A 60,948-nucleotide genomic window follows, 5' to 3' on the forward strand; every position below is an offset into this window, starting at 1 on the left:
CTGCTGCTCACTACCTTTGTGAGGATCCCTTCCAAAGCTCTGTTAGTGACCTCCACTTGCCCATTGGCTTGTGGATGGTAAGGGGTGGAAGTCTTGTGCTTGATCTTGTGATGTGTGATCAGGTCTTCAATCAGGCTGGAAGTGAACTGACTGCCTTGGTCTGTGACCAACTCTCTTGGATACTCGAATTTGTAGAATATGTTTTCTCTCAAAAACTCAGCTACTTTTTCTTTTGTCGCTTCTTTGATTGCTTTTGTCTCTGCCCACTTTGTCAGGTAGTCGGTGCACACAATGATGTACTGCTTCTGCTTTGAAGGGGGGTTGATAGGTCCCACAAAGTCCATGCCCCACTTCTCAAATGGCTCAAAGGTCACCTGAGGTTGCATGGGAATTTCATCCTTTGGAGTGGGTTTCCCCATCCTCTGGCACCGATCACACTGGCTCGTGTATCTCCTCACATCCTGGTAAAGAGTGGGCCAGTAGTAGCTTGCTTACAATATCTTGAAGGTGGTTCTCTTTGCTACAAAATGACCTCCACAAGGCTCATCATGACAGTTCAGGAGGATGTCAAAGACTTCCTCCTCCCTAACACACCTTCTCAAGATCTGATCTGGGCCAAGTTTGAAGAGAGTGCCCCCAATCCAGGTGAAAGGGGCGCTTTTCCTTACTATCTTGCTTTTCTCTTTTGAGGACAGGTGTGGTGGGAACTGTGCTGAAACCAAGTAGTTTGCTATATCGGCAAACCATGGAGAGAGTACTAATATAGCAAATAGGTTTTCTTCTGGAATTTGGTCATCCACCATTCCTTCTTCACCTGCAGGCAAATTCACTCTAGAAAAAAAGTCAACAACAACATTCTCTTTACCAAGCTTATCAATAATTGTCAAATCAAACTGCTGCAGTAAAAGAAACCATCTAATAATGCGAGCATTTACATTTGGTTTGTTCATTAAATATCTAATTGCAGCATGATCAGTGTGCACAAAGGTTTGATAGTCTGTGATATAATGTCTGAATTTGTTTAAGGAATGCACGACAGCTAGGAGTTCCTTCTCAGTCACGGTATAGTTTAACTCTGCCTTCAACAAGTTTTTGCTTATAAAGTATATGGCATAAGTTAATTATCCATCAGTTTGTCCTAAGGCTGCTCCTATTGCTTTGTTCCAGGCATCTGTTTGAATGTGAAAGAGTAGGGCCTAGTTTGAGCCTCTCAGAATTGGGGCAGTCACAAGCTTGCTCTTCAAGGTATCTAGGGCTTCTTGATAGTTTTCCGACCATATGAACTCAACATCTTTACCTAGGAGGCTAAAAAAAGGAGAGGCTATCTTCCTGAAGTCTTTAATGAATCTTCTATAATATCTGGCTAAGCCTAGGAAACTTCTGACATCTCTCACCTTTTGAGGAGGTGGGACCCTTTGGATGATGGCAATTTTGTTGGGGTCCACCTGTAGTCCTTGTTGAGATATTGCATGACCTAGCACGGTCCCTTCAGTCATTAAGAATTCACTTTTTTCCGAATTGAGGGACAGGTTCATCTCAATACACTTATCCAGAACTTTTCCTAGGTTAGATAAAGCTTTCTGAAAGTCAGATCCATAAGGAGTAAAATCATCCATGTATATTTCTACTGCATCATGAACCAGTTCAGAAAATATACTCAATACCGCTCTTTGGAAAGCGGTTGTAGCGTTGCACAAACCAAAAGGAAGGACCCGGTACCCAAAGGTACCCCAAGGACAAGTGAAAGTGGTCTTGTCTTGGTATTCTGGGTTGATTTGAATCTGATTGTACCCGCTAAACCCATCTAGGAAGGAGAAAAAAAATTTCCCTGCCAGACCGTCTAACACTTGATCTATGAAAGGTAAAGGAAAGTGGTACTTTTTAGTGGCTTCGTTCAATTCCCAATAGTCGACACAGATTCTCCACTTACCATTTTTCTTTGGCACCAACACCAAAGGAAAGACCCATTCACTGTCAGAAATGGGATAGATGAATCCTGCATCAAGAAATTTTTGCAGTTCTTCCTTAACAATATCTTTAAGTGTTGGGTTCATCCTCCTTTGAGGTTGCCTGACTGGTTTGCAATCTTCCTTGATGTATATATGATGAGTACATACTGAAGGGTGCACTCCCTTCATCTCCTTATAACTCTAGGCGAAGGCATCTAGATGTTTTCTCAGTAGGCTGCATAGCTCCTTCTCCTGGGAAGGAGATAGGGATGGATTGATTTTCAATGTTCTTTCTGGGTCGAACTCTATATTTTTGACACGGAGAGAAGTAGGGTCAGCCACACAGAGATCAGTTGAGGGGTTGTTTTGGGTTTCTCTTACTATGTCCTCTAATGGTGATACACTGGGAGGTGGATTCCGAATCAAATTTTCAATCATATCATCCTCATCTTGCGGTTTTCCTCCCATGGTGATTTCCAATGCACAAAGTGGTGCAAAATAAACTTCATCCTCATCCTCCTCCTCCAACCAGAGAGGTAGATCATGTTCTAGAAAGGGTTGTGCAAGAGGATATAGGGTCAACTGCTTGGACATATGCCCATTCTTGATGGTCATGTTCCCAGCTCGGCAGCTGATATAAGCATCGGTTGTAGCCAACCAGGGTCTTCCCAGGATGAGAGGATACCCAGTGAGCTTTGCCTTTGGCTGGAGAACTAAGAAATCAGCAGGGTACTCCCAAGAATCAACGAAGACCATCACATCTTCCACAATCCCCTCAGGGGTCACGGTGGAGCGATCTGCTAGCTGCAACACCGTCATGGTCTTCCTCAAGGAGCCCTAGAGGTTAAGTTTGAGCATTGTGTCCTTCGTCATCACATTGATGGCAGCTCCCAGATCAATCAAGGTGTGTGGGACCATTGTGCCATTGATGTGGACATCAACTACTGGGCTTCTAGGATCCATATATTTTGGATAGATTATCTGTCCCAACATCAGGTCGGACAGTTTTCCTATGACATTGATGGTTGGGGCATCTCTCTTGCGCCTTCCTGGATGCCTAAAGCACTTCTCTTTGATCAACCTATTATAGATAGGTACATCTTTTATGGCTTGGAGAAGTGGTATCTTCACACATAAATGTTTCAATTCTCCCAGGAGTTCAGTCTCTTCTAGGGTAGGTTGGATTGTCATGGATAGTCTCTCAGGAAAGGGTGGATTTGCTTTAGGTTCGCTCTCCTCTATATCTTCCTCAACCTCCCTAGGTAGAGGCTGGCTATCTGGGAGAACTTTCCCAGATCGCAAGTTGATTTCTTGACTCTCCACAACATAAATTGGGCATGATGGTTCCCCACTATACACTTGCTGAGATTGTCTGTTGTTCGGGTTCGGATTTGGCTGGGCAGGCATTTGGGGTTGCCTTGGTGGAGCAGAAGGTAACGATTGTGGTTGGGCAGGTGGTGGAGGAAGAAGAGCGGGAGGAAAGTTTTATTTGGGCCTCCACCCCTGATGAGATGCATTCCACTGATGTTGCAGTTGAGCATAGGGTTGAAATGAATGAGCAGCTGGTTGGGCATGATATTGAGATGTGAAGGACCAAGGAGGAGGTGTGGACCAAGAAGGATGAGCAGGGAGGCCCCAAGAAGGTATGGATGTGACTTGGTTGTGGTTGTAGTATGCCTGAGATGTCCCTTGCATCCCCTGTTGGTATGGTCTAGGTCCATGCGGCCTCCTTTGGTTTATGTAATAGATATGTTCAGTGGCTCCTTCGACCCCTTGGTATACAGCTTTAAGACTAGGCAAGGAAGGGCACTTATCTGTAGAATGATTTTCTTCACAGACTGAACAGACCTCTATAGAGTTCAATGGGCATTCATTCCTAGGATGCCTCCTGGTGCATCTAGGACAAAAAATGGCCAAAGCCCTCTCTGCTTCCTCTTTTTTTCTTTTGATATGTAAGGTATCCATTTGCATGGCAAGAGTCTGCAGCATCTCACTCTTGAAGTCTTCCAGCATGATTCCAATTTCACCTTTAATGGATGAGTTGGAAGAAGAGGCACTGGCTATGGGTTGACTCCCCCTACCTTTCTTTCTGGCTGCTCTAGAATGGTTTCTAAAAACAGTCTTTATGTCCTGATCGGATAGTTGGTAGATGTCTCCCACGGCCAGTAAATGGAGGGTGTCTAAAAGGTCATCCCAGATTCCCCTAAGCAGGACCAACTTCAAAGACTCAGGGTCAAGTGTACACCCGACCCTTTTGTAATTAAGTTGGAACCTCTCTTCATAGTCTTCCAAGGACTCATCACTTCCCATGGTCATTCGAAAGATTTCTTCTTTAGTATCTTTTGTCCTACAATAGTCTTGATACTTGTTGTTAAAGGCTTGCTGCATCTGAGCCCAAGTTGTGATGTTATTTCCAGGTAACCCCATGAACCAGCGCAATGTTGCGTCCTTGAGAGTAGAAGGGAACAATTTCAACTTTTGCTCATCTTCTGCATAGTCATAAGTTCGACAGATGATGGCGAACTCAAACAAGAAGGTGTCAGGATCTTCTGTAGTTAGGCCATGGAAGTGAGGTAGGGCTGAAGGACTTATATTTTTCATTTTGGTGTCCCCATTGGTCTCTCGAATGGGAAAGGTACCCTCTATTCTTTCTCCATTTCCCCTAGCATTTATGTTTTCAGCCATTGGCTCTAGAGGAATGTTTTCTTCTTCTTCTTCCCCTATAGGTTCTTCAAATATGTCTGGTTGTTCACCTAAGGGTTCTTCTTGATCGCAGCCACCGAAGAAGAGAGAAGGTTAGCTGTGTGAAGCAGTGGGGGTGTTGGGAAAAACTTTTCCTGAGTTATCTCTATTCCTACGAGGCATGAAAGGAAATCTTTTTGGTTGGTTTTTTTCTTTTCCCCACACTGATAGTACCTGCAAAAACTGAAATTATGATTGAACAAAAAAAAAATTGCAACTAGCTGAAATGAACTTGCTGAAATGAAATTTGCATAATTGAAAATGAAAGCAAGAAAATGCAGAACAGAAAGAAAGGAAATAACTAGTCTACTTTTTCTAAAATGAAATTTGCAGAATTGAAAAGGAAAGCAAGGAAATGCAGAACTGAAAGAAAAGAACTGACTAGTCTACTTTTGCTGAAATAAACTATTAGCAGAATGTTGCAATAGGAAATAGAAGAAAGCAGTAATCACAGAATACTCTGACGCTTCCCTGGCAACGACGCCAAAAAGTGGTGAGCGCCAGTATTGCAGCAAGAATGTTACAACTCCTGGGCTGCCAACTTTACTTTTATCAACCTGGTAGTTCGTAACAAACTTGGAAGCGTCGATGCTATATGCACAAGTACTAGTTCTCACTACAGGTTGCCACTTGGTCAGCCAGCGCCAGATCACTAGGAGCTCAAGCCAACTTCTATAGATCCCAGAAAAAGCTTTATGTGTGATGGAAGAAAAGAAAGATTACTCTACAGAAGCTATTCTAATTGCAGAAAGGAAAAAGACTGGAATGTAAAGCAAGACCTAGTAAACCCTAATTAACAAGATAATTCTACTTTTGCCCAAAACACTATGAAAACCATGAAAGAAATGCCATTACCTACTCAAGAAAGCAAACAACATCTAACCATGTTATTTCTGGGAGTAAATAAGCAAAAAACATATTTTTGGATTTTTATGTGTTTTTTATGTGAATTTGACATGCATATAATTTATTGTGTATGAGTGTGGCAGTGAACAGGTGGAGGTAAAGGGTGGTTTTGGAGCTTGGAAGGATGGAAGATGGTGTGGATGGGTCCTACGAGGTCTTAGGTGGCCTTCTAGAGGCTTTTCCCACACTTGGCCTTCAAAAGAAAGCCTACATGAAAAACTACAGGAGGACACATGGGAACTACAGGAGGAAAACAGGGAAACTACAAGAGGCTAAGAGCAATTTCCACTATTTTGAGGATGTGAGAGTGGGTGGAAAAGGTGGAAGAAGGTTGGGATGAGGTGTTAGGGCACCTATGGTCTACTATGAACCACCAAGAGAGGGAAAGATGATTGGGTTTGCTCAAGGAGAGAGGAAGAAGTTCTATGGGAAATGCAAGAAACTAAGGCAGAATTGAGGTGAGGTTTGGGAGACCTATAGGGCATGGATCAGATGGAGGATGTGATTTCTGATAAGCTGGCCTACTGCTAGAAGAGATCTATTGCAAAGGAACTGACAGTTAACTAAGAAGATCAAGCAAACCATGAAATGAGTGCATTTAGGAAAAACAGAGTTTTGCATTAAAATGATCTAAACTATGACCTATGAAAGGAAATGCTGAGAAATGTTGCAAGCAAGGAAAGCATGAAAGAAGACTATTGCAAATCAAGAAGTGAACATGATAAGGAAGATCTGAAGCAAAGAAAAACTGGACTATTAACCTACTAAAAAGCTGCAAACACTAGAAGTCCTATGAATGAGGAAAATCTGTGTTTTTGGGGCAGCAAGAGAGTCTTTGCCTCAAATCATGGTCCCAGAGGGAGAAAGAGAGGGCAAGGAACTGTTGCTAGCCTTTTCAATTCTTTTCTGATCACTGCTTAACCTGCTACAGAAAGCACAAATGAAAGCAAACTACTAAATCATCAAAAGCAACCTATTCTTAACCATGAAAGAAATACATCTAACAAAAAATTAATCTACAAACTGAAGTAAAGCATACAAATACAAATAAAGAGAAGCTTGGATGCTTGGATTGGGCCCTAACCCAAGAGCTTCAGCCCCCTGAGGTAACTCAGTGCTTGCTCAAAGAGGATTCCATCTTCATTATCAAAAAAAAAGCAAGATTACATAAAATTGTCACAAGATAATAAGCTCGAAATTTGAGCAGAGTTTACATAAGAAAAAATCCGACCCTAGTGAGGCCCTAGGCCTCTCTACTTATACATTTGAAGCTACCAACAGCTTCCTTAAAATCAGGGAGGCTTGGTTCCCAGAACTCGAGATAACTATCAGTCATCCTCCACTTGCTCGGCTGCCTTCTAGTGCATGATTCAGCTGCTTGTACTCCGAGCTAAATGAAAGGGAATTCGAAGTGAGGAGTAATAAATGAGGGGGATTTCCTCCTATAAGTCCTCTCCTTTGTCCACTTCGAGTTATTGCTGCCATTTGTCCACTGGGTCCTTGACTTTGACCTCAAAATCCATCAATAATCTGCATTAAATACATGTTAGACCACATGGCATCATAACTAACTCAACTCACTCTATAAGCATAAAGATAATCAGAAAATCATACAATAAGCTAAGAGAATGGTTGATTTGACTAGGTTAGGAGGTAAAATGAGCCCATATAATTACCCATTTATGAGGCTCATCAATTACGCCTTCGGGTCTGGTCTCAAGAGTGGGGAGGTCGCTTCATTAAATGTTGCAAGAATATTAGTACATGGTACATTCTTTCTCATTATAAGGATAAACTCCCTCAACTAGAGTGACATGTCTCTCCACGAAACATTCTCATATAAGAACTCTCACTCATATGGGCACTCCTTCAGCATGACAAGCAATAAATTCTCACATGATGTGGCATACAAGTATCCTTCAAACATAATGGTAACAAGGATCTCAACAATAAAATCATCATCTTAGCAAATCAAAATAAAGGCATGTCATCACTGCATCATATACCTCCACTTCTAAGGATGGCCTGAAAATGCAAAGCTCAGCTACAAAAACGAACATCACCATTGGATTTGTGGCACGAAATCGTGTCGAATGACTGTAAGCTTGGTCCCTTTCTGACACCATCAAATCTGGACCCTCGAGAATCTCGAAGATTTCCTCAAAGATTCCTTCCTGGATTTGGCCGAAAAATCCGCTGCTCAGATGAAAATTCTCAGCACACCACTGCATTCCTTGTGAAATTCTGTGCAAAATGATTATAAAGTCTCCATCATTCTACCTCTGTAAAAAATCAGCCTCCAAGGGAATCTTTTAGATTCCTCTAGATTTTGCAAAGATTCCTCATTGTTGACTACCTAAAATTATGCTGCTCAGATGAGGAAATGGGCCCCACAAGTGAAATTTTGGTTCGTTTGAGTATAAACTTGGCATGATTTTGTCACTGTGAATTTTTTCCCTCTAGGGAATCTTTTAGATTCCTCATTGATTCTGCATGGAATATTTTGTGGAATATTCCCATAGAATATTATTGTCTCGAAAATCATGCATGTCCTGGGTGCAGTTCCTCCTTTGGGTTCCATAGTCACTCTTTCGCTCGACCTCTCCTCTGCTGTCGTGGTCGATTGAATTTTCGGGGATTAAATATGTGTTTGATGGCGTTAACAACAAAGCCAACCATTGGTGGTTTGGAGACTCACACGAGTGGGAGGGCAAAGGTCCCAGGGTCAAACCCACGGGCGTCCCCCCTGTTTCTGGTGGTGTTAAATATGGTGCATTGTTATAACATTTTTTTGTTGGCGCGTTTGGCGGTTGTTTAAAGTTGGAGTGGTGTTTGTTTAAGTCAGTTGGGGCCTCCCGATTGGGCGGGTTCGATCCCCGCCGGCTCCACTATAATACATATATGGATTGGTTCCATTGGGCAGTGGGTTCGCCAATGGCAGTGCGCCCCCACTATAACATTTAAGTTATATATATATGGTACGGTGGGGTGGCGGGATTTTTTCATTTTTTTTAAACAAAGTGTTCAAATAATTTTAACCAGATTTTGGGGTTTATCGACAAAATTAATGAGGTGACAAATTTTCCTGTTCTGGCAGCCAGATTCTGTGTGTCTGTACTTTGCGATATTGATGCCTTGTTAGTGACTGCCACTTGGCCTAGTTTGACTAGAACTTTGACCGTGAATATTTTTAGCATACAAACTCATATTTGAGTTTCGTTCACGCCGTTGGAATCAAGACGACGATAACTACGATATAGTTTTGGTTTGGGGTGAAATATGAGACTTTGATTTTTGAGCTTTTTCCAAGCCACTTCTAAATTCTGAACGTTTCTGGAGCCACATGGATCACCTACCTATGGTGCTTTGCTTCAGACAAACAACATATATGGGTGTAGTGGTTACCTTTAGCATAATGGTGATATAATATTAATTATCATGAAGCAACCAAAATGACACCGTATGAGGTGGTGTATTTCCCACTCCCACCATCATCGACTTCTTATCTTCTAGGATCTTCCAAAGTGAATGCAGTTTATAAGTTGCTTCAAAACCGAGCTACCACTCTCGCTCTTCTGAAGGATAATCTCCATCAAGCGCAAAACCAGATGAAGTAACAAGTTGACCAACATCACTCATAAAGATCTTTTCAAGTGGGTGACCAAGTGTTCCTTTGAATCCAACCTTATAAGCATGCATCTCTTAAAGAAAAGGGCTTCCAAAAATTAGCTCCAAAATTTTATGTCCCTTATCAGGTGTTCAACATATTAGCTTCGTCACCTACAAATTGGCCCTATCAGCCACTTAAAAAATCCACATTGTCTTCCATGTCGCTTTCCTCAAGAAAGTCATGGGGCACAATTGCAAGGTCCACAACACACTGCCTAAATTGGACGAGAAAGGTTCTATTTGGATCCAACCGAAATAGGTCTTGGATTCAAGGACATCTTCGCGGCCACACTATCAAATATTTCCTCATCCAATGGAAAGACACCTTACCAGAAGATTGGACATGGGAACCAACAACTATTCTCCAGAAATTTCGCAGCTCTAGCCTTGATAACAAGGCTACTTCTGAAGGGGGAGGACATGTTAGGGTTCGACCCTAACCCCTTTATTAATGTAGTAAGCCTAAAGGGCCCTGTAAGAGTCGTGATTTATTAGTTTAATAAATAAATCTCATAAGCATTCTAAGTGGTTAACCTGCATTATTCAAGGGACCGCAAGTAGTTAGGGTTTTGGGTCTTATGAAACTATATATCGTCAAAGATAGTAAGGGAAGTCTTGTCTTGTCTTGTGTAATTGAGCTCTGCTCTACTAGAGGTTTCCCCCTCAAATAGGCAAGTGAACAATATTATTGCAGATCTTAATTAAATATTTCCATTTTTATCATCTCATCGTGTTATTTTCTGTGGTATCCTTGGAATCTTTCACACTTCTAATATTTTCTACAGGTCAAGCATAATACAGTAGTGCATTGAGACTAAAAAGTTAGAGCCTATGAATTGTAATGAAACAGAGGATCCTTTGAGAAGGCCACACCATAATGGTGAAGTTGGGGGGTCAATGGAGGTTCCAGAGCCATCCTGCAAGCAAGGGAGGTTGAGGGTCACTGAATGAAAATCCAATTGTAAGGTAGAAACTCCAGTGTTGAGAGTGCCAAAATAGGCGTAGAAGCGGTCCAATTAAGGAGTGCGAGGAAAGGATAAGCATTATAGGCATGGCAACCTTACAATAACAAGACGCATTTCATCTTTTCCCTTGACGAATATTGCACATGACAGAACACAGGTAACAAAAATAGGACAAAGGGAGGACATTGGCTCACCATGATGCCATTCTCATCCATAATTACAAGAAACCTATGCAAATCATGATGTATTTTCATTATTTGCCCTCGAGCCATATCATATTTGATGTATGATGACCAAAGCCAAACTTGTGTGAGCATCATTTCATGGTTAAAACCAACGTGTGCATATATATATAACAAAATTTAAAGATTAAGATATTTTTTTATTTATCTATATTTCTTTTGTATATTTAACTTTTATATTTTATTGAAACATTACACTTTTTTTTTGTAAATTTACATATCTATTCATTCATAAAAGAGTTACATCGTGGGGAGCTTAATTTTAAAACATCATAGGTCTCATTCCTATCGGACTTATTAGCCAGGTGGTAATGGAAAAAAAACATAGATAAGAACAAAAGGAAACTTAAGGACCATAAACATATTTCCTAGATTAACCAACAAATATGAAGGATCAAAAATACAACCCACAATCATCTTTAATCAAATATATTACCCGGAGTCAGGTCATTAGGACCATTGGAATGTGGTGGATGAAATGCTTCGTGGACGTGTGCTTCAATATGAGCCATCCTACCTTCAAGATGGTCCAACCTCTCTTGTATCCTCTTATGACCTTGATGGAGAGAGACCAACCAATCCATCATATGCCACTAATTATGTTGGAGATCATTCATAAAATAAATGACTTTGTTGCAATTATCATGATGGTCATTGGCCAATTACTCCACCAAAGTTGTAACCTAGTCTATTTGCGCTTCTAGTGAATCAAGTGGCGGAGGTAGAACCACTCCTCTAGGCGAGTTGGTAGGTCGTTGTTCTACCACTTCCCCATCATCTTTCTTCCCCACTCGATGTGTTACACCTTGGCTGCGAATACCAGTGCCTCTCCGAGCCCATCCTCATTGGTGTTGAATGTTGCTCTAGTTGGCAACTGCACACAACCCATGCGAAAATTTCAACCGTGAGACTCGATTGCCAGGAGGGATGAACTCCCAAGAGTCCCAAAACACCTCACCGGCTGACAAGCCAACTCCACAAGCAGACTACCAAACTTCAAAATTCTCACTGGCATAAAGATAATTTCCCTTCTTCCACCAGTAAGAGCCTATCCAATGACCCCTCTTTATAGTACCATCCCACCACCTAGAATGCCACAAGCCTAAACTCCTACAATCCCTCCAACCCAAAAAGGGAGCTACAAGCCCATCATCACACAGACCCTCCAAAGTCAAAGGAAAACAATGAGACTCGGGGTGTGAGCCATAATTGGGTTTCCACCAACCTCTGCAACCACACCGACCAACCCCCAAAACACACCAAACACTGCAACAGAGAGCCTACCAAACAAATACTGAACCAAAATGCAAATTAAACTAGAATCGTTTACCTTCTCCAAAGAGAGAGGGAAAACCTCAACTGTTGATGTGATGGTAGCTTGGCCAGCTAGGTGACACCCTTGCATCATCTCCATAAATTCTCCCACGACCAAAATTGTCGAAAGCACACTAAGGTCTAAGATGATTATAACTAGAACCTCCTCCTTGAACAAATTAACAACGTTTACCCAAAAATAATTGCTCGGTTTTAAACTCACAAGACAGAGGGAAGGGTATGATTGTGACAGATAACCACCCTGCGCTCCAAGAAAGAAAAAACCCAAAGACATCTCACTTCCCATTCCCTGAAACCAACTATCACGACCCACAACAAACCAAGCAATACAAATAACCTGTGTTATTTCTCAAAATTTCTTAACTCGATTGCCAACAATGGCTTCTCTAGCATGCCTCCATATTCATTTTCCACGTGGGAGGGGAGTAAAATCCCCCTCTTGAACACCTATCCCTTCGCTCATCATTCCCATCAAGTAATTGAAATATTACACTTTTATCATAATTGTTTATAAATATATAAATTTATACAATCTAAGTGTCTATGGTATAAATAAAAAATTAACACACACACATATATTCAAAAATAATAAATGACAACAAAATTTAAAGATTAAAATACATTTTAATTTAAATATGTTTATTTTATATATTTAACTTATATTTTATTGAAATATTATACCTCTATTATATCTGTTTATAAATATCTAAATTTATATAATTTAAGTGTGTATGGTGTATATAAAAAAATTAACTAATGCACACCTAATATCGCTAGGATTTCCCTAGCTATTGTCGCTACACCTCTGTTCAGAGAACCCACAAACAACATCTACGGAGCACAAATCCTCAGCTCGATCTCGCGAGTAAAATTTTGTGTAGTTTATGTTGTGGAACTTTTGCTACCAAAGTTTGTTGAGATTTTGTTTGCCGCAGATCCATGTTTACATTTGTGGAATTGTTTGGCAGAAATTTAATCTTCCCTCTCCGCTAGTGGACCACTCACCTACTCTTGATTGATTTGGGTTTAGGGATATTTGGGATTAAGGTCATCATCATCATGGAGCTAAAACCCTAGATTTGTTTTTGAGATGGCTTCTCCATAAGGGGTTGTTCTCCCTCTGTTGGACGAAGTTGTAGCCTTCCATACCTTCGTAGCTTCACTCTCCAATAAACACGTATGCAAAGAAGCACAAACAAAAATTTTGAAGAGGGTAGAGACTTTCCCATCAATGGCCTTTCCATCGGGATTTCGAAGAACTACCTTAGAATTTTCAGATTGGGCTTTAGTGGGGAAGTTCACAGGAATGTGGTCATCTCCAAGATCCGTGGAGTTATGCTTGGAGAAAACTTGGAAGCCATTGATAAAAGTAAATATTGGAACGTATGCATGTGGGAATGAGTTTTTGTCCTTCCTATTTGAATTTAAAGAAGATAAAGATGTGATTTTTTGGAATGGACCATATTTTTTGGGGGCGAGAGGTATGTACCTGAACAAATAGTCATTGGACTTTGATCTAGATGAATACATATCAGATGCGGTTCTTGTTTGGGTCAAGCTTCCTCAACTTCCAATTTCATGCTGAAGTGATGATTTTCTACATGCAATCATAAATGGGTTGGGGAAATATTTGAACAAGCTTGAACCCAAAGGACTTCAATTTGCATGTGAAAAAATATGTTGAAGTAGATCTGGAGAAAGGGTTTCCTCCTGAAATAAATCACACGTAGAGAGAATGGATTCATTTTAAAGCTCTTGACAATGAGAAATTACACTTCAAATGCATATTTTTCCATGAATGTAGCCATTTTTCAAGAGATTGCAAGAAGTCACATGCAGGAAGAGGGGTTGACTTGACAACAAGTCAAGAAGAACAATGGAAAACACAAAAAAAGGGTGGGAATAAAGGAAAACCTGTAGGAAGCAAACCCTAGTTTACACTTGACAAAAACACGGCCTTGACCTTGGAAAATTCTTTTGAGGTTTTGTAGACTCAAGAAGAAAATGACAAGAAAGGGACTCTATGAGAAGAAGTAATGAACCTTGAAACGAAAGAAGGGGAAATAAAAAATCCAAATAACAAAGAAAAAATGGAGACTCTACAATAACAAGAATAATTAAGATCAGAAGCATTATAGAACAATAAGTGAAAATAGGTTCATGAGGAGGAAGAAGTAACCCAGAAGCGGAGAAGGAGGAAACCCATGAAAAATAACTTGTAGAAGAAACGATTTCAAAGGCAAAGGAGAAACCCCTATTCAAGGCTCAAATCAACAAACAATACTCTCGGGTTTAAAAACAAGTTGACAACTTCATAGGGAATAAGGGGAAAAAATGGGACCCACGCCTACAATACCAAAGGAATCAGAGGCAGGCGCTACGGAAGTATTGACTAGACAGGTAAAAAAATGATGAATTGGGGAGATGAAAAAAAAATTCAAGAAACTAGAAGTTCCAAAAGAGGACAGGGGAGATACTTTAAGAAGGAAACTAGAGAAGCAGAAACAAAATTAAACAAAAAACAAGGAAATCAATTCTAGTTTGATGACCTCTTAATGAAAATGGAATGTAAATGCATTTTGATCTTGGGAGTGTTCTAGAAAAAATTTAGCTAGAACCAGAATGAAATTTTCGTATCATGAGATAATTGTTGGAGACACTGGATTGAATCTCTATGCTTACTCTAGCAAAAATTATTAGTAATTCTGAAAAAATGTATCTATTCTAGACGAGACCCAATATATATATATATATATATATATATATATATATATATATATATCATTGAAATATTTCACTTCTATTGTTGTAACCATGAGGACAGTATAACTATTAAGGACAGTAGAGTTCTCTATCCATATATGCTAACCTGCATATTCCTGACACGTCACAAAGTAAGACAAGATAGGTGTATGTCCCTTCTAAAGTAACAAGTTCCTTCCACAATCTTATTAGTTCCCTGAGCAATCCTTCAAAGAGAATGGCAAGACCACCATACTAAAAGCCGGAGAAAAATATTTCCACCTAATTACTCGAATCTATGGCCATGAGATTTTTATTCTTAACTATAATGATGTCTTTTGCTTCAAAATCCTTCTAAATATGTATAAATAAGATTGAAAAAGGTTCACAATTTGCACAAAATATTTTTGTGAAAGCATTATAAAGAGACATAGAGCAAATTTCAATGATAACTAATTTTGAGCATAATTGTTGCAATCTTTTCTTTTCAGATGTCTTATTCAATCAATCTAAATCAATAAGCTTCATTATCTTAATCTCTTATTATACTCTTACTCATTAATTTTTGTAGATAATGTATTTTAATTAAGTGATTGATGTATATTGTACAAAGAGTTGGGGTTACAATAAAAATGTATACAAGACGAATGAAAAATTAAGCTCCATAATAAATGTTGATATAGAACTATAGAGAATATAAAAGGAAGATTTCATTTCTTTAGGGGTTGAAGTTAAAAAATGAAAAGTAAAGGAAATTATTAACTTAAAAGTAAGTGAAAAGATAATGGAGATTATGGCTATGATGATTTCTTTAAAAACATGTTAGTGAAGAAAGGAAGATACAACAAAGTAATTGGCATGTTAGGTTGAAATTAATGTAATTAATTATGATGATTATAAATGCATACAAATACAAATGGCTTGAATCGGGATAAGATAGAAATTGTGAATATTACACTAACATGTGGTTTTCTTGAAAACTTACAAATCCAAAATAAACTAATCATATAGCACATCTTCAAACTTACTATGGATGAGCCTTTATCCTTATTGATTAAATTAATGGCAATGTCACCTTTGGACTAATAAACATGATAATTGATAATAGATAGGAGAGAGGAGGATAGATGGGCAAATCTACTTCCTTCTTGTGTACACCTAAGAACTACTATCTATGTTTTAACACACTCAACATACATAGATATATGTGACACTTTTTCGAAAACAAGATCAATTAATTAACAATAACCTCTTAGTACCATAATTATTCAGGTCTTCCAAAATAATATGAGAATATTGATTTATACAATCATTGTGAATAAAAAAATGTTTGCACAATGTTTTAGCTTTCAACATTGATTATCACCTACTTTGCATATATTTTAAGGCTACATGAGCAATCTATAAGTGGATTCTAATGATTCACAATTGTGTAGTGCTTTGTATGATTGAACCCCCACATTAAAGCACCCTATGACATATTTTAGGCAATTGTATATTTTTTTATTAGCTCATAGTTATATATTCTCTAAATGTTTATTAGTTTCTAAATGCATTTTCTTATGAGTTCACATTTTTGTTTACGAGAAAAGCATGTTGGATTGCTTGGGTCATATGTTAAGCTCTTATGTTGGACTTGGTCCAATGGCTAACTAGTGAAAAAAATTCAATTTTTTTGTCTAGGAGTCTTCCATATAATTAGAAATGATGATTATGTTGACTCCAACTTTTAATCTAATAGATATCAATAATGATTATTAAGATTTGAGAAAAATAAATTCACTGTTATATGAAATATAAAATAAACCCCTATTTTTATTAAAAATAAAACACTACTAATAAATAACAAAATATAACAATTTAATATATAAACTCCTTAAAATCAAGTAAAGGATTTTAAATATATATGGCATAGTTGATACATATTAAAGGGTAACAAAATATAACAATTTAATATATAAACTCCTTAAAATCAAGTAAAGGATTTTAAATATATATATGGCATAGTTGATACATATTAAAGGGGTCGAGGTAGAGGAATTCCCCGGAGTGGCTGGAATCCGGGCAAAATAATTTCAAAAAATCTTGTAAAAGAATCGTGTGTTTGATGGTGGAAATGGATTCAGCACCATCAAAAACGTCTAGGACACCTAAAATTTTGAAGTTTAACAACTGTAACTTGGATTTACAAAAATCCTTCACAGATTTTCTCTAAATATAACCTAAATTTCCATAACTTTTAGGGCAACTCTCCGCCTCGTAGGACTACGCGCATATTAAAGTATTCCTCCGGAGAAATGACTGGCATTTTCATGCTTCAGTGATAACCCAACCACTAACCGAATAAAGCGACAAACTAATTAGCACCAGATGGGACACTGATTTGAAGTGGGCAATACGGAATCCTCAAATCAAGTAATATTTGCTTGCTGTCTGTACGCTCACCGCACCCGTCCAACAGCTCTTTAAAATCAATTATATATATCTCGCGTCGTTGATTCAAGATTACAAGAGAAACTCCAGCGAAATATTTTATTGTATGTGAAAATGTAAGAACCTGACCATAGAAGCTTCAATCTTGTCCATCTTCCTTTTGCAAATCACTCTAAAATTCTCTGCGCAGTTCTACTGTTTCGCTACTTTGTTTAAATTGCGTCTGCGTTACAAGCTAAAACTATTGAATGCGGATGTTTTCTAAAACCGATATCGAAGCCAGGTAACGAAGGCCATTGGGGTAACCAAGTGGAGTATCCGAGTAGGCAAGCCAAGACGATTATCCTGGCAGCCGGCGATCATCCAAGCAAATGAACCAAGCCGAGTAACCCAGCTGAATAGCGCAGGACCCTAACCGTGGCAACAATAACTGGAGGGCAATAATGAAATTAACAGCATTGATGATATATCCCACATGAGAAACACTACGTAATTACCAACACTTTATAAGTTTCCCGTGTGGAAAAAACCTAATTATTGTGTGCAGCGCACAAAACTGCGTTATGTGCAGCGAGATCGGGCGGCTAAGAGTCTGACATTTGTCAGCCATCCACTCGTCTGATCGGGCGCCTAAGGGGCTTCCATTTGTCACCAATCCACTGACCTGATCCAGTGCCTGAGAGGCCAACACTTGTCACCAATCGGCTGGCCTGATCCAGTGCCTGAGAGGGCAACACTTGTCACCCATACACCGACAGGTCAGGCGGCTGAGAGCTCGCCACTTGTCGCCCATAAGCTGACAGATCGGGCGGCTGAGAACTCACCACTTGTCACCCATCGGCTGGCCCAGAGGGTGTCACTTGTCAACATCGGCTGGCCAGAACAAACGGCTGAGAGCCCGACACTTGTCACCAATCTGTCAGGCTGGTGAGAGCCCGCCACTTGTCACCCATCTGCTGGCCAGATCAGGTGGGTTAGAACCCGCCACTTGTCACCCATCCGATGGCCAGATCAGGCGGCTGGGACCCCGCCACTTGTCACCCATCCGATGGCCAGATCAGGCGGCTGAGACCCCGCCACTTGTCAACCATCCGCATGCCAGATCGGGCGGCTGGGAGCTCGCCATTTGTCAATCATCGGCTGGCCATATCGTGCGGCTGAGAGGCCGCCACTTGTCATACATCGCTCGCCATTTGTCAATCATCGGCTGGCCATATCGTGCGGCTGAGAGGCCGCCACTTGTCATACATCCGTCGGCAAGATCGAGCGGCTGTGAGGCCGCCACTTGTCACCCATCCGCCAGCTAGATCGGGCGTCCGATAGGGCGCCACTTGTCACCCATCTGCCAGCCAGATCGAGAGTCCAAGAGGCCGCCACTTGTCACACATCCGCCCGCCAGATCAGGCGGCCGAGAGGCTGCCACTTGTCACCCATCTGCCCGCAAATCGGGCCGACGAGAGGCTGCCACTTGTCAAGATTGGGCGGACGAGAGTCCGCCACTTGTCGCCCATCGGCTGGTCAGATCGGGCGGCTCAGAGTTTACCACCTGTCAACCATCCGCTTGTCAGATCGGGCGGCTGATAGTCCGCCACTTGTCACACATCCCTAGCCAGATCGGGCGGCTGAGAGGCCGCCACTTGTCGCCCATCCGCTGGCCAGATCGGGCGGCTGATAGGCAGCCACTTGTCACCCATCGGCTGGCCAGATCTTGCGGCTGAACAGCCGCCACTTGTCACCATCAGCTGGCCAGATCTGGCGGCTGAGAGGCCGCCACTTGTCACCCATCGGCTGGCTAGATCTGGCGGCTGAGAGGCCGCCACTTGTCACCCATCGGCTGGCCAGATCGGGCGGCTGGGACGCGGCCACTTGTCACACACCAGCTGGTTAGATCTGGCGGCTGAGAGGCCGCCACTTGTCGCCCATCGGCTGGCCAGATCTGGCGGCTGAGCGGCCGCCACTTGTCACCATTGGCTGGCCAGATCAAGCAGCTCAAAGGCTGCCACATGTCATTTATCCACTGGCAAGATCGGAAGGCTCAGATACCGCCACTTGTCAGTCATACTGGCCAGATCGAGCGGCTCAGAGCCCGCCACTTGTAGATAAGTTCAGTAGATACGGCATTGAACTTATAGTTAGATAACTCATAGGCAGATAAGCTATGTACCTTATAGATGGATAACTTATAAGTAGATAAGAATAGAACTTATAAACAGATAACTTATTGGGAGATAAGGCACATAACGTATATATTGATAACTTATAGGTAGATAATGAAGATATAGATTGATAACTTATAAACAGATTACTTATAGGTAGATAAGGCATGTAACTTCCAGATTGATAACTTATCAATCGATAACTTATAGGCAGATAAGACAAATAACTTATAGATTGATAATTTATCAATCGATAAGTCATCGTTGATAAGTTATTACTAGATAAGCTCTTAGTAACTTATATCTGCTCATTAATAACGTATCATAGGAAAAGTTATCATAACAACGTATGGGCATATAACTTATGGCGAAAGGCTTATCGGGGGTGATAACTTCGCAAGCAATAATTTATCCAATAATTAATATTTCTCTTAATTCGCAGGGTTATCTGTCCGGCCATCGTCCAGCAGGGTTCTCGGCACGGCCAAATTCGCAGGGTTCGAAGGCGACTTTCGACGCGCAATACTTTGCCTCCATGACATCTGCTCGGCCAAATTTGCAGGCTTAAAACTGGGATTTCGAGGGGCACTTCGCCGATGACCAGGTTCATTATTTGACTGTGCATGCCTGCCATGGGTTTAGTAACTTCAATAACTACAACAGCTTATCAAACATCTTCAGCTGAGCCCTGTGCTTGCAGTGATTCTGGAGAGGAACGGTCAACGCAGTTCAGGCCTCGAGTCTCTCGTGCAGTACTGTAATTTCCTCTTCCTTGGACGAGGACGCTGAATCGGTTTCATGGGCAAAATTAATCGGTTTCATTAATGGGTAAATGTAATAATCGGTTTCATGGGCAAAATTAATGCTTCATAAAATTCAGAAATATGCTTCATAAAATACAATACTCAATAATAATTTGACATATTTTGGATTTTTTTTTTATGATCAAGATATTTTAGAACTAGAAAATATATGATAATAAAATAATAAGGATTATTATTTAATAAATCTTATTTTAGTTTATAAAGAATTATTTTAATATTTATTTTATAAGTTTAATATAATTTATATTGTACATAAATTTAATTTATATTTTATACATCAATATCAACATCATTTTTATATATTTAATATAATTTATATTTTATATATCAATATCAACATAATCACATAATATTTTTTTATAATCTTTTTATAATAATTTATATAAACATTAATGTAAAATTATATTAAATATCAGGAAAGGAAAAATATTAGGGAAATTTTATGGAAGAATATGACTAATGCCAGCATTTACAACAGTAGAGAAAGGCAAGTGATGAAACATTGTACAACAAATTATGTGACATATGTGACATTGTCGCATTTATAACAGTAGAGAAAGGTAAGTGATGGAACATTGTGCAACAAATTATGTGACACGGTCGCCCATCAGTGTGTTACTTTTAAGAAAATATTGAAAGAATATCTTATTTAACTACTTAGGTGAGGCACAATTCTATAATATTAAAATGAAATAGTTGTTTCCAGAATCATGATGGGTGTAACAAAAAAAGAAATTTGATCACTCACTAGGTTATAAAAGATCCTAGATTTTTCATATTGAGGCATATTCATGATTTAGTATCTGAGATTGACCATGGTGATGGTATTTTTAACAGTTCCTTTTGTCAAGACTTGAAGTACAGTTTTGGGGAAACCTCTAATTTGAAGTACAGTTTCGGGGAAACCTCCAACAAAAATATTGAAAGGAGATCATTACAACATGTGAAGACTAGGAGTAGATTTTGAGGAAATTTCCACTAGAAATTTGAAAGTAGTTTTCTTTTTTAATTATATGTTGTTTGGCAACTGTTGGATGGTATCCTGATACCCAACATGCCAAGTGTGTTAATATACATGGAGGTCTTTTTTAGGATCACTGGTTGATAAAGACCTCAAGCCCTGCTTTACATATCCAGGTCACATTGAAGATTGAGATTGCACTAATAGTTGATATATTAATGAGAAGATCATGTTGTGTGATTGAAGAATCATGTTGTGCAATGATTAAGCTGAAGAATCAAAGCATCTTGTTTAGTTATCTACTAGAACAACGATATCAATTCATGAATATGCAAATGCCTCCAAAGATTCCTTTGGCTCCCATCCATAAAGCTCACCATCTTCCAATAGGTTATCCTATGTTGCCACATCCCTGCATTGTTCTTGTGACATGTGGACCATCCAACATTCATGTGGTAAATTAAGCTTTTTTTCCAGTATAACTTCCCATATTTTCAAGGGAACTCTAGAATAGATAATTTGATGGATGTTCCAATGGATGTGCCTTTGGTTTTGCAGTCACCTTCCATAGTCCACTACATTATTAACTATGAGTGACATATCATTGAGCCTAACCTCACTAATGTTAAGTAGTCCTTTTGTCATCAATGCAGTAAATTTATGTGTTATTGGCATGCCCTTTAGATGGTAACTTTTCCTCTAATGATGCTTCTAGTGGTCCAAGTGGAATTGGCACATTAACATGAGTCCAAATGGGGCAACTGGTGGTGTAATTGATTCTTTTAAATCACTCTCTCATTTGTCAATTACACCTTACTGCATATTTAACTCACCTTACCCCAATTCAATTAATGTCATCCTTTGGTGGTGTAATTGATTCTTCTAAATCACTCTCTCAGTTGTCTAATGCCATCCTTTGGTGGTGTATGTGATTCTTTTAAATCACTCTCTCAATTGTATTATGCCATCCTTTGGTGGTGCAATTGATTCTTTTAAATCTCTCTCTCAGTTGTCAAGTACACCTTACTACATATTTAACTCACCTTACTCCAATTCAACTAATTCCATCCTTGAGAGTGACTTTGAAGTATCTTTTGTCTCATCATTCTCATATATACCTATTGGACCTAGTCATTCATGAAACATTATGAAACATCATGATTGTGTTGCTTTATAAGTGGTAGTGGGCCACTTGATCAAAAAATTTGCACTAATAAAGCTTGTAATTTATGTAAGATAGTTCATAATCAAACAAATTAATATAATAAATTGACAGATAGATTGACATATAATAAATTGACAAATAGATTGACAATTGCTAACATCGTAATCTTCTTCACTTGCATTGAGATCTCAAACAACTACTCCATTAGGTTCATCTATTGGTTAATTGGATCAATCTTAGTGGCTAGTGCAAATCCTTTTCAGTGTCGACTTGTCGATTTATCTAGGCTTCAACAACTTGTACTTGCAACGCCTTTATCAATCATTTATCTAGGTGCAAGAACTAGTAGTTACCCTTTTTATGTTTTATCTTCTCAGCAATAATAATTGCACTTTTGTTGTATCCTCTTCAATTTATTAGTTGGATTGCTTGTCAATTTGCTTAGGTTGGCCAACCTTTTCATGTCAATATAGACAACTAGTAATTTTCCCTTTTCCTTTTGAATTAATATGTGACTTGTTCTAAATGGGTTTGGCTTCTTTCTCCAATTATTCTTGGCTTTAATAGTCATTACCTTACTATCAACATCTTTCAATGTCCATACCCTTTTTATGTTTTATCTTCTCAGCAATAATAATTACACTTTTGTTGTATAGTTGGATTGCTTGTTAATTTGCTTAGGTTGGCCAACCTTTTCATGTCAATATAGACAACCAATAATTTGTCCTTTTTCTTTTGAATTAACATGTCACTTGTTCTAAATGGGTTTGGCTTCTTTCTCTAATTATTCTTGGCTTTAATAGTCATTACCTTGATATCAACATTTTTCGATGTCCATACTTCAAACAAGTTTTTTTCTTTTGAATTAATATGTGACTTGTTCTAAATGGATTTGGCTTTTTTCTCTAATTATTCTTGGCTTTAATAATCATTACCTTAATATCAACATCTTTCAATGTCCATACTTCAAATAAGTTGAACTCTCATTGGAGAGACATTTGGAGTACATAATAGCCATCACCTCACTATCAAATATCTTTCAATGTCCATTCTTCAAACAAGTTGACCTCTCATTGGAGAGACATTTAGAGTACACCTAGGTATTCCAACAGGGCATACTTTTCACATTCAAGAACCTTTTGTGATTTTTTGTCAAGATCACTAAAATTCATGGCAAGTAATTAGCACTCAGGCTCAGATAGTTCCCTTACACATACCAATTTCTCTATATAGATGTTCAATGTCTTATTTAAATATAATGTAGAAAAACAAACATTTTATAAAAACCATTCATTACACAATGACAAATTGTATTTGCATAACACAAGCAAACACGGATGATTTTATCTTTTTATTATGTGTTGTTCTATCCATTATGTGCACGCACTTAAATTTGCAATCCCTTCCTTGCATTGAGGTGATTATCATTAAATCAAGTTTTCCAAATTCTATAAGCATCTATGTTATCTATCTTTTCAAAATTCTAAAACTTGCATGGATATTTTGTTTTTTCGAAAAAGGAAGCCCCTACCTATGAGGGTTATGAATAATATTCTAATGAAATGAAAATCATATGAGTTGAAAGCATAACCTTATCAATAAGTAATCAATGTTTCATCAATTAAGATCATGTGTCTAAACCTCTAAGAGCATCCAAAATGGTCCCCGAAGGACAACTCAACTCTCAACATTCTAAAACTTGCATGGATATTTTGTTTTAATGAAAAATGAAGCCCCTCCCTCTCAGGGTTATGAATAATATCCCAGTGAAATGAAAATCAATGTCAATTAAATATGAGTTGAAAGCATAACTCTATCATTAAGTAATCAACATTTCATCAATTAAGATCATGTGTCTAAACCTCTAAGAGCATCCACTCAAGGGTGACTAAGGACAATGACACAACTCAACTCTCAATATTCTAAACACTTGCATGGATATTATATTTTCATGAAAAAAAGCCTCAACCTCTCCTAGATCATGTGTCTAAACCTCTAAGAGCATCCACTCAAGGGTGACTAAGGACAATGACACAACTCAACTCTCAGTATTCTAAACACTTGCATGGATATTATATTTTCATGAAAAAGAAAGCCTCAACCTCTACATCTGAGGGTTATGAATAATATCCCAATGAAATGAAAATCAATGTCTATTAAATATGAGTTGAAACCATTGATTTATGATCATGCAATTTAATTTTTCTTTTCCATATATTTAGAAGAATTTCATGAGCAATAAGAAATCTTGTTAAACTCTATCAATAAGTAATTGGGTGTTTTATCAATTAAGATTGTGTGTCTAAACCTCTAAGAGCATCCACTAAAGGGTGATTGAGGACAATGACATTATTTTGGCATTATTTCCATTTGGAGTGTGTCAAGAAATAAAGTTGTGTATGCTATAAAGTAGGGCTTAACAAGTGGAGAAGAGGAAACAATGGGTATAAAGCAGAAGCAGAGCTTAACAAGTGGAGAAGAGGAAACAATGGGTAGTAAATCAAGCTTATTCTTACAATGACTTTATCCGATTGCTTCCCAACAAAACAACACTTATAATCTGCCAATTTACAATAAGCTATATAACAAAACAACACTTATAATCTGCCAATTTACAATAAGCTATATTCTCTCCATGTTATTAAAGCAGCTATCATTCGTAGATAGTTACAAGCAGCTATATTCTTGCTATATTCTCTCCATGTTATTAAAGCAGCTAGCATTCGTAGATAGTTACAAGCGCTATAAACATGCTAAGTCTTGTAAATAGCATAAATACCTTTGGCAACTACCAATTGCATAAATGAAGCCTCCTATCAAGCTTATATCCAAAATGTGTTATACTACTACTTTAATGTGTTCCAACTTTAATGTGTTATACTACTACTTTAGAAGGAATTCTCCATAAAAAAACAATGACAAAGGCTGCAGCAATGAAAAAATGGCAAAGGCTGCGGCAATGTAAAAATAAGTGCAGTATCCCATCAACTGAAAGATATCTGTATCAAGATGTTTAAACAATAGTCATCAGACAAGAACAGCAAGTCCATTAAAAACAAAACACAAAGGCTGCAGCGGTGATGAAAAAATATGAGCAACATCCTATCAACTGCTTTCAAAGATATTGTATCAATATGTTTAAACAATAGTCATTAAACAAGAACAGCAAGGCCATCAAAAACACAACACAAAGGCTGCAGCAATGAAAAAATATGAGCAGTATCCCATCAACTGCTTTCAGTATATCAATGTTTAAACAATTGTCATCAAACAAGAAAGTTTGACGAGAATGTGCTGCAGCAATGAAAAAATATGAGCAGTATCCCATATCAACTGCTTTCAGTATATCAATGTTTAAACAATTGTCATCAAACAAGAAAGTTTGACAAGAATGTTGATTGAGTCAATTGCAGAAACTCATGCATAATTAATGTTTTCTCAATTGAATTACTTCAATTTGAATTCCGATAGTATTCAACCCAAAAATGTTGATTGAGTTAATAAAATATAATATGAAAAATACTCATAAACCAGGTTTGTCTGAATGCACATGAACACCAGGTTTGTCTGAATGCACATGAACATATGAAAAATACTCGTGGTACAAAGAAAGGTTTCAAAAATAGAAACTGAGAAACTCTCGGAAAGAATATTCATGAATTATGCTCCAATGACAAACTTTCAATTTTTACACGACCTAGAAAAAAAAATATAGTGACCAGGATTGCACCTAGATACTCATTTAGGTATGATTTCCAGTTGCTTAACCTCCATCTATAGTGCTGAACAATATCTGATGAAAATTACAATCTTGATAGAATGCCTCAAAAACAAGTGAGACATTTCACTGACAACACCCTACCATTATTCATGGCATTCTTGTAAATAAAGAGTCGGTAGACACTTGTTCTTATGTTCCCATTGAACTACCTTTATGTTCCCATTGAACTACCTTGAGGGTGGTTCCAAACCTTGGTTACTTAATGTTGTTCTTATGCTCCCATTGAACTACCTTTATGTTCCCATTGAACTACCTTGAGGGTGGTTCCGAACCTTGGTTACTTAATGTTGGATTTGATCCGACAGTTCCATTATTTGGGGGAGGTCCAACACCCCACTTCCCTTCTGACTCTGAAGCTTCAATAACATGAACTCCTCCATCTGTCATTCCAAGAACGAATTGATTCAATCCGGATGGATGTGATGCAACGACTAGAGGACTGTCATTCCAAGAACGAATTGATTCAATCCGGATGGATTGTGATGCAACGACTAGAGGATAGGCATTACTGCTGCATAAATAACCCAAACAATAAATTAAATCATAAATTGCCTTGAACAATAAATTAAATCATAATATGCCCTTGTCAAAAGGCCAAATCTGAAAAATAGATGTAAAATTACAATCTTGATAGAATGCCTCAAAAACTGGAACACAAGTGAGACATTTCACTGACAATACGCTACCATTATTCATGGTATTCTTGTAAATAAAGAGTCGGTAGACACTTGTTTGTTCCGAACCTTGGTTAATGTTGGATTTGATCCGACAGTTCCATTATTTGGGGGAGGTCCAACACACCACTTCCCTTTCCCTTCTGACTCTGAAGCTTCAATAACCTTGGTTAATGTTGGATTTGATCCAACAGTTCCATTATTTGGGGGAGGTCCAACACACCACTTCCCTTTCCCTTCTGACTCTGAAGCTTCAATAACATGAACTCCTCCATCTGTCATTCCAAGAACGAATTGATTCGGTCCGGATGGATGTGATGCAACTCCGACAGTTCCATTATTTGGGGGAGGTCCAACACACCACTTCCCTTTCCCTTCTGACTCTGAAGCTTCAATAACATGAACTCCTCCATCTGTCATTCCAAGAACGAATTGATTCGGTCCGGATGGATGTGATGCAACGACTAGAGGATAGGCATTACTGCTGCATAAATAACCCAAACAATAAATTAAATCATAAATTCCCTTGAACAATAAATTAAATCATAATATGCCCTTGTCAAAAGCCAAATCTGAAAAATAGATGTATCAACCATGACAGAATGAAAGAGCCCATTTACCTGGTCATTCCCGATGGTAAATATGCAGAAGGTGCAATGCGACAGTGAGGCCTCAAGCTTTCTGCACCAAACACTCCAACTGCGCCATCGTAGAAGCTCGCCAACTGCGCCATCACAGAAGCTCGCATAAACTAGGACACTGTCACACGTATATATGGCACTTGAAATAGGAGCAGATAAGGAATCATGAGGAGACCACTGCAATGCAACCATGTAACAAGGTCATCCAATCAGATACAGAAGGTAAGTGACATTATATAACTGTCTATGTTTGAATTCAAGACTGCTTACAAGTACTTACATAGTGCAAGCGCTCCAACTTGGAAGCATCATATATAGTAAGCTGGCTCTCATGCACAACCAACAAGTGAATTTAATCATTATGAAACTGTACTGTTGTATCCCCGACTGGTGGTGATGATCTTCCTGGCTGTACTGGTACAATTTTTGACTTCCGCTTGTCCCACCCATCTATGCCCCAGAGACATAACTGCCAAAAGACGTGGTTGTGAGTACATGAACATTTCTAGTCGGTAAATTTATGTAAACTTTAAAGTGAACATCACGGAGTCAGACTATATATAATAATAAAAGAAACCATATACTTGGAGCTGATACCTGGGCATCAGCTCCAGAAGACACCAACACACTCAATACATGTGAAAAAGCCAGGCCTTTGATTTTCTTTTGGTGGCCCTTAAGCTTTGTTTTTACCTTTAAAAATTCCAACAGGTTTTCTTTTGGTGGTCCTTGAGCTTTGTTTTTACCTTTAAAAATTCCAACAGGTTTTCTTTTGGTGGCCCTTGAGCTTTGTTTTTACCTTTAAAATTCCCAACAAGTTCAAGTTCAGAGCATGCCACTTAAAGGTCATTTTTGGTAAAAGGGAACAATGAAGAAAAATGAAAAGAATTTTAAATTTAAAGATTTATTCACAGGCAGCACCTCATCAACTCGAACATTGTATGTTTGAATTGATAAATCCTCTATGCTAATTGCAATGATGTTATTGTCCTGAGGGTGGAAAGCCAGAAAAGTGGCTCAGGAGGAGGTGACATGAAAGTTGTCATGACCTGCAATGAATCACTAATTAGCATGTCATGAAACCAGTGATTTAGATAAACTTAGCCTATAGTGAGGAACATTATACAAGAACCTTCTAGAGTGATCCTGAACTGAACACCATTACCCACATAATATGTGAAAGTTGAAGGTGAGACATTAGAGAATAAACCCCTAAGCAGACCAATGTACCAAAACTGAAATTATATATATAATCGGAAACATTAAAATGAAACTGGTCTTTAGGTAAAAGGCTCTGTTACCTTAAATGTCATCATATTGAATAAGGAGACCTTGCCACCGGAAGCAGACATCACATAGGAATCATTCTTAGACAAAGATATACAAGCAGCGGCTTCTTCTGGATTTGTATCACCAATGTCATTATTCATAACAATCCCACTAGCTGGCTGCCACATCTGTGGTGGAATACTCATTGTAGACTGTGGAACAAAATACTAACTCTTAGTTACTCGTCAATCATTACTGCATAAAATACAGCTGCAAATTATGTATCCAAAAGTATAACAAACAAATAAATAAATAAAACAAGCTAAAACAAGAAGGAAGTAAACAACAACTACTAAAAAAACCCCACCTTTCTATATGGATTCCAGTCACTCCGCGGCCATTTTCATAGCTTATGGAGAGCATTGGATGCCAGTGCTAAAACAGCAACACCAGAATTGGTGTATATCAGTCTTACTACCTGCAAGAAATAGCACATTACTTGTTTGAATCAATATCGACAGAATTTGTAGCACAAAAAATTGTATAGTATGTCAACCTTTAGTGTTTTCTGTAATAGAAGGATGATTGCATGCCTTGCTCGCATGCATTGTGTCAGGCAACCTGAGAGACCTACACTGACCCAAATCAGTGATTCAGTCAATTTCCCGTTCTTGTTCGTCTGTAACCTCATCTAGAAGCCTTGGTTTAACATCTGGGGTCCGACTGCTGTATATACTACTCTGCACACATGTCTTGAGTGTCAGATAATTGTTAGAATCCATTGATCATATCATCCTATTCCTATAAAAGATATGCCAAAATAATGGCTAATAGAGCATTTGAAAGGGGAAAAGAACAAATATGCTATATGGAAACTTGAAAGCAACAATATCTGGACTTTGGAGTGAAAGTTTAGAAAATGATAAGACAAACTAAACTGAATATGGCTGGACAAATATGCTAGATTCTAAAGAAATAAGTGTAGGGGCTTTAAGTTCTTACAAAATTAGTCATTGGCATTGCAGGTGGAATTGTCCCCGAAGGTTCTATAGCGCTGGGAAGGGAACCAGGAGCAGTGACTGCAGGAGGCATAACATTCACAATTGAAGCATTGTCCCAGAAGGTTCTATAGCGCTGGGAAGGGAACCAGGAGCAGTGACTGCAAGAGGCATAACATTCACAATTGAAGCATTGTCCCAGAAGGTTCTATAGCGCTGGGAAGGGAACCAGGAGCAGTGACTGCAGGAGGCATAACATTCACAATTGAAGTCTGCATAGTAAAAATGATCTAGATAGAGTCTAAACTTTACCATTAATTAGCAGTGCATCACTGCATGTACATAGCAAATGTGCATGGAAGAAGCAATTTACCTTTGTTTCCATTTTCTCTGGTGAGAAGTACCGAGCTGAAATGGCAAAGGCAAAACGAATGATCCTCGACGGAGTGAAGGATCATGTGGTCTGTCACATCGCTAGCAGAGGGACTACTAAGGAGATGTGGGACGCATTGTACCGAGCTGAAATGGCAAAGGCAAAACGAATGATCCTCGACGGAGTGAAGGATCATGTGGTCTGTCACATCGCTAGCAGAGGGACTACTAAGGAGATGTGGGACGCATTGTCTACATTATATCAGGGATCTTCCGAGCAACGGAAGATGTACTTGGAGCAGAAGCTGAGATCTGCTCAGATGCAGAAGGGGGGGCGTGTGGATCCATTCCTCGCAAAGCTTAAGGAGACCCGTGATGAATTGTCTGCTACGGGTCATACACCTCAAGGTTCAGAGTTGGTTAGACTGGCCCTCAATTTTGTCTCAGATGAGTGGCAAGTCTTTGTCCAGAGTATCCTGGGGAGAGCAGCATTGCCAAATTGGGATGAGATGTGGGCAGCTCTAAAACAAGAGGAGCTGAGGAGTAACTTAGTCAAGGTTAAACTTGACGGAAGCAACAGCAGTGGGTCGAAGCCCAAGGAGGAGGAGGATAATGCAGCTCTTGCATCGAAGGGACAGCAGGGGCAGCAGAAACGTAAGAAGGATGTCTCGAAGATCAAGTGTTTCAGGTGTGGTGAGATGGGTCACTACGCTACTCATTGTCCTCTCAAGAAGAAGGACAAGGATGAGAAGCATGATCTGAAGGCTGCGCCCGTGAAAATCGAAGAAGAGGAGTTCGCCATGACGGTTGAGATACCTCCAAAAGGGAGGTGGGCTGATTTGAAGTTGTGGTTCGAAAAAGCTACAAATGGGCAGGATCCTTGAGGAGTCCACCTCTAGGATCATTTCCTTGCTACAGGAGCCCAGATCAGAAGTAACAGGATGGACTAGTGTCGGATGGTGCCGAGGAGTGTCAAGGAGATAGTTGCAGTGACTAGGAGCGCTAGATATTGAACAACGCAGAGCAGAGTTGGCAGCAGTGCAGATGGCACAAAGCAGAAGTCAGCAGCAGCGTAGTAGATTCAAAAGGTCAGTGCAGAGACTGGTAGTAGTCGGTCTCCAACATTCACGTGGTATCATACTGAACACAGTTAGTTCAGTAATTTTGGATGTTTCTTTCATTGTTGATAGAGTACTAGCAACAGTTTGCAGTGTAGTGGCAGTTGGCAGTGGCAGTGCTAGCAACAGCACAGATGCAGCACCTGAGAGGGCGTTGTAGTACGGATGCAGCGTTGACAGTGGCAGTGCCAGCAGTAGTACAGTTGCAGCAGCAGCGCAATAGTTGGTGGACAACATGTCAGACATCATTAGCGTAGAGGACGATGCTTCAAAGTCAGAGTAGTATGCAGCAACGTATATTGATAGAGCACATTCCTCGCTAAGAGGAAGTGTTGATTTGAGGTAGCATCGGATGTGCTCTAGGCCTCAAGTTTTACAGGGAGGCTTGGGCACATGTATTCCAAAGAACTCAGAAAGCGTTTTGGGAAATTCCACCCAGAAACAATTTTGTTGATTTGGGGTAGCATCGGATGTGCTCTAGCCACGAAATTTGGTGGAGAGGTTGGGGCACATGAGATCTCCAATACCCAGAAAGGGTTTGGGCAGATTCTAAACAGATCAGGAGATATTAAAATAATTAATATTTTTAATGGAGTCCCTAAGTCTAAACTTAGGGAAAATAAAATATTAATGTGTATTAGTATGAATTTGTGTTAGAATGGTCCAAAAGACATAGATCAAGCCAGATTTGATCTTAGTCGTTGATTAAGGACTTAATCTCGACCGTTGATATGTCAACGGGAAAAGTAGAAGAAGAGGCTTGAGGGTCACTTGGAGAACATACCAGAATGATCAGTCATTCTATTCTCTAGAGTGGGGTCAGTCATTCTATTCTCTAGAGCGGGGTTTGCTAAGAGAGATAGAATTAGTGATCGGGAGATGCAGCTGAGGGGCATTTGAGTACAGAGAGATAGAGAGGCAGAGATAGTGTCGAGAGAGCATCGCAATAGCCAAGGAGAGTGACGCAGAGCCAGCCAGGGCTCACGCAGGGCCACGTAGAGGCAGCCGGGAGCTGCGCAGAGCCTCAGAGAGGCCAGCGCTGCTGAAGCAAAGGGCCAAAGGGCTGACGCAGACCCATCCAGGGTGACGCAGAGCTAGCATAGGACAGAGAGGGGCTGACACAGTCCAGAGAGAGGCTAACGCTGACATTTCTGGGGCAGATTTGTGTTGAGTAGTTACCGGAAGGATTATCCGGGGTTTCAGTCAGGAGATTTGTCAGAAACTGAGAGGTATTACTGCCAAGGAAATCCTCTATTGGGTAGGCCAGTTTCGGCACCCAGATTGTACTATGATATTGCTTAATAAGAAAACCCTCAGATCGTTGCACCGGTTTTCCCACATTGGGTTTTTTCGAGGACATTAGTCCAAAAATAATGGTGTCATATGGTGTGTTTGTTTCTGTTTCTTTTAGTTGTTGATCTGTAATATGTTGAGCATGCACTAGTGTTTATTTTCAGTGTTTACATTGTAAATATCTTGTTAAGGAAAATAACAAGTAGGTAGGAATAAATCAGATAAAGTGCATGGAGGGTTTCTAACTAACTTAGAAACTTCAACATGGTATCAGAGCGAGTTGTAGATCACAGGAGGACTAAAAGACATCAGCCGAGTGGAGCAATAGTAGCAGAAAACAGTTGTCCCGAGGTGACGGAAGTTGTTTCTAGCAGAGCAGCAACAAGGAAGGGTGACGCAGTACCTGCGTCATTAAGGGTGAGCCGGGAAGAGGCAGCGCAGAGGCTAAGGAATGCAAAAGAAGCCTCACGCAGTAGCTGGGAGGGCTGATGCAGTTGGCTAAGGAGGTCGGGTTGCTGGTGCCGAGATTGCGCAGAGCCTAGGAGCTCTCACCTTCGGGTTGCTGGGGTTTAGAAGGCTATGGGAATATTGCAAAGTGGAGCTGGTGAGGTACTGTAGTCAGAACAATCCTTGACAGAGCAAGGCCAAAGGAGTTGCTACCGAGGGTTTCGAGCCGAGGAACCCAGATCAGTAGTGCGGTTGCACAAGACGATCAGAGTAGGGGGCATCTCGACAGCGGCAGAAGGATTTCCAGGAAGGAAATCAGGACTTAGAGCGAGTCTAGAAGAGAACTTCCAGACGAGAAGTATAGACTCGAAGGAGTCGAACAGAGAACTTCCAGGAGGGAAGTAGAGGAGCATCATGGTACTACACGGAGTAAGAGACAAAGATAGACTGGACGAAGCATCGAACTTCGCAGTCTGGAAGGCCAGAATCTTATCCATGCTTGACAGGAATCGTGTCAAGAACTTCGCCTTGAAGATAGTAGCTATCCTAGTCGACCCCAATGATAATGACAAGTACGAGGAGGCGATAGCGAGGGCCAAGAGCATTATCCTTGACGAGGTCAAGGATCATGTAGTACCACACATAGCCGAGAAGAAAACGGCATTTGAGATGTGGAAGGCTCTCAAGAAGCTATACCAGCGTACTTCTGTGCAGAGAAGAATGTTGCTTGAGAATCAGTTGAGGTCGTATCAGATGAAGAAGGGAGAATCGATTGACACCTTCCTTAGAGGACTGAATGAGATCCGAGATCAATTGACTACTATAGAGGCGACACCGAATCAGGAGCTAATGGTGAGGACAGCCCTGAATGCTGTCTCAGAAGACTGGGAGGTGTTTGTCTAGAGTATACTGGGCAGAGGGACTCTCCCACCTTGGATGAGATGTGGGCAGCTCTTCGCCAGGAAGAGATCAAACGGCAATCGAAGACGGGCAGAGGGACTCTCCCACCTTGGGACGAGATGTGGGCAGCCCTTCGCCAAGAAGAGATCAGATGGCAGTCGAAGACGGGTAGCAGCAGCAAGGGGATCAAAGTCAAGCAAGAGGAGGAAGATGTGGCCCTAGCATCTAAGGGAAAGCAGGAGAAGCGGAAGAAGAAATATCTCTCCAAGATCAAGTGCTTCCACTGTGGGGAGTTGGGTCATTATGCGACCCAATGTCCAAGGAAGAAGAGTAAGGGAGAGTCTTCCGAGACTAAGGCAGCGCCAGCACGGGCAGAGAAGGAAGTTTTGACAAATGATGACTATGCCATGAGTGCACATGTGCCACTTGAGAAGAAGTGGAAAGACATCGGGTTGTAGTCAGATGGACTACAGGCGATGAGGGGCAGGATCCTCGAGGTAACCAGCCTCTTGGATTAGACCTTGCTACGGGAGCCTCGAAGAGGAGTAGCAGGACTGGCTAAGTTGGGTAGAGACGGATGTGGATGGAGTCGCAGAGAGAGCTACAGTGCAGGAGTCTAGAGACAGCGCGAGGCTTGCAGGCTGCAGCAGTGCGAGAGGCACAGGAGTGTTGCACCAGTGCAGTATGGCACAGAGAGATGTGCAACGGTGCAAGATGCAGGGAGTTGTTGCAGTGGCGCAGATGTCAAAGAGGGAGCACTTGTAAGCGGCAGAGGGAGCTTCAGCATCAATGGATGTCTCTAGCCCAACAAGGAGGTCAGATTGGGAGATCAGTTACTTACTTCTCAATAATTGAGTTGCAGTGCAGCAGTGGGCAGCACGATGCAGCATGATGAGAGGAGGTGCAGTGCAGATGCAGTGTTGGGAGAAAGGACCAGCAGCAGCATGGATGCAGAGGGAGTTGTCGTACAGATGCAGCAGTGGCAGTGGCAGAACCATGGGCAACAGTACAAGATGCAGCAGTGCAGAGGATGTTGGGCAGGAAGGCCTAACATCAGCACAGGTACCGATGCCGGATGATCAGAGTAATACTTAGTGAGGAGTATTGCTAGAGCACAGTCCTCGCTAAGAGGGAGTGTTGATTTGGGGTAGCACCAGATGTGCTCTAGCCACGAAATTTGGTGGAGAGGTTGGGGCACATGAGATCTCCAATACCCAAAAAGGGTTTGGGCAGATTCTAAACAGATTAAGAGATATTAAAATAATTAATATTTTTAATGGAGTCCCTAAGTCTAAACTTAGGGAAAATAAAATATTAATGTGTATTAATATGAATCTGTGTTAGAATGGTCCAAAAGACATGGATCAAGCCAGATATGATCTTAGCCGTTGATTAGGGACTTAATCTCGACCGTTGATATGTCAACAGGAAAAGTATAAGAGGAGGCTCAAGGGTCACTTGGAAAACACACCAGAGTGATCAGTCATTCTATTCTCTAGAGCGGGGTTTGCTAAGAGAGATAGAATTAGTGATCGGGAGATGCAGCTGAGGGGCATTTGAGTACAGAGAGGTAGAGATAGTGTCGGGAGAGCAGTGCAATAGCCAAGGAGAGTGACACAGAGGCAGCTGGGAGTTGTGCAGAGCCTCAGAGAGGCCAGCGCTGCTGAAGCGGAGGGCCAAAGGGCTGACACAGACCCATCCAGGGTGACGCAAGACCAGCGTGGGACAGAGAGGGGTTGACACAGTCCAGAGAGAGGTTGACGTTGGGGTTTCCAGGGCAGATTTGAGTTGAGTAGCCGCCGGAAGGATTATCTGAGGTTTCAGCCAGGAGATTTGTCAGAAACTAAGAGGTATTACTGCCAAGGAAATTCTTTGTTGGGTAGGCCAGTTTCGACACCCAGATTGTACTCTGATATTGCTTAATAAGAAAACCCTCAGATAATTGGACCGATTTTCCCACATTGGATTTTTCCGGGGACATTAGTCCAAAAATAATGGTGTCATATGGTGTGTTTATTTCTGTTTCTTTTAGTTGTTGATCTGTAATATGTGGAGCATGCACTAGTGTCTATTTTCAATATTTACATTGTAAATAACTTGTTAAGGAAAATAACAATTAGGTAGGAATAAATCAGACAAAGTGCATGGAGGGTTTCTAACTAAATAAACTTAGAAACTTCAACAAATTTTATTAAAATAATTAATATTTTTTAATGGGCCTCTAAGTCTAAACTTAGGAAATTAAAAATATTAATGGGTATTTATCTAATTGTAAGTGTAACTTCTAGAAGAAGACAAGGATCAAGCTAAAATGATGTTAGCCATTGATTAGCTTTTAATCTGGGCCGTGGAATGTCAATGAGAAGATTATTTAAGGAAGCTTGAGGGTCATTTGGAAAACACACCAAAAGATCAAGAGATCGAATTTCTAAAGTGAGAAGTTCTCAGGAGGAAATTCTTCTCGAGTAGATTTCTTGTAGTGAGTATCCGAAAAAAGGAAATTTTCCTAGGCCGGAGAGTACGAGGCAAAGAGAGGGCAGAACGACGTCCAGAGATAGGCAGACGCTGGCCCACGCAGAGCTAACACAATGGCAACGTAGGCATTAGAGGCAGATTGAATTCCTGCTGAGAAAATCGAGTTTCAGTAGCCAAGAGCTGGGGTGTGAGACCGGGAGGCAAAGATTCGGATTTTCCAGCCAGCAGAGGGTCTAGAGAAGGAGCAGTGTGATACCCAGCAGGGGTGACGCAAGAACTGCATGGGAGTGACGCAGTTCTGCACAGACGCTACGTAGAGCCTCCAATTCAGCGTGATCAGACTCAGATTCTCCCAGTGACAGGGTGAGAGCACTTCACCATTCGTTTTGTTCAGTTTCTCTCTGTATCGGATTGCTAGTTGAGCATCCAAGAAATGTACTCAGATTTACTACTGCATAATAATAAAACCCCTCAGAGTTGTTGCACCGGTTTTCCCGCATTGGGTTTTTCCGGGGACATTTGTCCAAAAACAACAGTGTCATTTGTGTTGTATTTTCTTTCTTGCTCAGTATCTTGTTTTTTCATAATATTTAATTAAGTGAAGGCTGCAGTGTATATGTTTCGATATTTTCCATAGGAAACTACAAATAATTTGGTTGATTAATTTAACAAATAGAAGAAACATTATCAGTTGTTGCAGTAGGGATTTTGGTTTAGGAATTTTCACAGAGTTAAGCAACATTGGCATTTATTTTGTTGAAATATCTTTGGAGATCTCTAATTGTTTCAAGTAATAATCATTGTGGCATTGTCTTGTAGTAAGAGCATTGATAATCTTGTGATATTAATCATTGGTATCTTGTTAAGCATTGATCAAATTATTCTAGGTGCTCCAAGTATCATTGAACAAGTTATTACGGGATTTGAGCACATCCTGTAATTGTTGAAGAATTGTATATTGTGGATATTTGTTTGGCACTTGGTAACTTGGCACATTTTCTTGGGATAATATTGCGATCTCATTGATAAGTACTTGGTGGTATAACTTAAGATCAAGTCATAATTAAGTACTTAAACAACTTAAACAATTTTACCTTAAGAATCACTCAATCTATCTTGCACCGCATTCCAAGTCTCGTTGCATTAATAACGTACCTCCAAGCATAAGCTTGGTTGATAGATACTTAGGGCCACCCTTTCTCAATTTAGCCTGAGGAACTTAGACCCTCTAACACGATGACCTTGCGGTCATCAGAGCCACAGTCTCTGCAACGCCAGACGCATCGGGTGGTTGGAACACAAGGGGAGGTGTCGTTAATCAAGCCTTTGTTTGCTTCTCATTGCCTTCCATCCCACAACCTACTCTAGAGACTAGTTCTAAAATAGTTAGGAGGAAGGTTACACTTAGAATAGGCATTTGACTTAAAATCAACAAAGATTCTGCGTTTCACCTAGTTTGTATGATTTTCACTTCATATAGGATAGTCATTCATCCAAGCAACAATTGTCCTTCCAGTTACTTAGCATTTAATTGGTAATAAGCAAGAAGTTGACTCCATAAGGCACTGGTCTCACAATTCAATTTAATATAATCCTTCGAAACTTGCTAAATTTAACCAAGTAGCTAGGCCACTCAATCGTGTCTCTCGGACTTGTTGGTTGTCAACTTGTCTTTCATCTTCAAATTTCCATAGGGACTACCCCCCATAGCCTGTTGTTGGGAGACAGCTAGAACAGAGAGGTCGGGGATCAAAGTGACAGCCCCCGACCTCATTTGTTGTCATAGTGTCTGTACAATCTAAGTTTACTTAGTTTAGAAACACTTCATGCACTTTTTCTGATTTATTCCTACCTACTTGTTATTTTACTTTAACAAGTTATTTACAAAGCAAATACTGAAAATAAACACCAGTGCATGCTCAACATATTACAAATCAACAACTAAAAGAAACAACAAACACACCACATGACACCATTATTTTTGGACCAATGTCCCTGGAAAAACCCAATGCGGGAAAACTGGTGCAGCAATCTGAGGGTTTTCTTATTAAGCAATATCAGAGTACAATCTGGGTGTCGAAACTGACCTCCCCAACAAAGAATTTCCTTAACAGCTATACCTCACAATTTGAGAGAAATCTCCTGGCTGAAACCCCAGAAAATCCTTCCGGCAGCTTCTCAGCACAAAACTGCTCTGCAACCCCAGCGTCTGCCCAATCTGGACTGCGTCAGCCCCTCTCTGTCTCACGCTGACCCTGCATCAGCCTTTCTTGGCCTGCGTCAGTGCCAGGAGGCCCTGCGTCAGCTTTCTGGGCCTCTGCGTCAAACACACTAGCGTCTCTGGTGCTCTGCGCAGCACTTGGCTGCCTCTGCGTGGCCCTGCGTGAGCCCTTGTTGGCTCTACGTCACTCCTTGGCTGCTACACTGCTCTCTCGACACAATCTCTACCTTCTCTGTTTATATGTACTCAATGCCCCTCAGTTGCTCTCCCGATCACTGATTCTATTTCTCTTAGCAAACCCCGCTCTAAAGAATAGAATGACTGATCAATCTGGTGTCTTCTCCAAGTGACCCTCAAGCCTCCTCTTATATTTTTCTTGTTGACATCTCAACGGCCGAGATTAAGTCGCTAATCAACGGCTAGGATTAGATCTGGCTTGATCCATGTCTTTTGGACCATTCTAACACAGATTCATATTAATACACATTAATATTTTATTTTCCCGAAGTTTAGACTTAGGGACTCCATTAAAAATATTAATTATTTTAATATATCCTAATCTGTTTAGAATCTGCCCAAACCCTTTTTGGTTATTGGAGATCTCATGTGCCCCAACCTCTCCACCAAATTTCGTGGTTGGAGCACATCCGATGCTACCCCAAATCAACAAGGGGTGTGGCTGAATCTAGTCTTCCCAAAGGAACAGCGTTGAATCAAGGAGGCCAGTCTTTCAAAGACATTCTAAATGGAAAACAAGTTGCCTTTGCAAATCCAGAACAGACACATAATATTCCCAACCCCTATATAGTGGAACAGTTGAATCAAGTTCCTGCATTGACTATAGATTTATCAGAAAGTAACGATCTGCGTTCAACATATGAAGCCCAAGTTGTTGTATGTAGATTCAATAGTTTCTAGCCAAAAACAATGGATCTTTTTCACTGGATCTTCACAAATTCGACACTAAACTGTGAGATCCACCTCTGCTCCAAAGGTTTCTTCATAGTAAAGTTTGCATCATCAGAGGAACGCGACTATATTCTGCAAGAAGGCCCATGGTTTTGGGGAACTACAGGACTCTTTGTCACTCCATGGTTCCCAGATTTTGATGCAAATACAATGGTAGTATCTAGAATGTCAGTATGGGTTAGACTGCATAATCTTCCCCTACATTTCTGGCATCATAAAGTACTAGAAGGCATCGGGAATCTCTTAGGGTGATACATAAAGACAGATACACAAAGAGTTGAAGAACGAATCTTCACTTTCGCCAGAATATGCACTTTCGCCAGAATATGTGTGGAGGTGGATCTCATTAAAGGATTGTTGGATCGCATCCTCTTGACTCACAACAACTAGCGTTGGACACAGTATATAGATTTTTAAAACACACCATTCTGATGTTGAATATGCCGACAAACTGGACATCTACAAAATACATGTCCCGACGCTAAGAAAGGGCCATGTAGGAAGAAGAAACCAGGAAAACAAACTAAAGGATGGCAATTTCCACAACATTTGCCTGAAGACGACGAGGAAGATGAAGAAATGGATCCCCTTACAAAAGAACAAGTCTAGAATGCACAATAAAATGCAGAAAAGAAGGAAACACAACATGAACTCTCATCAACACCAAATCCCACAGCACAACCGGAGGGGAGACCTGAGTCTAAGGAATTGGGAGGATACAAACGTCATCACGTCTCAAAAAGCTCGGATTCAAATAAGGAAATTTTGAAAATGGATGAAGAGAACCAAATAGCTCTTGTATCCACCACTCCATCTCAAGGAGAATGGCGGAAAGTGGAAAAAAAGAAATGGAGGAAAGGGTAACTTGTTTCTCTACATATTAAGATAGTTTTTTTTTGTTTTGGCTCAGTGAACACCAGTCTCGACTGGCTTGATGAATGCTTTAAAAGCATCTACAACATGTAATTTTGTTTTCATTAATAAAATTACGATTTTTCCTGGAGTAAAAAAAAAAAGAGAAATAATTATTTTGTAGAGGGATCTAAGCATATTTATTGAACACCCAAAATCGTAGCAGCCACAAGGCAATAGTGTTTTCTATTAGCACAATGATTGATTGGTTGAAGGGTCAGTATGCTTGCTTACTCAACCTAACCATCCTCCTCTCTATGCTGCATCTACAATCCCTAGGGTATCTTATCCACTCAACCTTCCAGAGGGTACAGTTGTAGTCACTCACTGCACAAAATAATATTATATATGATATCCAGTGTTTTCAAAACCATTTTTAAAAACCGGTTACCGGTCTAACCGGCCGGTTAGCAAGGCCGCCGGTCTAAACCGGCCAAAAAACCCGGTTGGAAAGGCCATTTCGCCATTTTTTTGCCCTAACCGGTGAAAACCGGCCGGTTTAGGACGAAACCGGCCGGTTTGATACAAACCGGCCGGTTCTGTCCTAAACCGGCCGGTTTGATACAAACCGGCCGGTTCTGTCCTAAACCGGCCGGTTTTAGGCACGCCCACTGTAAAGTTAAAAAAGCATATTTTTGACTGTGTTTTAGGGGTTTTGGGGGGAAACTAAGGGTGTTTCAACCCTAACAATGTTGGAAATTAATGGTAATGTTAAATTCTTAAAGTAAAAGTGATATTTCCTTTAATTTTCATTTTCATCCTTTTACTTAAATTTTTAACATTACCATGAAATGACTCAGGATGTTTGAGAGTGGTTTCGATCTCATTGGATTTCATATGTAGAAACTAGAATTTTAGATTTCACTCAAAATTCAGCAGACTTAATGGTTTCAGGATTTCATGGTTTGGGGGTAAACAATAAATGCAATCGGAGCTCCAAATGATGAGCAAAACTCCTGATCTAGATCCCATTGTGTTGGACGGTATTGATCCAACATCAGAATGGGTGGAGGAGATTGAAGAACATGTGTTTGAGGCTGATTTTGATATCGACATGGCTTTAGCAGGGGATGAAGCAGATTATGTGGTGGCATCAGAACCAGGATCAGTAGTGGCATCAAGGAAAGGCAAAGAACCAATGGAAGGCACTAGTCATGCAGGTCGACAAACTCGTGCTTCCATTAGGTCCACTTCTATTGTAATTGGTGGCATTGATACTGAGGTTGCAGATCAAGCTGAGGCATCCTCAGACTCTGAACCAGATGATGTCTATGTAGCTCCTGATGATGATCCTGTGTCTAGTAGTGGTGATGAACTTGATGATTGATCATGTGTACACCGTAGACTTGTAGTAGGCCAATGGCCTCATAGCTTGCAGCGTTGTTTTTGGACTTTATAGGCCATTTAGAGCCTCATTTCTTATGTATTTTGCTATTTTGTCGATGATATGTATTGCACTCAGTGCCATTTTGATATATTCACCTTTACATGGTATATAAATGAGCAAACTTTGCATATTTTGTCCTTATTGGCTTGGAATCATGGTTTTACATCTTAAAAATAGTTTTGTTTCATTAAAAATTAATTATTTAATGTATTTTTTTAAAACTGGTTCGTTTAGACCAAATCAGTCCCGGTTAGACCGGTTCCGGTCGGTAAACCGGTTCATTAGGTGGACCGGTCAGGTCACCGGTTCCGGTTTTAAAAACATTGATGATATCACAAATAAACCACAAAAGCTTAAATAACACGTACATACAGAGCAATGAATTAACCATACACATACATGTCCTCTCTTGGCTAATATTATAGCAACAACAATCATGAACAACAAGCCCTAAATAACTTTTCAATTTGTTTCATTTCAAAGTTCTAGAAAAAATCTTGAATCTCACACCCATGAACAAGATCATACTACCCTCGAAACCATGGCAAAATGATAAATCATTGTGCAAACATCAAATATTTCAATGTATTAAAGGAAAAAATTATCTTATAGGAGAAAAGTATGCCTCACCCATCCTTTATGCCAGGTTTATAGAATGTTTAGTGCATCTTCACCACTTCACCTTTGTAGACTGTACAAGTGCAGTTCTTCACTAGATAAAGAAGATCAATATAGTTGATTATGAGAGCATAGATAACATATAATAAATTGAATAGCAAACAAATGGAGCCACAAATTAGCAAAAGATACTTTTAACTGAAGTGCATTGTATATAGGTATCTTGAATCACCTTCATTTATGAACAATAATCTCCATTTTCCATGCCTGCTTCCTTCATTTCCATTTCCACATCCAACAAACAAAGCCAAGACGAAAGTACAAAAAATGTGAACAAAAAAAGGCAAAACAAAGGAAAACAAGTACAACTCACCCAAAAAAATGAAATCAAGACCAAACTACAAAAAACAATTAAATAAAAAGAAAAACAAAGGAAAACGAGTACAACACAAAGCATGGCCATGCTCAAACTCAAAAAAACATGCAAACAAGAACAAAAAAAAAGTGCAAACATCCCCTTTGCACATCATCTCTCCTACAGTGTGCTCTCCTCCGCTGAAAGGAAAAAATGTGGGCTGGAAAAGGTTAAAATGCAAACACAGTTAGTAATGGTAAGCACATTTCAGAACCAACAATTATTCATAATAAGAAACGCACCTCCCCTAGATTTTGCTTTATAACGATGGACAATCTTTTGTATTCCCCTTACTCGTGCTCATAAGAACAAGCCATCTACAACAGAGAGAAAATAAGATATTACAATCGTTGTATAAGTTAAACTGGAGAGTTAAATGCAATAATTAATTATAATAAGAAACACACCTTTCTTTGAGAATGTTATATAAAAGGGGAGACTCCAATTGTATTGCACGTATTCAAGCTCACTGGAAACAGCCATCTGCAATAGATACACAAAAAAAGATTATATTTCTAAAATATATTAAACTAGAGAGTTTCAATTCATGAACTTGTCATGCAACTTAGTCCAAGTCCACTTATATTCCATGTTATACCTCAAGAAAATGCAGATTTTCTAAACTAGATGTACTTCTGCTAGGAATAATACAAACAATGTTTTCATAAGAGGTAATCTTTTAAGAAATTGAAAACATGACTCGCTCATCCTCTATGTTGCATTTGCATTGCCTAAGGTATCTTCTCCACTTTACCATCCCAGACACTACAATTGTAGTCACTCACTACACAAATAAATATTATATGTGAGATAACGAATAAACCATCAGAGAAATTAAATAATAGACACTATATTTGTAGTCACTCACGGCACAAAGAAATATTATATATGAGATCATGAATAAACCATGAGGGAAACTGAATAACAATTATACAAAGCAATGAACTAATGATACACATACTTGCTCTCCCTCAGCTAATGTTATAGCAGCAACAAGCATGAACAATAAGCTCTAAAAATGTGAACCCAGGTGTAACTTTTCCCTTTATTTCATATCAAAGTTCTCGGAAAATCTCGAACCTCACACCCATTAACAAGATCATACTACCCTGAAGCCATGACAAAAGGATAAATCGTTGCATAAACAACAAATATTTCAGTGTCTTAAACCACAATATTATTATGTAGGAAAAAATTATGGCTCACCAATTGTCCACGCTACTTTTGTAGAATGTCTAGGGTATCTTCACCACTTGACCTTCATGGACTATACAGTCGTAATCACTTTCTACACAAAGTGTATCAATATATATGAGTATGAGACCACATATAAAACATATGATAAATTGAAAAACAAGTAAAAGGAGTCACAAATGAGCAAAAGATAATTGTGAGTGAAGTGCATTGTGTATAGTTAAGGTGATTCAACTTTATTTATGAATGATATCCTCCATTTCATCAGTTACATTTTCTCTCCCTGCTCCCTTCCTTTCCTTTTGAACATCCATCAAACAAAACCAAATACCAAACTACAAGAAATGAGAAAAAAATACAAAACAAAGGAAAATGAGTACAACACAAAGCATGGTCATGTTCAAACTCAGCGATAACAAAACATGTACAAAACAACAAATAAAAAATCACGAACTTCCCCTTTGCACATTATCTCTATTGCAGTGTCCTCTCCTCCTCTCCTCAACTGAAACGGAAAAAAAGTGGGGTGAATAAGGTTAAAATATAAACACAGTAATTGGTAAACAAATTTCAAAACCAATAGTTATTCATAATAGGAAACATACCTCCTCTAGAGTTTGTTATATAATGATAGGCACTCCATTCTATATTCCACTTACTCGTACTCAACAGAACAAGCCATCTACAATACACACATAATAAAGATATTAGAATCATTATACATGTTAAACTGGAGGTTGAATGTAATAATCAATCATAATATTAAACATTCTTGCTTTCAAGTTTTGTTATATAAAGGGGGATAATCCATTATGTATTTCACGTATTTCTGCCCACTGGAATCAACCATCTACAATAGATACACAATAAAATGTTAAAATTCTAATAAAAGTTAAACTGGAGTTGAAGGGATGAAAACTTGTCATCCACCTTAATTCCAGTCCATTTATATTCCATGCTATATATAAAAATATGTAAATCTTCTAAACAAGATGTAATCCTACTAGGAATATGGAAATCAATGTTATCATAACAGATGATTCTCTTTTTGAGAGAGATCTAAACATATTTAAACATATTGAACACCCAAATCCAAGGGGCCACAATGCAATAGTGTTGTCTATAAGCACAATGAAGGGTCGGTATGCTTGCTTGCTCGACCTTCCCATCCTCCTCTCTAGGGCATGTTGTGTGAGGTTGTGTTTGTGATGTGGAGCAAGAAAGCATATAAATTTAAACATACCATTTAATGTATATGTCAAACCACTAATTGAGTGGTACTACCTGAGAACCACACTAAAAGGAGAAAATGTCGAGCAAATGAATAATAATAACACTATTTTGTTGGAAACCAACATGACTTACCCATCCTCTGCATTGCATCTACAATGCCAAGGGCATCTTCTCTACTCAACCCTCCCAAACAGTACAATTGTAGTCACACACTGCACAAAGTAATATTATATATGGTATCACAAATAAATAAACCATAAGAGGTTAAATAACATACATATAGAGCGATGAATTAACCATACACATATCTGCCCTCCCTTGGCTAATATTATAGTTGTGACAATCATGAACAATAAGCCTGGAACATGTAAATCCTAGTATAATTTTTCCATTTGTTTCATATCAAAGTTCTAAAAAAAGTCTTGAACCTCACACCCATGAACAAGATCATACTACCTCGAAACCATGACAAAATGATAAATCATTGTGCAAACAACAAAATATTTCAGCTATTAAAGGATAAAAGTATTTTGTAGGAAAAAAGTATGTCTCACCCATCCTTTGTGCCACATTTGTAGAATGTTTAGTGCATCTTCACCACTTCACCTTTGTAGATTATACAATTGTAGTTCTTCACTACATAAAGAAGATATATATAGTTGATTATGAGAGCATCGGTAAAACATATAATAAATTGAATAGCAAACTAATGAAGCCACAAATTAGCAAAAGTTTCTTTTACCTGAAGTGCATTGCATATAGGTATGTTGACTCACCTTCATTTATGAACAATAATCCACATTTTTCTTGTCAGCTTCATTTCCGTTTCCACAACCAACAAACAAAACCAAGACCAAAGTTCCGGAAAATATCTTGAATCTCACACCCATGAACAAGATCATACTACCTCAAAACCATGAAAAAATGATAAATCATTGTGCAAACAACAAAATATTTCAGCGTATTAAAGGGCAAAAGAATTTTATAGGAGAAAAGTACATCTCACCCGTCCTTTATGCCATGTTTGTAGAATGTTTATTGCATCTTCAACACTTCACTTTTGTAGACTATACAATTGTTGTTCTTCACTACATAAAGAAGATATATATAGTTGATTATGAGAGCATCCATAAAACATATAATAAATTGAATAGCAAACAAATGAAGCCACAAATTAGCAAAAGATTTTTTTAACAAAAGTGCATTGCATATAGGTATGTTGACTCACCTTCATTTATGAACAATAATCTCCATTTTCCTTGTCTGCTTCGTTTCCGTTTCCACACCCAACAAACAAAACAAGGACCGAAGTACAAAAAATGTGAAAAAAAAAAGGAAAACGAGTACAACACACCCAAAAAAACTAAACCTAAACCCAAATACAAAAAACAAGAAAAAAAAAAGGAAAACAAGTACAACACAAAGCATGGCCATGCTCAAACTCAACAAAACATGTAAACAAGAACAAAGGAAAATTTGCAAACATCCCCTCTGCACATCATTTTCCTACAATGTGATCTCCTCTGCTGAAAAGTGGGCTGAAAAAGGTTAAAATGCACACAGTTAGTAATGGTAAACATGTTTAAAAACCAATAATTATACATAATAGGAAATGCACCTCCCCTAGAGTTTGTTTTATAACGATGGACACTCTCTTTTGCATTCCATTTGCTAGTGCTCATCACAACAAGCCATCTAAAACAGATAGAAAATAAGATATTACAATCATTATATAAGTTAAACTGGAGAGTTGAATGCAATAATTAATCATAATAACAAATAAACCTTTCTTTGACATTGTTATATAAAAGGGGAGAGCCCATTTTCTATTGCACGAATTCATGCCCGCTGGAACAAGCCATCTGCAATAGATACCAAAAAAATATTAGATTTCTAAAATACATTAAACTAGAGAGAGTTTGAATTCATGAACTTGTCATGCAACTTAGTCTGAGTCTAGTTATCTTCCATGCTATACCTCAAGAAAATATAGATTTTCTAAACTAGATGTACTTCTACTAGGAATAATACAATGTTTTCATAAGAGGTAATCTTTTTGAGAAAATGAAAACAACATGACTCACCCATCCCCTATGTTGCATCCGCATTGCCTAAGGTATCTTCTCCACTAAACCATCCCAAACACTACAATTGTAGTCACTCCTTACACAAATCAATATTATGTATGAGATCACGAATAAACCATGAGAGAAATTAAATATTAGGCACTATATTTGTAGTCACTCACGGCACAAAGTAATATTATATATGAGATCATAAATAAACCACGAGAGAAGTTGTATATAAATTATACAGAGCAATGAATTAACCATACACATGCTTGCCCTTGGCTAACATTATAACACCAACAAGAATGAACAATAAGCTCTAAAAATGTGAAACCAAATGTAACTTTTCCCTTTATTTCATATCAATGTTCTCAGAAAATCTCAAACCTCACACCCATTAACAAGATCATACTACCATGAACCCACGAAAAAAGGATAAACCGTTGCATAAACAACAAATATTTCAGTGGCTTAAAGCACAATATTATCATACAAGAAAAAATAATGGCTCACCGATTGTTCGTGCTGCTTTTGTAGAATGTCTAGGGTATCTTCACCACTTGACCTTCATGGACTATACAGCTGTAGTCACTTGCTACACAACGTAGATCAATATAGTTGAGTATGAGACCACATATAAAACATATGTTAAACTGAAAAACAAGTGGTGTCACAAATGAGCGAAAGATAAGAGTGAGTGAAGCGCATTATGTATAGTTAAGGTGATTCACCTTCATTTATGAATGATAAACTCCATCTCATCACTTTCATTTTCACTCCCTGCTCCCTTTCCTTCCTTTCGCACACCGAACAAATAAAACCAAATACCAAACTACAAGAAATGAGAAAAAAATACAAAACAAAGGAAAATGAGTACCACACAAAGCATGGCCATTTTCCAACTCAACAAAAACAAAACATGTAGGCAACAACAAATAAAAAATTACAAACTTCCCCTTTGCACATTATCTCCACTGCAATGTCCTCCCCTTTGCACATTATCTCCACTACAATGTCCTCTCCACTACAAAGAAAAAAAAATGGGGTGAATATGGTTAAAATATAAACACAAATATTAACCGTAAGCAAATTCCAAAACCAATAGTTATTCATAATAATAAACCTACCTCCTCTAGAGTTTGCTATATAATGATAGACACTTCATTTTATATTCCACTTACTCATGCTCACTAAAACAAGCCATCTACAACAGATACATAATTAAGATATTAGAATCATTCTAGAAATTAAACTGGAGGGTTGAATGCAATAATCAATCATAATATTAAACATTCTTGCCTTCGAGTTCTATTATATAAAGAGGGATAATCCATTTTGTATTTCACGTATTTGTGCCCACTAGAATCAACCATCTGCAGTAGATACATAACAAAATATTAGAATTCTAATAAAAGTTAAACTCGACAGTTGAAGGGATGGACTTGTCATCCAACTTAATTCTGGTCCATTTATACTCCATGCTATATCTCAAAATATATAAATCTTCTAAAAAAGATGTAATTCTAATAGATGATTCTTTTTGTGAGAGGGATCTAAACATATTTAAACATATTGAACACCCAAAATCATAGGGGCCACAAGGCAATAGTGTTGTCTATTAGTACAATAGTTGATTGGTTGAACGGTCGGTATGCTCGACCTAGGTCGACCTTACCATCCTCCTCTCCAGGCCACAATGTGTGGGGTTGTGTGTGCGATGTGGAGCAAGAAAGCATATAAATTTAAACATACCATTTGATGTATATGTCAAACCACTAATTAAGTGGTACTACCCTAAAACCATGCCAGAAGGAAAAACATCGAGCAAACGGATAATAATAACACTATTTTGATGGAAAAGAACGCGACTCACCCATCCTTTGTGCTACATCTACAATGCCTAGGGTATCTTCCCCACTCAACCCTCCTAGACAGTACAATTGTAATCAATTAGTGCACAAAGTAATAGATATATGATATCACAAATAAACCACAATATCTTAAATAGCATACATATAGAGTGATGAAATAACCATACACATACCTGCCCTCGCTTTGCTAATATTATCGCGATGACAATCATGAACAATAAGCCCTGAACATGTAAATCCTAGTATAACTTTTCCATTTGTTTCATATCAAAGTTCTGGAAAAAGTCTTGAACCTCACACCTATGAACAAGATCATACTACCTCGAAACCATGATAAAATGATAAATCATTGTGCAAACAACAAAATATTTCAGCTATTCAAGGAAAAATGTATTTTGTAGGAAAAAAGTATGTCTCACCCATCCTTTGTGCCACGTTTGTAGAATATTTAGTGCATCTTCACCATTTCACCTCTATAGATTATACAATTGTAGTTTTTCACTAGATTATACTGTAGTAGTTTTTCACTACTACAGTTGATTATGAGAGCATCGGTAAAACATATAATAAATTGAATAGCAAACAAATGAAGCCACAAATTAGCAAAAGATTCTTTTAACTGAAGTGCATTGCATATAGGTATGTTGACTCACCTTCATTTATGAACAATAATCTACATTTTCCTTGTTTGCTTCATTTCCGTTTCCACACCCAAGACCAAAGCTCTGGAAAAAGTCTTAAATCTCACACCCATGAACAAGATCATACTACCTCAAAACCATGACAAAATGATAAATCATTGTGCAAACAACAAAATATTTCAGCATATTAAAGGACAAAAGTATTTTGTAGGAATAAAGTATGTCTCACCCATCCTTTGTGCCACGTTTGTAGAATGTTTAGTGCATCTTCACCACTTCACTTTTGTAGACTATACAATTGTAGTTCTTCACTACATAAAGAAGATATATATAGTTGATTATGAGAGCATTGATAAAACATATAATAAATTGAATAGCAAACAAATGAAGCCACAAATTAGCAAAAGATTCTTTTAACTAAAGTGCATTGCATATAGGTATGTTGACTCACCTTCATTTATGAACAATAATCTCCATTTTCCTTGTCTGCTTCATTTCTGTTTCCACACCCAACAAACAAAACCAAGACCAAAGTACAAAAAATGTGCAAAAAGAGGAATAAAAAGAAAGGAAAACGAGTACAACACACCCAAAAAAACGAAACCTAAACCAAACTACAAAAAACAAGAAGAAAAAAAACAAAACAAAGGAAAACAAGTACAACACAAAGCATGGCCATGCTCAAACTCAACAAAACATGCAAACAAGAACAAAGGAAAAATTGCAAACATCCCCTCTGCACATCATCTCTCCTACAATGTGCTCTCCTCCGCTGAAAGGAAAAAAAGTGGGCTGAAAAAGGTTAAAATGCACACAGTTAGTAATGTAAGCATGTTTAAAAACCAATAATTATACATAATAGGAAATGCACCTCCCCTAGAGTTTGTTTTATAACGATGGACACTCTCTTTTGTATTCCATTTACTAGTGCTCATCACAACAAGCCATCTAAAACAGATAGAAAATAAGATATTACAATCATTATATAAGTTAAACTGGAGAGTTGAATGCAATAATTAATCATAATAACAAATACACCTTTCTTTGACATTGTTATATAAAAGGGGAGATCCCATTTTGTATTGCACGAATTCATGCCCGCTGGAACAAGCCATCTACAATAGATACAAAAAAAAATATAAGATTTCTAAAATACGTTAAACGAGAGAGTTTGAATTCATGAACTTGTCATGCAACTTAGTCTGATTCTCGTTATCTTCCATGCTATACCTCAAGAAAATATAGATTTTCTAAACTAGATGTACTTCTACTAGGACTAATACAATGTTTTCGTAAGACATAACCTTTTTGAGAAAATGAAAAAATGACTCACCCATCCCCTATGTTGCATCCGCTTTGCCAAAGGTATCTTCTCCACTAAACCATCCCAAACGCTACAATTTTAGTTACTCACTACACAAATCAATATTATGTATGAGATCACGAATAAACCATAAGAGAAATTAAATATTAGGCACTATATTTGTAGTCAATCACGGCAAAAAGTAATATTATATATGAGATCATAAATAAACCATGAGAGAAACTGAATAACAATTACACAAAGCAATGAATTAACCATACACATATTTGCTTGCCATTGGCTAACATTATAGCACCAACAAGCATGAGCAATAATCTCTAAAAATGTGAAACCAAATGTAACTTTTCCCTTTATTTTGTATCAAAGTTTTCAAAAAATCTCAAACCTCACATCTATTAACAAGATCATACTACCCTGAAGCCATGAAAAAAGGATAAATCGTTGCATAAACAACAAATATTTCAATGGCTTAAAGCACAATATTATCATACAAGAAAAAATTATGGATCGTCGATTGTTCGTTCTGCGTTTGTAGAATGTCTAGGGTAACTTCACCACTTGACCTTCATGGACTATAAAGTTGTAGCCACTTGCTACACAAAGCAAATCAATATAGTTGAGTATGAGACCACATATAAAACACATGATAAATTGAAAAGCAAGTAAATGGTGTCACAAATGAGCTAAAGATAATAGTTTGTGAAGTGCATTATGTATAGTTAAGGTGACTCACCTTCATTTATGAATGATAACCTCCATCTCATCACTTTCATTTTCTCTCCTTTCTCTATTTCTTTCCCTTCGCTCCATTTCTTTCCTTTCGCACACCCAACGAATAAAACCAAATACCAAACTACAAGAAATCCGAAAAAAATACAAAACAAAGGAAAATTAGTACAACACAAAGCATGGCCATGTTCAAACTCAACAAAAACAAAACATGTAGGCAACAACAAATAAAAAATTACAAACTTCCCCTTTGCACATTATCTCTACTACAATGTCCTCTCCTCCACTACAAGGAAAACAAAACAATGGGGTGAATAAGGTTAAAATATAGACACAAATAGTAAAGGCAAGCAAACTCCAAATCCAATAGTTATTCATAATAAGAAGCATATATCCTCTAAAGTTTGCTATATAATGATAGACACTTCATTTTATATTCCACTTACTTGTGCTCACTAAAACAAGCCATCTACAACAGATACATAATAAAGATATTAGAATCATTATACAAGTTAAAGTGGGGGCTTGAATGCAATAATCAATCATAGTATGAAACATTCTTGCCTTCGAGTTCTATTATATAAAGAGGGATAATCCATTTTGCATTTCACGTATTTGTGCCCACTAGAATCAATCATCTACAGTAGATACACAATAAAATATTAGAATTTTGATAAAAGTTAAACTCAACAGTTGAAGTGATGAACTTGTCATCCAAATTAATTCCAGTCCATTTATATTCCATGCTATATCTCAAAAATATATAAATCTTCTAAAAAAGATGTAATTCTACTAGGAATAAGGAAATCAATGTTATCCTAAGAGATGATTCTTTTTGTGAGAGGGATCTAAACATATTTAAACATATTGAACACCCAAAATCATAGGGGGCACAATGGTTGATTGGTTGAAGGGTCGGTATGCTTGCTTGCTCGACCTTCCCATCCTCCTCTCTAGGCCACAATCTGCAATAATAACATCTCTTGGTGGAAAGCCCACCAAGATAGCTCAATAATACAAAAATAAGACTCTCATCAGTGCAAAATAGTGAACATAATGAGTCATTGGGCCATTGAGAAGACCTAGTCGAGTCCAAAGTGTGCCAAGGTGAGAGAATAGACTCCAAACATGGTGATTGAGGGGTTGGCCCTTGATATCCAAGAAAGTCTCATGCGGTGTCCCCAAGTGGGTGTGGGGCCACAATGACATCCTCATGGGTCTCCAAGTGGATTGATAATGCATGTAAATCGTATGTAAGGGAAAGGATGATGACATAAGCCCTATCTTTGTCTCCCGCAATGAAACACATTTTCATCTAGACCCTAGAACCTCTGCCAACTGTGTGGTACAAGTGTGAAGTCAGTTGGGCATTGTGATCCACGTGCATCATCCTCATCCAAAAGGCGGATCACAAGCAATCACTGAATGGTAATGAAATTCCTAGATACAATGGTAGTGTCTAGAATGTCGATCTGGGTTAGACTGCATAATCTTCCCCTACATTTATGGCATCATAAAGCACTAGAAGACATTGGTAAACTCTTAGGGCGATACATAAAGACAGATACACAAAGAGTTGAAGAACGAATCTTCACTTTCGCCAGAATATGTGCGGAGGTGGATCTCAGGAAAGGATTGTTGGATTGCATCATCTTGACTCACAACAACCAGTGTTGGACACAGTGTCTAGATTTTGAAAACACACCATTCCGATGTCGAATATGCTGAAAGACTAGACATCTACAAAATACATGTCCCGACGTTAAGAAAGAGCCACGAAGGAAGAAGAAACCAGGAAAACAACCCAAAGGATGGCAATTTCCACAGCATCTGCCTGAAGACGACGAGGAAGATGAAGAAATGAATCCCCTTAAAAAAGAAGTCCAGAATCCACAATAAAATGCAGAAAAGAAGGAAACACAACATGAAGTCTCATCAACACCAGATCCCACAGCGCAGCCGAAGGGGAGACCTGAGTCTAAGGAATTGGGAGGATACAAACGTCATCACGTCTCAGAAAGCTTGGATTCAGATAAGGAAATTCCGAAAATGAAAGAAGAGAACAAGATAGCTCTTGTATCCACCACTCCATCTCAAGGAGAATGGCGGAAAGTGGAAAAAAGAAATGGAGGAAAGGGTAACTTGTTTCTCTACATATTAAGATAGTTTTTTTGTTTTAGCTCAGTGAACACCAGTCTCGACTGGCTTGATGAATGTGCTTTAAAAGCATCTACAACATGTAATTTTGTTTTCATTAATGAAATTACGATTTTTCCTGGGGAAAAAAAGAGAAATAATTATTTTGTAGAGGGATCTAAGCATATTTATTGAACACCCAAAATCCTAGCGTCCACAAGGCAATAGTGTTTTCTATTAGCACAATGGTTGATTGGTTGAAGGGTCAGTATGCTTGCTTACTCAACCTAACCATCCTCCTCTCTACGCTGCATCTACAATCTCTAGGGTATCTTCTCCACTCAACCCTCCTAGAGGGTACAATTGTAGTCATTCACTGCACAAAATAATATTATATATGATATCACAAATAAACCTCAAAAGCTTAAATAACGTACATACAGAGCAATGAATTAACCATACACATACATGTCCTCCCTTGGCTGATATTATAGCAGCAACAATCATGAACAACAACCCCTGAACATGTAAACCCTAGTATAACTTTTCAATTTGTTTCATATCAAAGTTCTAGAAAAAATCTTGAATCTCAAACCCATGAACAAGATCATACTACCTTGAAACCATGGCAAAATGATAAATCATTGTGCAAACATCAAATATTTCAATGTATTAAAGGAAAAAAGTATCTTATAAGAGAAAACTATGCCTCACCCATCCTTTGTGCCAGGTTTATAGAATGTTTAGTGCATCTTCACCACTTCACCTTTGTAGACTGTACAATTGTAGTTGTTCACTACATAAAGAAGATCAATCTAGTTGATTATGAGAGCATAGATAAAACATATAATAAATTGAATAGCAAATAAATGGAGCCACAAATTAGCAAAAGATAATTTTAAGTGAAGTGCATTGCATATAGGTATGTTGACTCACCTTCATTTATGACAATAATCTCCATTTTCCATGCCTGCTTCCTTTATTTCCGTTTCCACATCCAACAAACAAAGCTAAGACGAAAGGACAAAAAATGTGAACAAAAAAAGCAAAACAGAGGAAAACAAGTACAACTCACCCAAAAAAATGAAATTAAGACCAAGCTACAAAAAACAATTTAAAAAAAAAAACAAAACAAAGGAAAACGAGTACAACACAAAGCATGGCCATGCTCAAACTCAAAAAAACATGCAAACAAGAACAAAAAAAAATTGCAAACATCCCCTCTGCACATCATCTCTCCTACTGTGTGCTCTCCTCCGCTGAAAGGAAAAAATGTGGTCTGGAAAAGGTTAAAATGCAAACACAGTTAGTAATGATAAGCACATTTCAGAACCAATAATTATTCATAATAAAAAACGCACCTCCCCTAGAGTTTGCATTATAACGATGGACAATCTTTTGTATTCCGCTTCCTCGTGCTCATCACAACAAGCCATCTACAAAAGATACAAAATAAGATATTAGAATTGTTATATAAATTAAACTAGAGATTTGAATGCAATTATTAATCATAATAAGAAACACACCTTTCTTTGAGTTTGTTATATAAAAGGAGAGTCCATTTTGTATTTCACGTATTCATGCTCCCTGGAAAAAGCCATCTACAATAGATACACAAAAAAATATTATATTTCTAAAATATATTAAACTAGAGAGTTTCAATTCATGAACTTGTCATGCAACTTAGTCCAAGTCTACTTATATTCCATGCTATACCTCAAGAAAATGCAGATTTTGTAAACTAGATGTACCTCTAATAGGAATAATACAAACAATGTTTTCATAAGAGGTAATCTTTTAAGAAATTGAAAACATGACTCACTCATCCTCTATGTTGCATTTGCATTGCCTAAGGTATCTTCTCCACTTGACCATCCCAGAACACTACAATTGTAGTCACTCACTACACAAATAAATATTATATATGCGATCACAAATAAAACGTCAGAGAAATTAAATAATAGACACTATATTTGTAGTCACTCACGGCACAAAGATATATTATATATGAGATCATGAATAAACCATGAGGGAAACTGAATAACAATTATACAAAGCAATGAATTAATCATACACATACTTGCTCTCCCTCGGCTAATGTTATAGCAGCAACAAGCATGAACAATAAGCTCTAAAAATGTGAACCCCAGTGTAACTTTTCCTTTTATTTCATATCAAAGTTCTCGGAAAATCTTGAATGAACAATAAGCTCTAAAAATGTGAACCCCGGTGTAACTTTTCCTTTTATTTTATATCAAAGTTCTCGGAAAATCTTGAACCTCACACCGATTAACAAGATCGTACTACCCTGAAGCCATGACAAAAGGATAAATCGTTGCATAAACAAAAAATATTTCAATGTCTTAAACCACAATATTATTATTAAAGAAAAAATTATGGCTCACCAATTGTCCGCGCTACTTTTGTAGAATGTCTACCGTATCTTCACCACTTGACCTTCATGGACTATACAGTCGTAATCACTTGCTACACAAAGTGTATCAATATATATTAGTATGAGACCACATATAAAACATATGATAAATTGAAAAACAAGTAAAAGGAATCACAAATGAGCAAAAGATAATTGTGAGTGAAGTGCATTGTGTATAGTTAAGGAGATTCACCTTTACTTATGAATGATATCCTCCATTTCGTCACTTTCATTTTCTCTCCCTGCTCCCTTCCTTTCCTTTTGAACATCCAACAAACAAAACCAAATACCAAACTACAAGAAATGAGAAAAATACAAAACAAAGGAAAATCAGTACAACACAAAGCATGGTCATGTTCAAACTCAGCAATAACAAAACATGTACAAAACAACAAATAAAAAATCACTAACTTCCCATTTTCACATTATCTCTATTGCAGTGTCCTCTCTTCCTCTCCTCACCTGAAAGGGCAAAAAAGTGGGGTGAATGAGGTTAAAATATAAACACAGTAATTGGTAAACAAATTTCAAAACCAATAGTTATTCATAATAGGAAACATACCTCCTCTAGAGTTTGTTATATAATGATAGACACTCCATTCTATATTCCACTTACTCGTACTCAACAGAACAAGCCATCTACAATAGATACATAATAAAGATATTAGAATCATTATACATGTTAAACTGGAGGGTTGAATGTAATAATCATTCATAATATGAAACATTCTTGTTTTCAAGTTCTGTTATATAAAGGGGGATAATCCATTATGTATTTCACGTATTTGTGCCCACTGGAATCAACCATCTGCAATAGATACACAATAAAATGGTAAATTCTAATAAAAGTCAAACTAGAGTTGAAGGGATGAAAACTTGTCATCCAACTTAATTCCAGTCCATTTATATTCCATGCTATATCTAAAAATATATAAATCTTCTAAACAAGATGTAATCCTACTAGGAATAAGGAAATCAATGTTATCATAAGAGATGATTCTTTTTGTGAGAGGGATCTAAACATATTTAAACATATTGAACACCCAAAATCCAAGGGGCCACAAGGCAATAGTGTTGTCTATAAGCACAATGAAGGGTCGGTATGCTTGCTTGCTCGACCTTCCCATCCTCCTCTCTAGGGCATGTTGTGTGGGGTTGTGTTTGTGATGTGGAGCAAGAAAGCATATAAATTTAAACATACCATTTGATGTATATGTCAAACCACTAATTGAGTGGTACTACCCGAGAACCACGCTAAAAGGAGAAAATGTCGAGCAAATGAATAATAATAACACTATTTTGTTGGAAACCAACATGACTCACCCATCCTCTGCATTGCATCTACAATGCCAAGGGCATCTTCTCTACTCAACCCTCCCAAAAGTACAATTGTAGTCACACACTGCACAAAGTAATATTATATATGGTATCACAAATAAATAAACCACAAGAGCTTAAATAACATACATATAGAGCGATGAATTAACCATACACATACCTGCCCTCCCTTGGCTAATATTATAGTTGTGACAATCATGAACAATAAGCCCTAAACATGTAAATCCTAGTATAACTTTTCCATTTGTTTCATATCAAAGTTCTGGAAAAAGTCTTGAACCTCACACCCATGAACAAGATCATACTACCTCGAAACCATGACAAAATGATAAATCATTGTGCAAACAACAAAATATTTCAGCTATTAAGGACAAAAGTATTTTGTAGGAAAAAAGTATGTCTCACCCATCCTTTGTGCCACGTTTGTAGAATGTTTAGTGCATCTTCACCACTTTAACTTTGTAGATTATACAATTGTAGTTCTTCACTACATAAAGAAAATATATATAGTTGATTATGAGAGCATCGGTAAAACATATAATAAATTGAATAGCAAACAAATGAAGCCACAAATTAGCAAAAGATTCTTTTAACTGAAGTGCATTGCATATAGGTATGTTGACTCACCTTCATTTATGAACAATAATCTACATTTTTCTTGTCAGCTTCATTTCCGTTTCCACAACCAACAAACAAAACCAAGACCAAAGTTCTGGAAAATGTCTTGAATCTCACACCCATGAACAAGATCATACTACCTCAAAACCATGAAAAAATGATAAATCATTGTGCAAACAACAAAATATTTCAACGTATTAAAGGACAAAAGAATTTTATAGGAGAAAAGTACATCTCACCCATCCTTTATGCCATGTTTGTAGAATGTTTATTGCATCTTCAACACTTCACTTTTGTAGACTATACAATTGTTGTTCTTCACTACATAAAGAAGATATATATAGTTGATTATGAGAGCATCCATAAAACATATAATAAATTGAATAGCAAACAAATGAAGCCAAAAATTAGCAAAAGATTCTTTTAACAAAAGTGCATTGCATATAGGTATGTTGACTCACCTTCATTTATGAACAATAATCTCCATTTTCCTTGTCTTCTTCGTTTCCGTTTCCACACCCAACAAACAAAACAAGGACCGAAGTACAAAAAATATGAAAAAAAAAAGGAAAACGAGTACAACAAACCCAAAAAAACGAAACCTAAACCCAAATAGAAAAAAAATAAAGAAAAAGGAAAACAAGTACAACACAAAGCATGGCCATGCTCAAACTCAACAAAACATGTAAACAAGAACAAAGGAAAATTTGCAAACATCCCCTCTGCACATCATTTCTCCTACAATGTGATCTCCTCTGCTGAAAAGTGGGCTGAAAAAGGTTAAAATGCACACAGTTAGTAATGGTAAACATGTTTAAAAACCAATAATTATACATAATAGGAAATGCACCTCCCCTAGAGTTTGTTTTATAACGATGGACACTCTCTTTTGTATTCCATTTGCTAGTACTCATCACAACAAGCCATCTAAAACAGATAGAAAATAAGATATTACAATCATCATATAAGTTAAACTGGAGAGTTGAATGCAATAATTAATCATAATAACAAATAAACCTTTCTTTGACATTGTTATATAAAAGGGGAGAGCCCATTTTCTATTGCACGAATTCATGCCCGCTGGAACAAGCCATCTGCAATAGATACCAAAAAAATATTAGATTTCTAAAATACATTAAACTAGAGAGAGTTTGAATTCATGAACTTGTCATGCAACTTAGTCTGAGTCTAGTTATCTTCCATGCTATACCTCAAGAAAATACAGATTTTCTAAACTAGATGTACTTCTACTAGGAATAATACAATGTTTTCATCAGAGGTGATCTTTTTGAGAAAATGAAAACAACATGATTCACCAATCCCCTATGTTGCATCCGCATTGCCTAAGGTATCTTCTCCACTAAACCATCCCAAACACTACAATTGTAGTCACGCACTACACAAATCAATATTATGTATGAGATCACGAATAAACCATGAGAGAAATTAAATATTAGGCGCTATATTTGTAGTCACTCACGGCACAAGGTAATATTATATATGAGATCATAAATAAACCACGAGAGAAGTTGAATAACAATTATACAGAGCAATGAATTAACCATACACATACTTGCTTGCCCTTGGCTAACATTATAGCACCAACAAGCATGAACAATAAGCTCTAAAAATGTGAAACCAAATGTAACTTTTCCCTTTATTTCATATCAAAGTTCTCGGAAAATCTCAAACCTCACACTCATTAACAAGAGCATACTACCCTGAACCCACGAAAAAGCATAAACCGTTGCATAAACAACAAATATTTCAGTGGCTTAAAGCACAATATTATCATACAAGAAAAAATAATGGCTCACCGATTGTTCATGCTGCTTTTGTAGAATGTCTAGGGTATCTTCACCACTTGACCTTCATGGACTATACCGCTGTAGTCACTTGCTACACAACGTAGATCAATATAGTTGAGTATGAGACCACATATAAAACATATGTTAAATTGAAAAACAAGTAAATCGTGTCACAAATGAGTGAAAGATAAGAGTGAGTGAAGCGCATTATGTATAGTTAAGGTGATCCACCTTCATTTATGAATGATAACCTCCATCTCATCACTTTCATTTTCACTCCCTGCTCCCTTTCCTTCCTTTCGCACACCCAACAAATAAAACCAAATACCAAACTACAAGAAATGAGAAAAAAATACAAAACAAAGGAAAATGAGTACCACACAAAGCATGGCCATTTTCCAACTCAACAAAAACAAAACATGTAGGCAACAACAAATAAAAAATTACAAACTTCCCCTTTGCACATTATCTCCACTGCAATGTCCTCCCCTTTGCACATTATCTCCACTACAATGTCCTCTCCACTACAAAGAAAAAAAAATGGGGTGAATAAGGTTAAAATATAAACACAAATATTAACCGTAAGCAAACTCCAAAACCAATAGTTATTCATAATAATAAACCTACCTCCTCTAGAGTTTGCTATATAATGATAGACACTTCATTTTATATTCCACTTACTCGTGCTCACTAAAACAAGCCATCTACAACAGATACATAATTAAGATATTAGAATCATTCTAGAAATTAAACTGGAGGGTTGAATGCAATAATCAATCATAATATTAAACATTATTGCCTTCGAGTTCTATTATATAAAGAAGGATAATCCATTTTGTATTTCACGTATTTGTGCCCACTAGAATCAACCATCTGCAATAGATACATAATAAAATATTAGAATTCTAATAAAAGTTAAACTCGACAGTTGAAGGGATGGACTTGTCATCCAACTTAATTCCGGTCCTTTTATA

General features: G+C 38.2%; 1 protein-coding gene and 1 long non-coding RNA gene across 5 annotated transcripts; both read right to left on the reverse strand.

The window, feature by feature from the left end:
- Window positions 1–25,703: 25,703 nt before the first annotated feature.
- On the reverse strand, window positions 25,704–49,765 carry LOC149155447 (uncharacterized). 2 transcript variants are annotated; one of them, XM_089445532.1, is made up of 28 exons: window positions 49,600–49,765; window positions 49,120–49,170; window positions 48,949–49,002; window positions 48,375–48,448; window positions 48,203–48,279; window positions 47,807–48,099; window positions 47,589–47,670; window positions 47,091–47,169; window positions 46,792–46,868; window positions 46,235–46,544; window positions 45,783–46,094; window positions 45,561–45,642; window positions 45,139–45,218; window positions 44,379–44,455; window positions 43,786–44,278; window positions 42,987–43,062; window positions 42,822–42,896; window positions 42,397–42,739; window positions 42,177–42,258; window positions 29,011–29,194; window positions 28,822–28,932; window positions 28,487–28,666; window positions 28,098–28,234; window positions 27,879–27,984; window positions 27,466–27,654; window positions 27,165–27,324; window positions 26,614–27,028; window positions 25,704–26,381 (listed from the first exon to the last, which is right to left on the reverse strand). In XM_089445532.1, exons 26-28 carry the CDS (start codon window positions 27,290–27,292, stop codon window positions 26,376–26,378), a joined length of 549 nt encoding a protein of 182 aa, XP_089301658.1. In that variant the 5' UTR covers window positions 27,293–27,324; window positions 27,466–27,654; window positions 27,879–27,984; window positions 28,098–28,234; window positions 28,487–28,666; window positions 28,822–28,932; window positions 29,011–29,194; window positions 42,177–42,258; window positions 42,397–42,739; window positions 42,822–42,896; window positions 42,987–43,062; window positions 43,786–44,278; window positions 44,379–44,455; window positions 45,139–45,218; window positions 45,561–45,642; window positions 45,783–46,094; window positions 46,235–46,544; window positions 46,792–46,868; window positions 47,091–47,169; window positions 47,589–47,670; window positions 47,807–48,099; window positions 48,203–48,279; window positions 48,375–48,448; window positions 48,949–49,002; window positions 49,120–49,170; window positions 49,600–49,765; the 3' UTR covers window positions 25,704–26,375. The 2 variants fall into 2 exon arrangements, with proteins under 2 accessions (XP_089301658.1, XP_089301659.1); XM_089445533.1 differs by having other exon boundaries at window positions 25,704–26,378; window positions 49,600–49,764.
- A 695-nt stretch (window positions 49,766–50,460) lies between these two features.
- Window positions 50,461–54,656, reverse strand: LOC149155448 (uncharacterized). Of its 3 annotated transcripts, none has more exons than XR_016262779.1 (5): window positions 54,491–54,656; window positions 51,645–52,278; window positions 51,403–51,504; window positions 50,921–51,000; window positions 50,465–50,702 (listed from the first exon to the last, which is right to left on the reverse strand). It is a non-coding gene; the product is annotated as an uncharacterized LOC149155448 (long non-coding RNA). The 3 variants fall into 3 exon arrangements; XR_016262780.1 differs by having other exon boundaries at window positions 50,473–50,702; window positions 51,645–51,926; window positions 54,491–54,591; XR_016262778.1 differs by lacking the exon at window positions 54,491–54,656 and having other exon boundaries at window positions 50,461–50,702; window positions 51,645–54,484.
- Between the last annotated feature and the right edge of the window lie 6,292 nt (window positions 54,657–60,948).

The sequence above is a fragment of the Pinus tabuliformis genome, chromosome 9 (genome assembly GCF_031772625.1).
Source record: "Pinus tabuliformis cultivar Carrire ecotype Pingquan chromosome 9, CPIR1, whole genome shotgun sequence".
Taxonomy (NCBI): domain Eukaryota; kingdom Viridiplantae; phylum Streptophyta; class Pinopsida; order Pinales; family Pinaceae; genus Pinus; species Pinus tabuliformis.

Excerpts from the sequence above, each read along its gene's own strand:
- LOC149155447 (XM_089445532.1), bottom strand. The coding sequence starts at position 27,292 with ATGCGAGCTTCTGTGATGGCGCAGTTGGCGAGCTTCTACGATGGCGCA. Across the intron at positions 27,029-27,164 it reads TTACCATCGGGAATGACCAG|CAGTAATGCCTATCCTCTAG; the intron begins GTAAATGGGCTC and ends TTATTTATGCAG.